Genomic DNA, 72,089 nt, shown 5'->3' on the forward strand with positions numbered 1-72,089 from the left:
TCGGCTAAAGGCAGCTGAGACAGCGTATGTTGATAGGCCCTCCATTAGTAAACTACAGCGGATCACAACCCTTAGGGCAACCTTGAATACCGCACTTACTCAAACAGCAAAGAGGGAGATATTATTCACGAAGCAGAGACTATTTGAACACAGTGACAAGCCTGGCAGGTATCTAGTGTACCTTGCCATAAAGAAAAAGGCTCCTCAAGCCATTATGTCTATTAGAGAGAGTGCTGGTACCCTGACTTGTAATCATAAAAAGATCAATGCAGCCTTGAGGAGGTACTATTTTGAATTGTATAAGTCGCAGGACTATGAGGATAGAATGAGGAAGATGGAATCTTTCTTTTAAAATCTGGCCCTCCCAGGCCTAACCTCAGAGCAGGTGTCGTTCTTGAATGCCCCCCTGACAACCCAGGAAGTACAGGAAGCGATGAGGCAGCTTCAGAGTGGCAAAGTGCCTGGACCAGATGGATTCCAGGAGAACTGGCCGGGCCACTTATAAATATGTGTAACTATTCACATCGTCAGGGCTGCCACCCGCCTTCATTCAGAGAAGCAAATATTTCTCTCATTCTTAAGAAGGGAAAGGCCCCAGAAGACTGCTCTTCATATAGACCCATATCCTTGTTAAATGTGGATTTTAAAATTCTCTCAAAAATGTTAGCATTAAGACTGGAGAGGGTTTTACCATTCATTATAAAAGAGGACCAGAGGGGGTTTACAAAGGGTCACAGATCAACTAATAACATTGGAAGAGTCTTAAATATGGTATGAGCTTACCAGCAGGGAGCGATACCGGGTTTACTTGTCTCCCTAGATGCAGAGAAGGCATTTGATCGGGTAGAATGGCCATATCTTTTTTATACGCTGGAACGGTTCGGTGTTGGAGTGGTCTTTACTAAGTGGGTTTCAGTGTTATATAATAGTTCCAAAGCAACGGTGATCACTAACGGCTTTAGTTCGGATAGCTTTAGCGTCGGTAGAGGCTGTCATCAAGGATGTCCTCTCTCACCATTATTGTTTACGCTAGTGATTGAACCGCTGGCAGAAACGAATCGAACTGACTCTAACATAACTGCTCCAAAGGTTGGATCGGGCAAGCACAAAATTGCTATCTATGCAGATGATATTGTCCTTTTCTTAAGTGATCCTTTGACATCTATGCCCAGCTAAATTCATGTGGTCAATTTATTTGATATGTTCTCAGGTTACAAAATCAATTTTGTGAAATCGGAAGCCATGCCGTTGGCAGGCCTTGATAGTATATCCAATTTCCAAATGGATCCTGTTTTCCCTTTCGGTGGTCACTAGAAGGTTTTCTGTATTTCGGTATTTTCATTACTCCGGCATTTGGTCAGCTGTATAAAGCCAATTATACACACTTAGTAGAGAAAATAAGACAGGACCTTCAACGCTGAGAAGATCTCCTAATATCTTGGCTAGGTAGAGTAGCCTTAGTTAAGATGAATATTTTACCACGTCTTTTATACCCTATGACGATGCTGCCGAGACAGGCGCTGCGTAAGCTTTGGTTGGCTCAGCTCCTTTATTTGGAGTCATAAATGGCCCCTTATCAAATTAGAAAAGCTGCAGCTTCCACAAGTAAGGGGAGGGCTGGACTTTCTGGATTTCAGGAGGTACCAATTGAGGTCCCTACTATCTTATGTAGCTGATTGGGTCTCTTGTGACCCACAATTAATCTGGTTAGATATTGAGGCCTCCCAAGCAAATGTATCTCCTGTTTGGGAGATCTGTTCGATGGGGAGGTCATGATGTCTTTGAGCAGCTGCACCAGAAGTTTGAGCTGCCCGGCAAGGACCTCTTTCGGTATTTTCAAGTAAAAGGCTTTGTACAAAAGAAGACTACACTGATAATCAATCCTTACAACTCGGATAGGGAAAGGAGAGTGCTTCAACTAATGGGTCTGTCCTTGGTCAGTACTCTCTACCACTTACTATGCAGTAAGGTATCGAAGGACATGGAACGGAGATATAAAACCTGGAATCAAGAATTAGGGTTGGAAATCTCCTTAGAAATGTGGGAGGAAGTCTGGGAAAATGCCAGGAAGATCTCTATCTGTAACAGAACTCAGGCTACTCAATTGAAGATACTTCAATTGGCTCACATGGCACCAACGACTTGCAAAGTTCAAGGCGGGGGCATCTTGAATGTGTCCTAAATGCAAAATCAAAGTTGGTGTTCTCAAGTATTGTCCGTGGACATGCCATAAGATCCACAGGTATTTGGACAGAGTAGCGAATGCCTTGACAAAGCCTTGACAAAGATTTTGGGTACAGAAATTGGATTGGACCAAGTGTCCCTACTCTTGGGCTCCCCAAATTTCCCTTCTTTGGACCTATACAGGAGGAAATTATTTGCTATCCTTTCCTTTTGTGCAAGGAAAAATATTTTAGTAAATTGGGTGTCCGAAGGTCCCCCAGGACTTTCAAACTGGCACAGAATAGTCATGGAATATTTCCCCCTTGACTTCCTTACGAATATGGTGCACTAAAAAATGGAATTATTTCATAGAACATGGCAGCCCTTTTAGAACTATACTGACACAGATATTTCGGCCATATTGTCCAGGGCCTTTGCTTAGCTGTGGTAATGGTTCTGGCTGGTTTGGGGCCCCCAGGAGGAGGAATCCCGTATTAATATGGGTTTTGTTATGACTTGATATAAATCTATTTTGAGTATGTATTTAGTTATTTATTTACCTATTTGTTTATTGTTAGTAATGTATGATATCCTATTTTATGTTTTGGTTGTTTGTAGAATAGATTAGTAGTTAGTTTTTTAAAATCTTATATTGGTGTTGCTATTATATTGTAAAGTGGAATACACTAGTTTGTGTTATTTTTGTAATTTTGTAAAAAAAACTTTAAAATCTTCTTTTTCAATAAAAATGTCTTCGCCCATGTCTCCCGAGTATAAATTTGATTGGATGAGTACTTATATCTTGAAAAGTTGTTGCAGTCTCATCCACCCTAATATCGGATGCGATATCTGGAAAGAAGAAACCATTCATCAAGTTAAGGTGTATATTAGAGAATGCAAGAGGAATCAAGGATTCTTCAGTTCTTTTAATTGCCCTGTGCCAATCAGCATTTGATATATGAACTTCCTCAACTCCAAAAGAAAATTTATTTTCTTTTGAAGCTTGGATTTTCGTGGATTCTGGAACTGGGTGACTTAACCATTCAGGTTAAGTTTTGTTGCTGTTTCTCGAAGTTTCATAGTTTTTCATTCTTTCCACTAGAGGTATCACACCTGTACAAGGGAGATCCATCAGCTTTATCTGATGATCCACAGATGCAATAGCCGTATTTAACATGGCATTGTACACAGTAATATGTTATTTGCATGGGAATTGTTATCCGCCACAGCAGCTGCCACCCTCATTGAAACAAAATGACATTGAGTGTCCAGCCGCTGGGTCAGTTTGCTTTCTTGCCTCTCATGTACACACTATCTTGGAAGAATAATTGTCTTTTTTTTCACTCCTCTCATATCTTTCCTTTTCTGAAATTTTACAGATTTACTCTTTTCAGCAAACTTCCCTCAAAATTCTGCAGCTCCAAAAATGGCTGGCAAGTGTAATGCTCAACAGGCTAAAAATAGCTGCACTGGAAATGGAAAATGTCACATTGCTGTCTTAAATCAGAAACACATGGGCTGGCAAACTCGATTACAATAAACATCAGGCTGATAATAGTGGGTGGTGAAATATGATCTTGGAGATCTTTGCCTGGAATCATATTAATTTAAGCAACCCCTTGCCATGCAATGTCTGATTTAGATGCCAGCATCAGAATCATGGAATGAATTGGAGAAGATGGTGGAGAAAATTATTATGAGGACAGTTGGAGTTATCAGGCCCCTTTGTTTCACTCCATTAGTGACTGTAAGGGGTATGACGATGCTGTCCCTTTAACAAGGTTTTGTTGTTCTTGTTTTTTTTCAAGAGGGGTTGGAAAGTCAGTGGTGCCAAAATGGCTAACACGTGCTCAAGAACCAGAGGAGCCCTTTAGGGTTTTTAAAAACAGTTGTAACATGAAGGGGGAGTGGCCACTTCTCCCAGTTCAGGTTTTTTCTTGTTTGGTTTAGTTTTGACAGGCAGTCAGAGGCTCCTGGTAGCAGAGAAGCAACAATAGTGAAAAGAGGTGCCATGCTTCAACAGAGACCGTGCCTGTACTTTCTCTCTGAAATCTCTCCTGCCTGTAAGAACCCGTGTTTGAGTTTACCATTTGCCAATGCATATTGCGGGAATTGAAACAGCTTCATGAAGTTGTGATTTCGAGTTGGTTTTTGAATAGTGAAGTTATTCTAAATTCTGTTTTCTTTTGTTCATGTTTCAACCATAGTGTGTAAATAAATTCTATTTTGTTTGATGCCCAGTGGTTTGACCAGCTGCATCACTCCTGGAATATTCACTTTACATTGTCTTTTAAAAAATAAAAGTTATGGTTTGGGCTACATCCTTAAATTACTTTGAGGGAGTCTGGCCTGGTCTATAACAGGGGTCAAAAGCCATTGCCTAGGATATGTCTAACCATTCTGCCATGAAACTCTTGAACCAATGTGATGAATTTCTCAGGGTGCCTGAATTTCTCCATTCCCTTCCAAAGATTGTCATGAATGTCTATATCAAAGGTCTTGGTCACTTTAACAAATGTAGTCTGAAGGTAGAGGTTCTATTCTTGGCATTCTTCCAAGAGCTGCTGAACTATGAACACCATATTTGTGATTCTGTGACCTTTTTCAGAAATTGCATTGATTCTTGAATGGCACATTTTGGTCAAGATATTGCACAATCTCTTTCTGAGGGATTCTGGGAAATATTTTGCTGGCAACAGAGAGAAGTGAGATTTCTGTTTATTTTCACAAGATTGGTGAGTTCCTTTCTCCTTCTACAGTTGGACAACTCACCAATGCTTTGTCTGAGGTAGCCTGGACTGGGCATTAACTGCTGACATAGCCAACGATACCCATATTCTACAAATAAATAAAGGAGACGTGTTCTATGTTGCATCCAACAACTTTGGCCTTCTGATCAGTACAAAATAAAATGAAGTAACGTCTACAGCCTCCTTCAGGGATGGCTACCTTGAGCTCCAGGTTTCAATTAGTGACCAGAATGTCTTGGCAGTGGATATTCTCACGTTTGTCAATGGCACATTCTCTCAAACTGTCTGTGTTCATGATGAGACACATTTGTGAATTGCCCAGCAAGTATTACATTTGGCAGACTTTAAATGTCTTTTTGGGAATAAAGGGTATAAGTCCACTGACTAAATGAAAGTCTCGAGAGCAATTGTCCTCCACCCTCTGCTCTCCAGATCCAAGACTTGAACTGTGAACAAGGATCATGCCAAGAAATTCAACCAATTTCATTTCAGTGGATTTCAGGAGCTCCTGAAGATCAGGCAGCAGCAGAGCATATCAGATGTTGAGGGGCTCACCCTGCTGTCATGCTCGCATCCACACCATACTGAGACAGTCATAACTGAGTTGGAGTTGTCATGTAAGCAGAATGTTTGACCCTTGCTCACTAAAGTAAATGCTGTCTGGAGAGCTTGAGCCAGGCACACTCTCATGGCGGATGAAGGGATTGCTAGAAAGTTACTGATGTTGGATTTTGGAGTTGTGATGTTGACCTGACTACAGTGAAAAGGGTGCCTGGGATTGCTATTCCTGGCACAACCAAATCAAAAAGTGCAATTTCCTTCAGAAGGAAATGCAGATCTCCACATTGAATTTCGTCTGCACCTATCTGCCTATTTTACCAATTTCACCAACACATTCCACCCCGATTAAGTTCACCTGGACCATCTTGGACACCTCCCTCCTCTTACTGGATCTCTCCATCTCCATCAACGGTGACTGCCTCAACACGGACATCATTTACAAACCCACCGACTCTCATCGCTACCTGGACTACACTTTGTCTCCTGTAAAAATTCTATCCCTTAATCCCAATTCCTCCACCTCCACCACATCTGCTCCCAGGAAGACTAGTTCCATCATAAAACATACTAGATGGCCCCCTTCTTCAAATTCCACATTTTCCCCTCCCAGTGATGCCCTGCAGTGTATCTTATCTACTTCCAGCACTTCCGCCCCTTCAAACTCCACCCCTGCAACAAAGACAGAAGCCCGCTGGTCCTCACCTTCCACCCCACCAATCTCTGGATACATCGTATCATCCTCCGCCATTTCCGCTACCTACAAATGGACCCCACCACCAGGGATATGTTCCCTCCCCATCCCTATCTGCATTCCGTAGAGACCATTCCCTCTGCGACTCTCTTGTCAGGTCCATGCCCCCCACCAACTCACCGTCCCCTCCTGGTACCTTCCCCTGCCAGCGCAAGAATTGCAAACCCTATGCCCACACCTCCCCCTCACCTCTGTCCAAGGCCCCAAAGGAGCCTTCCACATCCATCATAGATTTACCTGTGCATCCACACGTCATTTACTTATCCGTTACTGTATCCAGTCTCCTCTACATTGGGGAGACAGGACGCCAACTTGCGGAACGTTTCAGAGAATATATCTGGGACACACGCACTAAACAAACCCACCACTCTGTGGCTGAACACTTTAATTCCCCTTCCAATCCACCAAGCCATGCCAGTTCTGGGCCTCCTCCATCGTCAAATCCTAACCACCCGATGACTGGAGGAAGAACACCTCATCTTCTGCCTTGGGACCCTCCAACCACACGGAATTAATGTGGATTTCACCAGTTTCCTCATTTTCCCTCCCCCCACCTTATCCCAGAACCAACCTTCTAACTCTGCACTGCCCTCATGACCTGTCCTACCTGTCCATCTTCCTTCCTACCTATCTGCTCCACCCTCCTCTCTGACCTATCACAATTACCCCCACCTTCATCCACCTATCGCACTCTCAGCTACCTTCCTCCCAGCTCCACCCCCTCGCATTTATCTCTGTATCCCCTTGGTTCACAAGTCTCATTCCTGATCAAGGGCTTAAGTTGATTTTCCTGCTCCTCGGATGCTGCCTGACCTGCTGTGCTTTTTCAGCACCACACTCTCGACTATTTTACCAATGTGTCCAGTCAATGTCTTTTGAAGTTCCATATGTTGTCCCAGAAGTTTACAATTCCGTAAAGTTTTGTATCGCCTTAAAGCTTTGAAATGGTCCCATTTAAGCCACAATCTAGTTCATGTATATATGTCTCAGGAAAAGCAAGGCTCTCAAGAAACTCCATTGCAGACCTTCATCCAGCCCAATAGGTATCCATTAATTATTCCTCTCAGTTTGCTACCTCTCAGCCAATTTTGTATTCACACAGCTACTATCCCTTTTGTTCTATGAGCTGCCACTTTCCTCACAAGGCTATTGTGTGGTATTGCATCTTATGCCTTTTGGAGTTCAGTGCAAACCACATCAACAGCATTTCTCTGCTGTTTTTTGTAAATATATTTATTAGCAAAGAAAAACCTTTTTTTGACTTTACAAAAATACAAAGTTATGGAAAATATAACAAATACCAGTATAATAAAAAACACAAATTACAATACAACTACTGTCTGCCAACTACTAACCTACCCTATAAAACAAAAGAAAACCAGACACTGTGCAAAACAACATCAATAAATAAGTAAGTGACCAAAAAAAAATCAAAAGAACACACAAAATAAACAAAATATTAATGCTCGGTGTAAAGTTCCCAAACAAAAAAGGGGAGTGTTGTATTTATACCCGTATTAACTCAGCATTCCTCTCTTAAGGGGAAATTGGGTACTGCAGATGCTGCAGAGCTTTTGCCCAAAACATAGATTTTCCTGCTCCTCAGATGCTGCCTGACCTGCTGTGCTTTTCCAGCATGATTCTAATCTTGATTCTTCTCTTAATCCTTTCTGTTACCTCTTTAAAAAGACAGGAAGTAAGTTCGTTTGTCACAACCTTTTCTTAACAACTCCACATTGACTCTTCTACATCAAATCCTACTTGTCCCCATGATGATATATTCTACCCTGAATTTTTGCATTTAGAAGTTTCCTCCATAACTAAGTTAAACTGACTGATCTGTCATTGCTGGCAGGATTTTAAAACCGTTTTTGAGCAAGGATGTAATGGTTTCAATTTTCCAATCCTTTGCTACTACATTGAATCCAGGAAAGAATAGTAAGTGAATAGAATACCCAACAGCCTGGACAGAGTGGATATTGGGAAGATGTTTCCATTGGCAGGAGAGATGAGGACCAGAGGGCACAGCCTAAGAGTAAAGGGAGGAGCCTTTAAAATGGAGACAAGGAGAAACCTCTTTCTCTCTTTCACAAGAGATTGGTGAATCTGTGGAATTCATTGCCACAGAAGGCTGTGGAGGCCAGGTCATTGAGTATAGTTAAAACAGAGATTATAAGTTCTTGATTGCCAAGTGGGTCAAAGGTTGCAGGGAGAAAATAGGAAAATGGGCTTGAAAAACCTATCAGCCATATTGAATGATGGAGCAGACTCAATGGGCCAAATGGCCTAATTCTTGTTTCTATGTCTTATGGTCTGAAGATTGAAAAATATTTGCCATCTTAGTTGCCAGTCTTTTTTTTTCAGAATCCCTCTTTGCTTCTAGTTTTTGCTTTCTCACTTCCCTACTGAATCTTCTGTATTTGGCTTTGTTCTCAGTTGTTTGTACAACCTGATACCTGTCATCAGCACATTCTTTTTCTTCCTTCATTTCTTTCCATTCTGATGTCCAAGGATTTGTTTGCCCTATCTTTCTCTTTGGGAGAATAGACATTGACTGTGCTGAAGCCATCTCCTCATTCTTGTGTGTCATCCTGATTTAGGCTTCATTGTTTTCTCCCTTATTCCAATTGCACCTATTCACTTAAAATTCTCCATTTTAGTGCTATTTGCCTCTCCAATCCCTGATATTACTTTCTAATATTCTGCACACCTGCACTGAGCTCACTTAAACCCTCCTCAACTGCACTAGTAAAAAGCATTCAATACTGAGTCTGTTCAAATACACACAGTTCAGCTTGCACAGGCACCATCTCCTCCAGAGCCAGTCTCAATATCTCAGAAATCCAGTGCACTCCCTCATCTGCCATCTTTCCAGTCACACATTCATCTGTCTTAGCTTCCTATTTCTGTATTCCCTTTTATGTGGCACTACTGATTACTACTTCAGAGCTCCTGCGTGTTTTACCACTGTAGTTTTACATCTGCAGTTTTTTTGTCTCTTAGTTTATACCACTGCAAAGTCTCTTCAAAAGGATGCCTACTTTGAAGAATTTCTCTGCCTCCCTCAGGCGTGAACGCAGTGAGTCCTTTCTCACTGTCACACTGCTGTGACCTCTTCAGCCCTTTGGCTCTTTGCTCCCCCTACCCCAATTCTAGTCTTGAAAAATGGTTAATACCCAAAATGTTGACTTTTCCACCTCCTGATGCTGCCTGGCTTGTTGTGTTCTTCCAGCCTCCTGTTTGTCTACTTTGGATTCCAGCATCTGCAGTTTTTTTATCTCTGCTAATTTTCTACAGAGATCCGAAGATTTGAATTGCAGGGCCACATGCCATCACCTCCCTACGTTGTTAGTGCCATTGTAAGTGTGACCACTGGCTCTTCTCCCCCAAAAGAATATTTTGCAGTTGTTCTGTAACATCTATCACCCTCGCACCAGGGAGGCAATATACTATCCTGGAGTCACGTTGATGGTCACAAGAGATATCTATCTGTTCTCCCAACTAATGAATCTGCTATCAATATTGCCCTTCCTCTCTTCTTTCCCTCTTCAGGTACAGTTGTGCCACCTGTGGTTCCTGCTGCACTCCTTGAACAATTCATCACCTTCAACTGTGATCCAACATGGAAAATTGGTTTGTGAACAGGACTATTTGGGTCTTCTGTTCTTTGTGCCTATTTCTGTTAGATTACCAGGTGTTACCCATTCCCCTTCAGCTTGCTTGTCCCTAACTTGCAGTAGGACCATCTCTCTGAACATGCTTTCCATATTGTTCTTTGCCTCATGGAGGCAACTCAGTGACTCTAAAGTCTGGAGCTCAAACTCGGACAGCCAGTGACATATCCTCCTCTTGGTCACCAAAATGTCTGCGTTTGTCCACATGCCACAGGATAGGCAATCTGTTTGGTCAAGCTGCCTTGCTAGACCTAAACTTATACTTTTCAAATACTTACTGTAACTTTGATTAACTTCACTCTTGGTTTCTTAAATAATACATGGAGATAAGGAGAAAGTGGAAATTCCTCACCCCTGCTCACAAATCAATTCCTTCTTCTGTGCCGAGAAATTCTTTCTTTCCCTGTGCTCATTCAGAAATTTATATTTAAGTTTGTGAAGTTCAAACACAGTCCCCTACAGTCGTTGCTCAACAACCAATCAACTAACTACTTTCCTGTGATGCCATCCTTAGACTTTGTTTTGTTTTCCTCACACTATTTTATTTGGTGCCCACACATCCCCTTTCCTCGCATTTTCGGGGCTGCTGACTTTCTCCACATCCTCCGCCATTCTGCTGCAACCTTATCTGGATTTTCTTTATGTAGTCAAGAGACTCTGGCATCAATTGAGACAGCACAAACCAGGAACTGAACCTCAACTCGAGATGACTCAACTGCAAAACGCCTTCATTCTCCAGTTTTCCAAAATCAACAGATAAATGGAAGGTTATGTAAGTCCCAATAAATAACAGTAAATCAGTTGTGTTTCTGTAACACACCCTTGACTAGTTTGGTCCAGAAACACTCTTGCGCAGTATGTGGCCAGTTAACAACTGGGAACCTTATTTGTCGGAATGCAGTTGTGAAGGTTTTCTTAATGGGGGAATATGTGCAAGTATTATTTCTTGTATGTGTCAGAAAACCATGAGAATGCTCATTCCCATATTCTCACCAGCTGATGTACTAACAATGGTAATTAAAGCAAATATTCTGAAGAAGGGTCACTGGACCCAAAACGTTAACTGTGATTTCTCTCAACGGATGCTTCCAGACCTGTTGAGATTTCCAGCAATTTCTGTTTTTGTTTCTGACTTCCAGAATCTGCAGTTCTTTTGTTCTTTTTTTGTTAAGCAAATGTCTTGTTTAAAATTGAAACATTTTCTGTTTTTAATTAACATAGTTCTGTACTTGAATGAAAACCACATGAGACTTTTTTTGTAATTGTTTTGCCTTCCTGTATATGAGCTCATGCCAGATCGAGAAACATATGTTGTTTGTAACTTTTGTACATTTTTCAAACAATTGGCTGAAGTGAACATCTAGCTCAAGCAAGGCTTTACATCAAAAGGTTTTAATTTGTAACTTATTTTCTTTAATAAAAAAAACTGGATTTGATTCCAGTTTAGAACAGAAATAGAATGATAGCAATATTGCAAATAAAATCACTTAACACTGTTCCACTTCTCCAATTTAAATGAAGACATATATATCAAACTTCAGGAGAAAATTATCTTTTTTATTCACAGTCATTAATTGGAAATATTAGGTTTGGAATCAAGTAGTACATTGATTCAAACAATGCCATTACTCCTCAAGAATCTTGCACTGGATTTAATGGCTAATACTCCATTATATCAACCCTTCACAACTGAAATCAGTGGCTCAAACTGACTATATTCTCTGCACATGTCTTTGGAGAAACCTATTTACAGGTACCTGAGCAAGTTCCCAGCTCATATATATATATATATATATATGAACGTATTAATTAGGAGCAGGAATAAGCCATTTGGCCCTTTGAGCCTGCTCCGCTATTTCATAACATCATGGCTGATCTGACTCTAACTTCACCTTCAGCCTACCTCCAATAACCTGTCATCCTGGATGTAAGTTTGCTTGCTGAGCTGAAAGGTTCATTTTCAGACCTTTCATCATCATACTAGGTAACATCATCAGTGAGCCTCTGGTGAAGCGCTAATGATGTCATTTTTAGCAACACATCACCACAGGGAATGACATCACCAACCCAAGGAACACATAAACACACAAATAGAAAGCGGGTCACTAAAACCAGCGCTTCACCGGAGCTCACTTATGATGTTAACTAGTGACAAAACGTCTGAAAAGGTTCCTTGCCATTCAGCGAGCAAACTTACATCCAGAACCTCAACCTGAGCTACAAATCTTCTCAAAACTCGCTAAGCTGTCTTCCTTTTGCTGACCAAAAGTTTATTCCCCTCTGTCTTAAGAATGCAGAGAAAATTCTTCAAGGGATTGAATAAAAAAAGTAATGAGAAAGATTTTACTTCCTTGGCATTCACAAGAGGTTCCACAGGATGAATTTAAGAATCTTTCCTAATTTGGAGGTGCCGGTTTTGGACTGGGGTGTACAAGGTTAAAAATCACACAACACCAGATTATAGTCCAACAGGTTTATATGGAAACACTAGCTTTTGGAACACTGCTCCTTTACCTGGTGAACGAGCAGCATTCCGAAAGCTCGTGCTTCCAAATAAATCTGTTGGACTTTAACCTGATGTTGTGTGATTTTTAACTTTCCTAATTTATTTTTTATGCATCAGTAAATTCCTGTTCTCTTAGTGAAACAGACCAAAGAACGGGCCAACAGACATCAAAATGGACATAACCAACAAAGACTATCTGGAAGACATTGGCAAAAAGTCTTAATAAAAAATATATTGGGATGTTTTCAGTGACTGTAAATCCCCTGTGCATAAAAACTCTTTCATTATAGAAATGATTACCTCTAACTTGCATGATTAATGCTGCTCAAGACCCACCAGTGAGAGGTTAAGAGAACAATTTTCCACATGGACAACACAGTAGAAGTAGAAGAATTTTAACAAATTCAGAATAACCAGAACATATTATAGGTCTGATAATATGAGACATTGGGGGCTGTTGTGGGCAAAGGTGAATGATTCATTGTATGAATCCCAAGGTGGGAATTTTGATTCTTTGTCCAGCTCACAGATTCCACATTCTGATTCACAGTTGTGACATCATTGGTTTGACCTTCCCCAATTTCTCCAGATGCTGGTGCCTTTCTCAACAGCACCACTCTGTTCCACGAATCTATCCTCATTGCTGCTGGGTCCGAGACCCCTGCATGATATTGTCACTTGTTACCAAACTGCCACAGTTCTTATGCAAGTTAGAACTATCCCAAATTCTGATTCAATTAAACCCCTATTCCTCTTTCCAACTGAACCTCCATTAATTCCTACCATCTTGTTATGACAGCCAAGAACCCGTGCTTCAACACTTATAAACCCTACACTGAGCTCTTACTGAACTTCTGTTGATGTTGCCACTTTTAGTATTATTTAACACAATAGTGCCTAATCTAAGGAATTTCTACCTCCTCTGCTTTTATCATTCTGCAGAAATATCCATCACTGTTATCACAGTCTAACATCTCTGTCATGGTGCCAGACCCAAGGAACTATGTGTGAAAATAGCTGGGGTACAAATGGGGGTTAAAATATTATGTATCAGTGTCTTTTGATTCACTGTTCACAGAAAAATGGCATAGAATTCCTAGAAAATCATGTGTTAAAATGAAAGTTATTGCAAATGAAGTGGTCTGATAACACATTTGTCCATTATGTAGAAATCATTCTTTCTTGGTACAAACAACATATTCTTTTTGAGCATTGCCAACGATATCCTGTAATTGTAATTTTAAAACAGTGGATCCAACACAAGTTATCTATCCCACTTCCTCTCCCTGTCTTACACTCTCTCACTGAGATAATGCAACATAGATATAATCAGATGTACACAGCGAATTGACTTATGGTAAAATTTGCATCAATTTAGATTTCCTCTAATTAGCTGTCTGGTGCGTAAAATTCTCAGTTGTAATTTGCCTGTTCGCAAATTTCTTCACAAGGAGGGGTGAAATAAATTATTTAAAATACTTTCTGAAAATGTTTAGATCCACTATTTTTCCACTCAGCTTCCTAACTACACATGGATTTAAACTCAATTCTAATTCAAGTATGGATAAAGTCAACCTGAGTATTGTAAGATTTCAATCTTTTGTTAGAAATGTAGCATGTAAATGTGAAATCTAAGATCTATAAGTTATCCTGAGGTATTGAATTTAGCACAACCCCGAATGGTGCAGACCAGTTTTTGCTCCCAGTGCTTTATTCTTGGCCCAAACTGACTTGCAACAACTTGCACAGATACAGCATATTCTATGTACTTTCGTCTTCATCATGTGCATAGTTCTTCTCTTCAACATGACTTTCCTTGGGCCATGTCTGTTTGTGTTCAGTTTTCAGCACCACACATTACACTTCACAGGTATCGTTTGGGTTCTGCAAACAGCTAATGTACTTCACCAAAAAAATGAAAGAACTGCAGATGCTGGGAATCTGAAACAAAAGCAGAAATTGCAATTCTGAAGAAGGGTCAGTGGCTCTGAAAGGTTAACTCTGATTTCTTTCCACAATGCTGCCAGACCTGCTAAGCTTTTCCAGCAATTTCTGTTTTTTGGTATGTTCTTGGCCTATTTTTTAAGATTAATGGTGAGATCCTGGAAAATGTGGATGGCATTTAATCTGTTGGGAGCTTCCTCCCCAGAAAGCCGGACATGGACAATGATACTCATCATTGTTTCCAATGTGCTACCTCAGCCTTTGGGTGTGTGAGGAAGAGTATTTTTGAATCAGGCTCTCAAACTTGACATGGAGGTCATGGTTTACAAGACAAACAGTGAACTCTGTACTTTTTTTAATATTGCAAACTCAGACAACAGCGAGCACTTTGACAAATATGTATTATCAAAGGTGCCTCAGCAAAATTCTCCAGGTCTGATAGTAAGAAAGCCAGTCTCTGAAGCCTGAATGCCTCGTCGCAAGTTGTGTTTCAGCAGTTCCACTTCACTTGGTGGTGGCAGGAGGCTCCCAGGAGGACAATGAAAGTGTTCTTGAAGCATCTTTCAAGAGATGGAACATTCATGCTATCTGTGATCTATCAACACAAAAGAAGTTGTTCAGGGAGGCACCAAAGAAAAGGAGCAACTATGGCGAAACATGCTGCTGTGAAGTAAGGATTGTGTAGAGGTAACAGACTTCCAAGTTCCTCATGAATCTGCTCCTTCAAGTGCTGTGTGTGTTTACATGTTACAGGATGCAGAACAATAATAGCCCTTTCAGAAACCATTGAACTTGTCCTTGATCCCAGGGAATGCTTCAAAATAAAAGTGATATCTATTCTTATATGTGCACCAAACATGTTAAATCCCACGTGTGGTGTTTTATTACAGATACAAAACAAATTAAAAATGATGAATGTTTCTGAATTGCAGTCTGACAAGCATAATTCAAGCCACAAAGTTAAATGTCATGTGTATGACTTTAGACTGTCATGATTTGGAGGTGCCAGTGTTGGACTTGGGTGTATAAAGTTAAAAATCACACACCAGGGTATAGTCCAACAGGTTTATTTGGAAGCACGAGCTTTCGGAGCGCTGCTCCTTCATCAATGGTTGTCCACTTGATGAAGGAGCAGCAATCTGAAAGCTAGTGTTTCCAAATAAACCTGTTGGACTAAAACCTGGTGTTGTGTGATTTTTAACTTAAGACTGTGTGCTCTTTACCATATTGCAGAATACAGGTAAACTTCATAAAGATCTCTTGGCACTCTTTCAAAGCAAAGGTGAGTTATTCCTGGTGGTCTCAATAAACATCACATAAAAACAGATTATCACATTGGTGTCCGTGGGAGCTTGTTAAGTGCAAATTAACTGCCGTGTTTCGTACATTTCAACAGTGACCACACTTTAAAAAACTACTTTATGTTTGTGAGAAACAATATGTAAATGCTTTTGTGTTTTAATGTAATAGGTTACACTGTTACTGTGTGCATTTAAATGGCTGCCAGAATTAATGAGTCCAAAGAAGGAATAAAGAGAATAGTTGTTGAATAAAACCGCATTTAAAAATGTTCTAGCAAAAACTCTCAAAAGTTTTCTCAATGAATTCATCATCAACGGTCGAAATGAAAAAAAACAGGAAATGCCGGAAATACTCAGCCGGTCAGACAGCATTTGTGGAAATTTAGATAAAAGTTAACGCTTCAGGCCAACTAGCTTTGCTCAGAAACTTGAGTATTGTTTGAGTTTGGGTGAGAAGATGGGATTAGAACAGGAAGAGTTAAAATGCAACCCACAGCCTCGAGTGACTATTTGAGATCGTTAAAATAACAAGTCTGCTTTTCATTTCATTGTACATGGGAATAATTCTAAATGACGGAAATATATACATGACTGTTTGCCAAACTCTGACGGGAAAATAATGAAATATGATTGTTTGCAGTCCTATCCCTGAGTCATAATTTATACATGGTGCGAGGTTCTGTTGAGTTTCGCGTTGTCGTACTTCCTGTCGCCTGTCCCTTCCTGTAGGACAATCTCTGCACGCCTTGTTGCGAGGCTGCATGCCCGGGGGAGGCGGCTGCCCTGTGCATGTTGGGAAATGTAGTTTTAATGTGACCGGATTCCCGCTGAAACGTCAACAAAAGACTACAATTTCCGGCCTGTCCCCGCGAGTCGAGTGCATGCGCAGATCGTGTGCGACTGTTAAATAGCGGCTGAGATTGAAGCGAGAGGTAAAGTGGAGATAAGGAAAACATTGTAAAAAAATCATTTGATAAAAAGTATTCAAAGCAGTATCCGATTCATAAGATGTGGAGACCATCATGGCCCCGAAAACAGTAGTTGGTCACAAGCGCTTTAATCGAGTTGTTGGGGTTAATCTCACGTTGTATTGAAATTATTTATAATGAAGTAAAAAATATTGTATAGTTGACCGAGGCCCCATGACAATGGCTTTAACCTGCCATTTCTTGCATTTTTATTTTGTACTGATGTCAATATCTTACGGCGCTACTGGCCTCTTTTTCAATGACAGTTCTTATCCAGGTTTACCATGGAGAGTAGTTGTCTGGGAAGGGTAATGGAAAGTGCCCATTGCTTGTGGCAACCATGCCTGAGGTAAGAGACAGGGCCACTCTGGAGGGGTTAGTGACAACAGCAGTGTTACTTCCATTGGAACCAATGGGACCAAATGGGTTGTAAAATGCTCAGATTGAGCATTATCATTCTGGCATGTTGGGTGACCGATAGGAATGGTATCAGGCTAATGAAAGACCATTGGCAAAGTAAGGAGCAATGAGATTTAATGTAAATGAGAAGGTGGGCTTACCTGTCACCATACAGTATTATCCTCTCAAAGATCTCGAGGTAAATATCTTGAATTTGATTTTTTTATTGGCAGTTCTCAATTCCTTTACTGTTCCTCAACACCACTGATGTATGTGAACAATTTCTGGCTTATGTTGGTTGAAAAGAGGAAATTGACCAAAATGAATTTTCTCAGAGCAGCTGTTGTCTATCTTATTTTGTTGCTGCTGTAATTTGCTGGACTTTTCCCATGAATTCCGTGCAGGATGTAAACAAGGCATTAGTCTTCATTGTCAGGAAGCTACTGGAATGTATTTGTTGGGCAGAAAGCACAAAGTTGTCACGCTGAAGTCTGCAAACTCACTCCTCCCTGCTTTTGCCTTGGGATTGGCTGATGATGATTTCCCATTTCTTTCAGTATGGATTTTCCTGTTGGAAGTGCACTGGAACAAGAGTGACAGTGTAATAGGAGCAATGACAGTGACTATTATTGTGACATTATTTTTTGACAGTGTAGTGGTGGTAGATATTTGTTAAACAACCTGTTCAGACATGATGTGACAAAATCCCCCATCCCCACCACAGCAGCTGGTCTTGGCCCACAGGTGGTGATGCTCTCACTGCATCGCGAAGTCCAGTCTCAGAACTCAGACATGGTGATCTTGGCATAATCACAGTGCTAACAGCTCCATTGAAGTCACAAAGATAAAAGTAGAAAAAGAACAGTGCAATAGAATTAGGGTAAAATTCAATGTCACAATAACATGGACTTGATTCATGAAATATTCAGCTGGGAAGGAATCTTGTTAGGAATGTGTCAAAATCCCAGAGCATTTGCTGCAGAAGAAGATTTGCATCAGATACCAAGTTTAGATACATGCCATAAAAATGTGTTGCTGGAAAAGCGCAGCAGATCAGACAGCGTCAAAGGAGCAGGAGAATCAACGTTTCGGGCATAAGCCCTTCTTCAGGAATGAGGAGGGTGTGCCAAGCTGGCTAAGATAAAAGATAGGGAGGAGGAACTCGGGGGAGGGGCATTGGGAATACGATAGGTGGAAGGAGGCTAAGGTGAGGCTTTTCTTAGTCCCAACCCTCAGACTCAGCACCGCCTTCTTGACCTGCAATCTTCTTCCCGACTTCTCCGCCCCCACCCCTCTCCGGCCTATCACCCTCACCTTAACCTCCTTCCACCTATCGTATTCCCAACGCCCCTCCCCCAAGTCCCTCCTCCCTACCTTTTATCTTAGCCTGCTTGGCACACCCTTCTCATTCCTGAAGAAGGGCTTATGCCCGAAACGTCGATTCTCTTGCTCCTTTGATGCTGCCTGACCTGCTGCGCTTTTCCAGCAACACATTTTTAAGCTCTGATCTCCAGCATCTGCAGTCCTCACTTTCTCCTAGATACATGCCATATCTGCCACACTTTGCAAAAAGGCCTCACCTTCGCCTCCTTCCACCTATCGTATTCCCAACGCCCCTCCCCCGAGTCCCTCCTCCCTATCTTTTATCTTAGCCAGCTTGGCACACCCTCCTCATTCCTGAAGAAGGGCTTATGCCCGAAACGTTGATTCTCCTGCTCCTTTGATGCTGTCTGATCTGCTGCGCTGTTCCAGCAACACACTTTTTTCCAGTACTCCATTTTCAGTTGTTTCAATTCCCAATGATGACTTGTTTCCCAAAACAGGAATTTGGTCCTCACTTACTCTTACTTACCCTCCTCTGAACTTGTAGCACTCTATTAGATCCAACTGTAACATTCTAAACCAATCTGTATCTTTCAGAGGCCATCTCTGTGACAGTTCCACCAATCTCTCATTGAACTATAGCTTCAACAAATCATAGCGCATTAATGTTGTTGAACATCCCAAGGCATTTCCGAGGGAGTTATAAAACAAAGAATGAAATTGAATTAAGCAGGGAGATATTTGGACAGATGACCAAAGATGCAAGTATTTGAGAATGGCATGAAGGAAGAATATGAGGTAGAAAGGCAATGTGGTATGTGGAGTGTATGCCAGAGCATTGGGCCGAGGCTATTGAAGTGGAATAAATACAATTGGAGATACACAAGGCCAGAATGAGAGGAGAACAGAGACCTCTTGACAACAGATCATGAACTCCTAGTTTCAAAGAGTGTCATTGATATTGTCTTTGTAAATGTTCTTTCTCTATCTTCCAAACTCAAATTCCCTCAAGTTGGAAAAGTCCACTTCTGCCTCAGCCCCAAAATATATTAAGAAGACTCCTGTTGTTGGACCGATCATTTAATCCTGTTCTTCACTACGACACTTATTTCTTCGTTTTCCCACCATTACACACAGCTCTGTTGACATTATTTGCCAGTTGGGTTGCATTGCCCTAATTGTCTCCTTTACACCAAGTTTATCCAAAATTTTTCCACCTTTATGTATCACAAGGGTGCTCTGAGGACTTTGTTGAAAGGAGACTCAACTTTTCCTGAGCCACCATCATTCTGTTTAACTTGATTGACCCTGGTTCTCACATAGAACCACATTCTCGTATAAATCCATTCATTTTGTCTCAAAAAAGCTGTTGCTTAAGAATCCAGATGCATCCTTGAAGCTCCTGCATTTTTCAGCACACATGGAACTTCATCTAGTTTTACTTGGGTCATCTTCCTTATCTGTTTTCCCATAAATTTCACTTCTGTATTGGTGCTGTTTCCTACTGTCTCCCCACACTGGAAAATTTCATCAACTTTGGTCCAAAATTCCATTGTTTCTTCAACTTCTTGTGACTATTACCTTCCCTCTTGAACTCCTTTACCTCCGATTCTGGGGATAGGGTGATCAAAATAGTCTAGGTTTTGTCAGTCTCTTGCTGTATATTGATGTATTCTGATGACTGCACATTGTAAACCAATGCTTTGCATATCTCTTTTGTTTGATGTCTTTGTGAATATATCTTCCTTTTCCTTTCAGCCTGTTTGACATGGTCCTTGACTGTGTCAATTCCATGTCCTAGAACTCTTCCCCACATCTTTGCTCTCTCCTCCCTGAGGCGGGAATTGAACCCGGGTCTCTGGTGCTGTGAGGAAGCAGTGCTAACCACTGTGCCACCGTGGACTTGAATGTGATGAGAGTGTTTCCGGAGGTGTCAGGCAGTGAATATAGAAGGTCTCTTAATTGCGTGCTGGACCCATTGACTATCTACAAATTGGCTTATGATTCCAGAATAAAGGACAAAAACATTTGGAAAGGACTATGTAATTGCAAATATCCAGTCTTTGAGAGTGTTCTGATGAATTCTTTACATTAACCATTCCCCTGTCTTTTTTCCTTCAAGATAATAATGGAAACACTAATGTATGCTTTGATTTTGGTTCACATTCCAGTTTTATTTGAGCAGCAAAGGAAAGATTCTGTAGAATTTATGAACTTAAGGAGTGATCCGATTGATGTCTTTCAGATATTAACAGGAAAAGCCAGGATAGATGAAGATAAACTATTTCCAATGTTTGGGTTTATAGAACAAGCAGGTATAGTTTGAGAAATAGGGCCATACTGTAAGGATACAACAGAAATGTAAGGATGCACTTAAGTATACAAAGGTTACAAAGGTGGGTAGAGGTTTGGAACTTTAGACCACAAATGGCAGTTGATGCCAGATAAGTTGTTAATTTTAAATCAGAGATAGATTTTTGTTGAGCAGAGTTAATGAGGGATATGGGCCAAAGGCAGGTAATATGGAGTTAGACCACATATCAGCTATGATTTGGCTGAGTGGTGAAATAGGCTCAAGAGACTAAGTGGTCTACTCCTGTTCTTGTGTCGACTCTGATGACTGTTGGAAAATTCAAACCTATCCTCAATGTTCAGAATGACAAAAATTCTGATTTCACTGTCCACGACCCCTCCCTCCCAACCTATGGAGAGTATGGAAGTCCTTGAGCAAAGCATTTGTTTGTCCAGAAAAGCATACTTGATATTTGTCCCATCATTGAGGTCTTTTACTCAAAAGCTACAGAATATCTATTTCCTGTTGAGCGATTACATGTCTGGCTGTTGTTGTAAATAAAGGGCCATTGTCAATGAAAAGGTGTTCAATAGACTTAAGCCATGTCTTCTGCTTCTGAGAGTACACTCACTCCTCGTTATTCACTGATTTGTTACCTGTGAATTTGCAAACTTCTGCGGTCTGCCCCACCCCAATTTTGTTACACATTGATTCTTCCAGTCTGATCACAAGGACCTTCATGGTACATCGAGGAGCTACATGGGTTCAGGATCCATGGTTTTTGCATTCTGTAGATAATCTGCGCCCCTATCCCCCACTGCTAATAAGGATTTAGTGTTATCACATTGGCTGACCCCTGCTGGGAGGTTTGCATGGATCTTCTGTAAGAGCAAGACCTATCTTTTCTGCATTATTTTCTGCTCACACTTTGTAGCTGTGCTCTCGTATTGAATACTGGATCAGTGGTGCTGGAAGAGCACAGCAATTCAGGCAGCATCTGAAAACCTTCGAAATCGACATTTCGGGCAAAAGCCCTTCATCAGGAATATGATGAAGGGCTTTTGCCCGAAACGTCGATTTCGAAGCTCCTCGGATGCTGCCTGAATTGCTGTGCTCTTCCAGCACCACTGATCCAGAATCTGGTTTCCAGCATCTGCAGTCATTGTTTTTACCTCGTTGTTTTTATCTCGTATTGAATAACCATTTGACTGAAATACCCACACTGAGAGTAGCACTCATGTCACTCTACCCCAAGAATGTATCTGAGTCCACTGGAACAAAAGACAGCAAATAGGTGAGGAACGGGAATAATTTTGTGAGTTCATCCTTTTTTGCTGAGGTACACTGAGCAGAGGAAGCAAGGGTGGGTTAAAAAGATTTGTTCTAGATCAGTGGTGCTGGAAGAGCACAGCAATTCAGGCAGCATCCGACGAGCAGCAAAATCGATGTTTCGGGCAAAAGCCCTTCATCATTTATTCCTGATGAAGGGCTTTTGCCCGAAACGTCGATTTTGCTGCTCGTCGGATGCTGCCTGAATTGCTGTGCTCTTCCAGCACCACTGATCCAGAATCTGGTTTCCAGCATCTGCAGTCATTGTTTTTACCTCTAAAAAGATTTGTTGTTCATTTCCAATTTAGATTTTTTTTCTGCTTTTGTATTCCTCAGAAAGTTGTTCTCCAACTGCATCTCATTTGGATCTTTGAAAGTATGAGCAATTTCTTGAAAATCTTTGCATACGAAGGAATCCTTCATTATTTTGGCACAGAATAACAAGTGCAAGAACCCAGCCTGTGAAGCTTCGAACATCGACACACAAGTCTTTGGACGAGACTTTGTGGATTGAGGGCTGGCATACAAAGGGTAGAGTTTCTCACACATCAGCATAGAGGGTTCCCTTTGTGCAGCACACATCGAATTAAATGACTGCATTTTGTAATAAATTCATTGTCAGCTTCCTGTGCTGTACATGAGCTGGCCAGTGCTTATCGTCACTACACATGCAACAGGAACTCCTGCACCTTCCTTAACGATACAACTGCTGAACAGGACAACGTCACTTTACACAGTCGACCACACTATATATAAGGATAAGTCTGCTTTCTCGTATGAGATTCAGGACTATTTGCCTGTGATGATGTTGTGCAAATTAGGCTGGGCACCATTCCAGATGTTGGTTATTATGTGGTTTTGGTTCTGCACAGCACTGTTCAACTACCACCCTGAACCCATAGCCAACTGTTGACTTTAGAAATTTAAAGGCTGAAGAGATTCCTTTTTCCGGCCATTTCAAAAGCACATGGTTTTAAAACTACCCAGAATCCTGAGAAGAAGTGATAGCTATTGCCATAGGAACCTGTGAAAAACAATGGATGGGGACCAGCAATGTCGAACTGAGGCGAAGCAAAAGGTATGTGAAACAAGTGGGTGAGTTGGACTGAGACAGTACCTAGCTTGAGTTCACCTTTGTGTACAAGTATAGATTATATTTCATTGTAAAATTTTCTATTACTGTTTTATTACTGGTTTTGGCACAAAACTTGAACTTAACAAGATTACACCAACCGACACTGAGACTGTTGTGTGAACTACTGCTGTCACAGTGCAGCCTATAGTTTGTTCATCTTATGCTGTGAGCATGTCCCACCCGGCCCATATCCCTCCAAACCCTCCCTATACATATGCCCATCCAGGTGCCTTTTAAATGGTGCAATTGTCCTCGCCTCCACCACTTCCTCTGGCAGCTCATTCCATGCACATGAAAATTCCATTCCTCTGCATGAAAAAATTGCCCCTTAAGTCTCTTTTATATCTCTCCCCTCTTACCCTAAACTATGCCCTCTAGCTCTGGATCCCCCACCCCAGGGAAAAGACTTTGTCTATTTATCCTATCCATGCCCCTCATAATTTTGTAAACCTCTATAAGGTCTCCCCTCAGCCTTCAACGTTCCAGGGAAAAAAGCCCCAGCCCGTTCAGCGTCTCCCTATAGCTCAAGTCCTCCAATCCTGGCAATGCCCTTGGAAATCTTTTCTGAATCCTTTCAAGTTTCACAGTTGCATGCAATCTTCCAACAGGGCCGAACCAATGTCCTGTACAGTCGCAACATGACCTCCCAGTTCCCATACTCAACACTCTGACCAATAAATGAAAGCATACCAAACGCTGTCTTCACTGCGACTCCATTTCATGGAGCTATTAACCTGTACTCCAAGAATTCTTTGTTCATCAACTCTCCCGAGGACCTTACGATTAAGTATATAAGTTCTGATAAGATTTGCTTTCCCAAAATGTAGCACCTTGCACTGATCTAAATTAAACTCCACCTGCCACTCATCAGCCCATTGGCCCATTGTAATCTGAGGTAACCTTGTTAGCAGTCCACTACACCTCTAATTTTGGTGTCATCTGCAAACTTACTAACTATACCTATTATGCTCACATCCAAATCATTTATATAAATGATGAAAAGTAGTGGACCCAACATCCAACAACCTTCCACCATGAGCCTATTTCTTCTACCTTTGAGCCAGTTCTGCATCTAAATGGTTAGTTCTCCCTGTATTCCATGAGATCTAACCTTGCTAACCAGTCTCCCATGGGGAACCTTGGCAAACGCCTTATTGAAGTCCATATAGATCACGTCCACCACTCTGCTCTCATCAATCCTCTTTGTTACTTCTTCAAAAAACTCAATCAAGTTTGTGAGACATGATTTCTAATGCACAAAGCCATGTTGACTATCCCTAATCAGTCCTTGCCTATTTTAAAACTAATAGAATTATGGTCGCTGGCCCAAATACATGTCCATCCTGTCCCTCAGGATTCCCTCCAACAACTTGCCCACCACTGATGTCAAGCTCACTGGTCTATAGTTCCCTGGCTCGTCCTTACCACTTTTCTTATACAGTGACACCATGTTAGCCAACCTCTAGTCTTCTGGCACCTCACCTGTGACTATCGATGATACAAATATCTCAGTAAGAGGCTCAGCAATCACTTCTCGAGCTTCCCACAGAGTTGTAGGGTACACCTGATCAGGTCCTGGGGACTTATTCACTTTTAAGCGTATCAAGACATCCAGCACTTATTCCTCTGTGATATGGACATTTTTCAAGATGTCACCATCGATTTCCCTGCATTCTATATTTTCCATATCCTTTTCCGCAGTAAACACTAATGCAAAATACTCATTTAGTATCTTCCCCATCTCCAGTGGCTCCACACAAAGGCCGCCTTGCTGATCTTTGAAGGGCCTTAGTCTCCCTTGTTACCCTTTTGTCTTTAATGTATTGGTGAAAACCCTTTGGATTCTTCTTAACTCTATTTGCCAAAGCTATCTCAAGTCCCCTTTTTGCCTGCCTGATTTCCCTCTAAACTGTACTCCTACTGCCTTAATACTCTTCTAAGGATTCACTCAACCTCTCCTGTCTATACCTGATATATGCTTCCTTTTTTTCTTTACTAAACCCTTAATTTCTTTAGTTATTCAGTATTCCGTACACTTCCCAGCCTTTCCTTCACTCTAACAGGAATATACTTTCTCTGCACTCTTTTTATCTCATTTCTGAAGGCTTCCCAGTTTCCAGCCGTCCCCTTACCTGCAAATCTCTGCACTGAATCAACCTTTGAAAGTTCTTGCCTAATACTATCAAAATTAGCCTTCTTCCAATTTAGAACTTCAACTTTTAGATCTGGTCTATCCTATTCCATCACTATTTTAAAACTAATAGAATTATGGTCGCTGGCCCCAAAGTGCTTCCCCACTGACAGCTCAGTCACCTGCCCTGCCTTATTTCCCAAGAGCAGGTAACGTTTTGCACCTTCTCAAGGAGGTACATCCACAAACTGAATCAGAAAATTTTCTTGTACACATTTAATAAATTCCTCTCCATCCAACCCCTTAGCACTATGGCAGTCCCAGTCTATGTTTGGAAAGTTAAAATCCTGAACCATAATCACCCTATTATTCTTACAGGTAACTGGGATCTCCTTACAAATTTGTTTTTCAATTTCCCTCAGACTATTAGGGGGTCCATAATACAATCACAATAAGGTGATCATCCCTTTCTTATTTCTCAGTCCCACTCAAATAACTTTCCTGGATGTATTTCCGAGAATATCCTCCCTCAGTACAGCTGCAATGCTATCCCTTATCAAAGTACCACTCCCCTTCCTCTCGTGCCCCCCTTTCTGTCCTTCCTGTAGCATTTGTATCCTGGAACATTGCGCTGCCAGTCCTGTCCATCCCTGAGCCATGTTTCTATAATTGCTATGATATCCCAGTCCTGTGTTCCTAACTATGTCCTGAGTTCATCTGCTTTTCCTGTTGGATCTCTTGCATTGAAATAAATGCAGTTTAATTTATTAGTCCTACCTTGTTTCTACTTCGTTACTGCCAGCCCTGACTGTTTGACTTGCTTCTTTTCTCAACTGTACCAGTCTGAGATTGATCTCTGTCCTCACTATCTCCCTGGGCCCTACCCCCTGACCTAACTAGTTTAAATCCTCCTGAGCAGCTCTAGCAAGTTTCCCCTGCCAGTATATTAGTCCCTTTGCAATTCAGGTGCAGTCCATCCTCTTGTACAGGTCACTTCTGCCCCAGAAGAGATTCCAATGATCCAAAAATATGAATCCTTCTCCTATACACCAGCTCCTCAGCCTTTAATTCACCTACCCTATGTCATTGGTTCCAGTGTGTACAATGACCTCCTGTTGGGCCCTCTCTCCCTTGAGAATATTCTGCACTCTCTCTGAGACATCCTTGATCCTGGCACCAGGGAAGCAACACACCATTCTGATTTTTCGCTGCTGGCCACAGTAATGTCTGTCTGTGCCTCGGACTAGAGAGTCCCCTAACACAATGTATCTCTTGGAACCCAACATCGCCCTCATTACATTAGAGCCAGTCTCGATACCAGAAACCTAGCTGTTAGTGCTACATTTTCCTGAGAATCCATCACTCCCTACATTTTCCAAAACAGCATACTTGTTTGAAATGGGAGTAGCCACAGAAGACTCCTGCAATACCTGCCTATCTCTTTTAACTTGTCTGGAGTTAACCCATCTATGTAAGTATCTGAGACTTTTCTCCCTTCCTATAACTGCCATCCATCACACCCCCTTGCTCTTGTAAATTTCTCATTGCCTCTAACTGTTGCTTCAACTGATCCATTCAGTCTGATAAGATTTGCAACCAATGGCATTTATTGCAGATATAATCTTCAATAACATGTAAGCCATCCCTAAACTCTCACATCTGACAAGAAGAGCATATAACTTTACTAAGGGCCATTTTTGCTTCTTACAATCTACAGACTCAGAAAATAGCACTGTCTTATTCTTCTACAAAACACTGCTCCAGGCTAACTTAATACTTGTGGCTTATATTATTAAGTTCAATCAAGAGACGTATCTCAAATAAAACATATAATCAAGAAAGAACCCACTCTACTCACTATTGTACATTTAAAGCAAGGCTATGCTTAAAATATTCACTTATCTGTTTCTGTGCTGTGATCTCTCCCAAATAGGTTCCTCCAAGATCAGTTTGAATTTCACCCGTCAGTTAATTTTCCTAGAGGCACTCCAATGTCCAGCGATACATGAATTCAACAGCAAAGGCAGTGACTGCGCAGGTTCACTGCTGTATCAGTTAGCAGTGTGGTGTGGGTTTCTCTCTCTCTGTCTCTCTCTCCCCCTGCACTGACCTGACCATGTGCTGCCTTTGTCTGTCCCTCTCCCTTTTAAATGTGCCTTTGTTTTGACTTTTTTTTCCTCCAAAGTTCCAAAACAATGCAACAGCATATAACACATTAATTGCTGCTCCTGGAATTCGAGGAAATCTCCTTCAACATCTAAAATACCTCAGAAAAGCCTGTTACAGCTAGAATTTTTTCTCGTCCTCCATCTTGGCAGATCCATAAATTGCTGAGTTCAACTGTTGTAACTGTCAGTCTTTTCTGTGCAGGTGTTGAACATTCGTGGCATTGGAAATTGTGCTCCTGGGACTCTGCAAGAACAACATAGTTCCAGAAACGTAAGCATTTGATCATAGAGTCAGAGAAATGTGTGGCACGGAAACAGCCTCTTCGGTCAAACTCATCCATGCCAACCAGATATCTTAACTTAATCTAGTCCCATTTGCCAGCACTTGACCTATATCCCTCTCAACCCTTCCTATTCATATACCCATTCAGATGCCTTTTAAATGTTGTGATTGTACCAACCTCCACCATTTCCTCTGGCAGCTCATTCCATACATGCACTACCCTCTACGTGAAAAAGTTGCCCCTTAGATCCCTTGTAAATTATTCCCCTGTCACCCTAAACCTATGCCCTATAGTTCTGGAATCCCCCACCCCAGGGATAAGACCTTGTCTATTTATCCTATCCATGCTCCTCATGATTTTGTAAGCCTCTATAAGGTCACCCCTCAGCCTCCGACTCTTCAGGGAAGACAGCCCCAGCCTACTTAGCCTCTCCCTATAGCTCAAATCTTCCAAACCTGGCAACATCCTTGTAAATCTTTTCTGAACCCTTTCAAGTTTCACAACCGTTGAGCATTGCTGTCTGCCGGGGAGAGGATTTCAGTGAAAATATTTTTAATGAAAATTGTGAAAGAGGGAAAGTAATAGACTTTATTATGATGCTGTGGCTGTTGGACTTTCTCTTGGAATATGCACTTGTTATCAGAAGATAGATATGCACCAACTTAGTAAATGATCTTTGTTTTAAAAACAACTTTGTCTTGGGTTTTGCAATGAAAGTGTTAGTCATTGCTTAAACAGGAGCAAATGACTCAAACGTATCAGAAATAGTACACCGAAGCACTGAGGAAGCAAAGGCAAAAGATCTCCAAGCTTGAAACCAGAACTGAGATGTTACAGATATTAGGAAACAAAAGAGACTGTGTTTATTTTCTCAAATAAGTATAAAGGGGAAGATTGACCTCACAAAAGTCTTTAAAAATTTGAAACAGGTTTGATGAGATTTATCCATATGTTTCTTCAGAACTCCAAAACCACAGATCATAAATGTGATTGTCACTCATAAATTCTGAGGGAATCCAGTAGAAACATCTTCATCTCGACATTGACAAGACTGCAGAACATGCTGCCATGTGGATGAATCCAAAAGACGGCAAGAGAAATATGAGTGTGAAAGGAACAGAAAGTTATACCATTTGGGTTTGTTTAAATTAGCTGTTGGGAGGAGTTTTGTGTGGAATTTAAGCATATTCATAGCCAGTTGTATTGAATGGCTGTAAATTCAATATGAAACGATGTAACACCTCAGATATTTTCCTCTTGGTTCTAAATTTATTTATATGAATGCACACAAATAAAGAGGTTTGGAACAGGAGCCGAGTTGGTTGAATGGTCAGCTGCACCATCAGTATGATGATGGCTGATCCCATTATGTTACATTCCTGCCTGTCCCTAATAAACTTGCTCACAAAGAATCCATCCACCTCTGCCGTAAAGATGTTTAAATATTTTGTTTCCACTGCTTTATGAGGAAAAAACTCACAACTGCCTCTGAGAAAAAAGTTTCTCCTCATCTCCATCTGAGATTAACACCCTATCATTTTTATCCCTTCATTTGATTGCCTTACAAGATCTCACATTGTTTCCAAATGGTACACGTTAAATGTTGTACTCTGATATGTTTCAATCACGAAGCTGATTACTCTTCTGAACTCCATTAGATACAAGCCTAGCCTGTCTAGTCTTTCCTAGTAGCACAGTCTGCCCATTGCAGGTATTAGTCTGCTAATGTTTTCTTTATTGCTTTCTTCTTTGCTTCGGTAAGGACACGAGTAATGTACACAGTACTCTATGTATTCTCACCAGTGTCCTGCACAAACTGAAGCATAATCTCCCTATTATTATACTTTGTTCCCTTTATGCTAAGTAATAATATTCTACTAGCTTTGCTAATTGCTTGCTGTACCTTTCTGCTAACTTTTGGTGAATCATGAACAAGAATGTCCAGATTTCTTTGCATCTCAGACTCTGTAATTTGTTCTCATCAGAATGAACCACCATTCCTGTGTGTGCTTCTTGAAAAGATTTATGCGAAAAGGATATTTATTGAAGAATTGCTCCAAATTCCAAGGACTCAGGCTAAAATAAGCACATTTCTTGATGACATAGAACATCTAGTTTTTATCTGGACTATCTTTCAGATTCATCAAAACGTCAGACAGCTTTGACCCTGATTGTGTGATCAAAGATGAAATTTTGTTGTGTGAACATATGTGAATTGATTTCCACCCTGTGTTCTGGTCCTGACAAATTGGGAGGTCTTCTTCAAACTTACTTCATTGAAAGTAAAATGCTCACTGTTTATCCCAACAGTAACAGAAGATTAATGAATTAATGAACTCTTTCTCTCTTTAGTATGGCAGCTTCCTCACCTCCCTGGGCAGGAATGTTTCTGCTTGTGCATGATGTTCTCTTTTGTGCTGCTTTTCAGGGTTTGCTGGGTATGTGTTTACGTCCACATGTGGCTGATGATGTTCGTAATGGGAATGAAGTGCTTAAATCTATGCCTGTGAGTAGCTAGAGCCTTGCAGATTCAGAATGAAATTATGACGGTTCATGTGATACGTGTTTGTATATATTTCAACATTCTTGCTAACATCAGGAGTTCTTCAAGGCTTTGGATTCAGGATTGCTATTACTTGTATTCCAGATTTCTGCATTGAAGAAAAATGGCCTTTTACAGTCGCTTACGGCTGGAGTTGATGAAAAAAAGCATGAAGGTGAGTCTGTGGTTCTAAGGTTTGAATAGGATGTGCGTTTCAGTTTCTTTGAAGATTAACTCCTGCCTAGTATCCTCTCCAGCCATGAATCAACTTGAATTGCAGCATTAAGTGTTCATGGCCAATGCAACAAAGTGGTTGTTGGAGCTGATAGGGCACAAATATATTTTGTGATGTAAGTTTCTAATTTATTATTATAATTTGTGAAATTAGTTTCTCAAGTATTTGTAAACAGGCTGTTGATTTTCAGTTCTGTCAATAAGACTTGTATTAGTTTCAGGAATACTTTGTTTTTTAGCAATGGGTCAAACAACAGTTCCAACAAATCATGCAAGTTAAATCAAATGGCCAGAGAAACTGCCTGCTGCACTACTTGTTGGAGTGTTTTCTAAGATAATTTTTTATGACCTGTGGATAAATCAGCCAGAGGTTAGAAGCAGGATCAGTTCAGAAGAAAGCAGTTGCACTGTTTAGCAGCTGAGTAGTAGTCAAAGTAATTGAAGAAAACTTTGCATTTCATCTAAGAGTTCCTTTGCAACAGTCAGTGAGTGAGTCTGTGGCTGTGTGTCTCAGGTAGAGATAGGAACACAGAGAATCACATCTTGTAAATGTTGAGAAGTTCACCGAAAGGAAATGCTTGCAATCACATGAAGGTTTGAGTTATGCTATAATGGGGTTGACTGTCTCTAAAGGATATTGCTGGCAAAGAGGGTTGAATCTTTCTATTTGCTGTTTATGCAAAGATCTTTTCAAGTTGTCATAAAGCTTTGGTTTTGATTTTCTTGTATGTCCTAAACTTGACGTTGTTTGTTATAAATGCAGTGTCTTGGGAATATATCTCGTGAGATCACCACTAGAACCAAATTGAGAAAATAAAACTATGATCCACTAATCTGGCTTTCATTCTGGAATCGAATTTGTCTGAATCGTTGTATGTGGATTGAACTCACTCCGTTCTTGTCAGTCTGTACCATGCTGTGGCCTCTTACTTGACTGAATTTACCAAACCTGAGAAATGTAACTCAGTTTGGACAAAATAAGTCTATTGGTTATTTTATCAAAGATTATAAAAAGAAAAGTCCAGATTTTGTTTGTGTAGATAGTTTGTTTCAGCTGATTAGGTCAAGAAAGACCAGAACTCATCATCTCAAATTCTGAAAATTCATAACTCACCGAGATTCAGGAATATAGTCTTTTTTTCTCCCCCAGAGAAAAGTGGAACCAATGGAACATGGTTCCACTGTGCATGCTGAACAACTGGTTTCTTTAAATGAGAACTGGACTGGTGGAGAGAAAAGCAAAATAAGATAGATACCTCGTAGAATCAGTGAGCCAAAGATGGGTTTCTGCACTAGCTTTGATTGTCTAAAGGGATCCAAGAATTTTCCAGATGTTTCCTCCTAATTGTGCAAGTTTGTATCTGGTTTCTCATCGAATCTTATATGGATTTTGGGTAGACTGGGATGCAAATGTTGTGATGTGTGAGCTGTTAGAGCTCTGCCTGAGTGGAACCATTAATTCTTTACATGACTGTCTATCTCTTATATTTGTGTGTTTGTTGTTGCGACTAGAATAACTCATCAGAGATTTGATGCACATAAAGTATATGGCTGGAGGTAGACGAGTAAAAGTTGTTCATTTGGGCAAGAGTAGAACATAGAACATAGAACAGTACAGCGCAGTACAGACCCTTTGGCCCTCAATGTTGTGCTGACCTTTTATCAGACTCTAAGATCATACTAACCTCCATACCTTTCATTGTACCATCTTCCAAGTGCCTATCCAAGAGTTGCTTAAGTGTCCCTAACGTATCTGACTCTATAACCAGTGCTGGCAGTGCATTTAATGCACCCACCATTCTCCGAGTAAAGAACCTACCTCTGACGTCTCCCCTAAACCTTCCTCCAATCACCTTAAAATTATACCCCCTCATGATGGCCATTACCGTCATGAGAAAAAGTCTCTGTCTATCCACTCTATTGATGCCTCTCATCATCTTATACACCTGTATCAAGTCACCTTTCATCCTTCTTCGCTCCAATGAGAAAAGCCCTAGCTCCCTCAACCTTTCTTCAAAAGACACGCCCTCCAGTCCAGACAGCATCCTGGTAAATCTCCTCAGCACCTTCACTAAAGCTTTCACATCCTTCCTACAATAAGGCGACCAGAATACAATTTTCCAAGTGTGGTCTAACCAGGGCTCGATAGAATTGCAGCATAACCTCATGGCTTTTAAATTCAATCTCCCTGCTAATGAAAGCCAACACACCATATGTCTTCTTGACAAAGCTATCAACTTGGGTGGCAAATTTTGAGGGATCGATGAACATGAACCCCAAAATCCTCTGTTCCTCCACACTGTCAAGAAACTTGCCTTTAACCCTGTATTCTGCATTTAAATTCGACCTTCCCAAAGTGAATCACTTCACACTTTTCCAGGTTGAACTCCATTTGCCACTTATCAGCCCAGTTCTGAATCCTGTCAATGACCCTTGGTAACCTACAACAACCCTCCACACTATATACCGCTCCACCAACCTTTGAGTCATTGTCAGTCTTACCAGCCCACCCTTCCACTTCCTCATCCAAGTCATTTGTAAAAGTCACTAAGGGTAGAGGTCCCAGAACTGGTCCCTGCGGAACACCACTGGTCACCAAGTCCAAACTGAATACTTTGCGTCTACCATCACCATCTGTCTTCTATGGACCAGCCAGTTCTGTATTGAGACAGTCAGATTTTCCCATATCCCATGCTCCCTTACTTTCTGAATGAGTTTACCCTGGGGAACCTTTTCAAACATCTTGCTAAAATCCATGTACATTGCATCCACTGATCTACCTTGGTCAACGTGCTTTTCACATCCTCAAATAATTCAATAAGGTTTGTGAGGCATGACCTGCTCCTCAGAACGTCATGCTGACTCTCTCCAATCAAACTATGATTTTCCAAGAAATCATAAAAACTGTCTCTCAGAGTCCTCTCCAATACTTTACCCACCACAGACGTGAGACTGACTGCTCTGTAATTCCCAGGATTATCTCTGTTTCCTTTCTTGAACAAGGGAATAACATTTGCCTCCCTCCAATCATCTGGCACTACTCCGGTAGACAGTGAGGATGCAAAGATCATTGCCAAAGTCGCAGGAATCTCTTCCCGCACTTCCCATAGTAACCTAGTGTATATTGTTATGAACCAGGCTAGACCCCTTAAAACATTTCAAGAAGGTAGCCTCGACTCTAGCTTTGCTAGTTGTTTTAAATAGGTGTAACACGGACATTCCGGGAATCGTGCAGCAGGTCAACCCACTTGGTTTTAAACGGAGCAGAATGTTTTTACAAGATTACCGAATGAAACACAAACAAAAGAGAACAGAGTACCATATCCGAAAACCCAACAGACTATCCCAATTTAATGATGCTGTTTCAAATCCTTGCGACAATCCCCTTAAACACCCCTTGGCAAAAAGATAAAGTCAAACACAAGTTCTGACAGGAGAGATGTCAGAGAGAGCGGCACGGTGGCACAGTGGTTAGCACTGCTGCCTCACAGCGCCAGAGACCCGGGTTCAATTCCCGCCTCAGGCGACTGACTGTGTGGAGTTTGCACGTTCTCCCCGTGTCTGCGTGGGTTTCCTCCGGGTGCTCCGGTTTCCTCCCACAGTCCAAAGATGTGCAGGTGAGGTGAATTGGCCATGCTAAATTGCCCGTAGTGTTAGGTAAGGGGTAAATCTAGGGGTATGGGTGGGTTGCGCTTTGGCGGGGCGGTGTGGACCTGTTGGGCCGGAGGGCCTGTTTCCACACTGTAAGTAATCTAATCTAGAGAGAGTATCTGCTTTTTTGGGTCCAGCAGCCTTTTTCACGCTACTGCTGAAAACCAACCCAAAACAGAGAAAGGCTGAACTGGCAGAACTGGACACTCACCTTTCATTGTACAAGTGTTTTTTTTAACTTGAAAGCCTTCTGCTTGAGGCAGGATCTGTTATTTGTAGTCAAATTGGCCCTAAAACCCTTCAACCCCAGACTTTTCGGGTCTGTGTCATTTACAACGTCTCTGAAGAGAAAAACAAGGTTAGCATAACCTTGTTAAAGGAGCAGCTTCATCACAATATCCTGTCTGGCTTATGGGATTTATCTATCCTGATAGTTTCAAAATTTTCAGCATATCCTCCTTAACATTAACCTGTTCGAGCATATCAGTCTGTTTCACACTGTCCTCAGAAACACCAAGGGCCCTCCCAGTAGTGAATACTGAAGCAAAGTATTCATTAAGGACCTCCCCAACTCCTCTGTCTCTGGGCACAAGTTCCCTCTACTATGCCTGGTCTGTCCCACCCTCACTCTGGCCATCCTCTTGTTCCTCACACAAGTATAGAACGCCTTCGAGTTTTCTTTAACCCTTCCTGCTAAAGCTTTCTCATGGCCCCTTCTAGCTCTCCTCAGTCCATTCTTCAATTCCTTCCTGACTACCTTGTAACCCTCTCGACCCCTGCCTGATCCTTGCCTCCACAACCTTAAGTAAGCTTCCTTTGTCCTCTTGACTAGATGTTCTACATCCCTTGTCACCCAAGGTTCTTTCAACCTCTCATCCCTTCCTTGCCTCAGTGGATAAATTTGTCCAGCACTATCAGCAAATGTATCGAAGCTACCTCCACATTTCTGTCATGCATTTCCCTGGGAATATCTGTTGCTAATTTATGCTCCACGGTTTCTGCCGAATAGCGTTGCAATTCCCCCTTCCCCAATTAAATTCTTACCCGTACTATCTGCTGCTATCCATCTCCATGAATATAGTCAAGGTCAGGGAGTTGTGATTACAGATCTCCCACTGAGAGATCTGACACCTGACCTGATTTGTTGCCAAGCACCAAATCCAATAATGCCTCTCCTGTAGTTGGCCAATCTACATGTTGTGTCAGGAACTGTTCCTGGACACACCTGACAAAAACTGCTCCATCCAAACTGTTTGAACTAAGGAGGTTCCAATCAAAATTAAGGAAGTTAATGTCACCCATGACAACAATCCTGCACCTTTCCAAAATCTGTCTCCCAATCTGCTCCTCTGTGTCTCTGTGGCTATTGGGGGGATCTATGGAAAACTCCCAATAAAGTAACTGCTCTTTTCCTGTTTCTGACTTCCACCCATACTGGCTCAGTGGACAAACACTCCTCGACAACCTCCCTTTCTGCAGCCATGATACTATCCCTGATTAGCAATGCCACTTCCCCATCTCTTTTATCTCTCTCCCTATTCCTTCTGAAACAGCTAAACCCCAGAACATTCAAAAACCATTCCTCCCCTGTGATGTTGAAGTCTTTGTAATGCCCACAGCATCATAGCTGCAAGTTTGTCACCCTTATTTCTGATGCATCTTGCATGAAAATAGACATATTTCAACCCATCACAGTGACTGCAAGTTTGCCCTATCAATTGTCTATCTCTCATCGCAGACTCTCTGCATGCTGTATTTGCCTGTTCCCCAGTTACCCCATCCTCTGATTTGCAGCTCTGGTTCCAATCCCCCTGTCAAACTAGCTTAAACCCTCCTAAAGGACTGTGGTAAACCACCCGCCCAGGATATCGGTGCCCCTCCAGTTCAGGTGCAATCCATCCTTCTTGTACACATGCTACCTTCCCCTGAATGTACCCCAATGATGCACATATCTGAAGCCCTCCCTCCTACACCAGCCTTGCAGCCACGTGTTCATCTGCAGTCGCTTTTTGTTCCTAGTCTCACGTGCACGTGGCACTGGTGGCAATCCTGAGATTACTACTCCGCTTGTCCTGCCTTTGAGCTTCCAACCTAACTCCTTAAAGTATTTTGAAGTGCTATGATTTCTGATTTATTGTACTTCATTAGATGATAACAGGAGATAAAATAAAATTGCAATCTTGAAATTATTAATCTCTGAAAATAAGCCACTGGTGCATGGACAAGGCATATAATCTGAAGCAGCAAGAATACAAAGGGAAGGTTTTCAACTGTGAAAGGAAGGAGTTTGTACACATAAATGGAACATTAATGGAACTTTTTTTGTCATTACTTTTGCAGTGACTTTGGAGGTGCTGCAGGCAGAAGCAGAGTGGGAGGCTTTGGAAACAGTTCACAGAGGTGAAAAATTTATATTTAAAGTTTTTTGCTGTTTAAATCAGATCGTAACTAGTTACTGTTTCTGCCAATCCTGAGTCATTGATAGTTGGTTGGAGTTTAATTCTCTATACTTAGCACGTTTACTGAGAAACTACCTGTTTCATTTAGATCCCACAACTTGTTATGACTTGCTTTCACTATGATTAAATTAAAGAGTAACAATATGTTTACAAAGGCAACAGACACTGTGATCTCAGGTCATTATTTGACAGATGTGGCACACAGCCAGTCATGTTTCACCTCACCTAGTGCAATGCTGAAAAAAAGAGGAAGCTTGACCTGTTTGTATGTAATGATAAGGGAGCAAGCAACTTCAGACCTGGTAATGTGTCAAGAAACGTGATTAATTAAGAATGTCACCATGATGTATCCCAAGTCAAGAGTGACCATAGCTTGATTCAATTTCATTCTCAGTTTGAAGGTAAGAAATTGACTTATGAAACTTGAATCTTACCCTTGAAATTGCCTTTATTTTAGTGAATGAAGACAGAATTGGCTCAAGTGATTGGAAAGTAAGTTAATAGCTAAGGCAATTCAGACGTAGTGGTAGACATTTCAGGTGATATTTCATAACTCCCAACAAAGTTATATTCCATTGAGAGAGAGAGAGACTCTACAAAAAGGATGCACCATTTGAAGCTAACTAAGAAGGGTAACAATTGTCTGAAATAAAAAAAATCAATGCAGGCATTAGTGCGAGGCTAGAAAATTTGGGAAGATTTCAGAAATAAGGAAAGATGAGTTTAAAAAAATCGACCAAGTCATTAATGTATCATAATGACCTTACTCCATTTAAAAGAACTGAGAAGCATTTTGTTGAGTGAAACTGGACTCTATGTATGTGCAGATTGTTCTTGCTGAACCAAATGATCCTTAATACCAGTGGCATGAATATTTTCTGTTTTGCACATTTTTTTTGAGAAAGCTGACATTACGCACGTGGACCACAAAAAGAAAGTGAATTCAGTGAAAACAAATGGCCAGCTCACAAATGCTGAGAATTTGCAGAAAACATTCAGGCTAGATATACGAGCAAGTGATTCATTGGCTCTCCATATAGAGATGTTTGTGCGCAAAATATCTCAGTGTTGCCTGGGATACAGATATCCCAGCTTCATACCCTTGGAGAGTGACAAGGTTTTGTCTCATTTGTAAATGATCAATCCTCAGTCCTGAGACTGTGCCTCCATCTTTTAGGTTCTTCAAACATGGGAAACAACCTCTGCTTGTGTTATCTGAACAGTTATGATTATGTTGTCTTCTGAAGGTTGCCATACCCCCTACCCCAATTCCTCCATGAATAACATTGCAGAATGTATGTCATCTCTTTTTCGGTTGCATATGCTTCTTGATCCTCAAGGACCCTTGCAAATACAACACCTGTGCCGGAGAAGTTAGGCAATACAGGCCACTGATGACACTGTTAATAGCAAGCAAACAAAATGCTGTGTGGCTGGTCTCACAACGACTCCCTGTTGAATTTTCCTCTTTAAATGAAAACATTGGGTCTTTGATCAGATCCTCAGTGGAGTGGCACTTAAAGCTCCATTGTGCCACTGAGTGGTATTGTGCACAATTGATGTCAACGACACTACCATTTTATTATTCTGGCTTTCCCCTGCAAAGGATTAATTTAGGTGCTGTGACATGTTATTCGTGTGATGTTACAAATATTTTACAGATTTTGCGATCTCGATGTATACAGTTTAATGAGTGGTAAATGAAATATAATGCGGGAAGTTTGTATTTACTTGGGCAGAAAATCAGAAAAGTAGAACTTTTTTTTCAAAAGCTTGAATTTGGAAATGTTGCTGTTCAGAGAGACTTAGATAAAATCATACAAGGAGTAGAAAGTTAGCATGTAGATGTAGCAAGCAGGAAAGCAATGGTAGATTGGTATTGATCAAATAGGGTTTGATGATAAGATTAAGTGTCCATTGCCATGGACAAAACTAGATGGAAGCAGATTTTTGAAACCCAATGACAACAGAATTTAGAGGTGAAGTAACAGCAGTAAAAAGAACAAACCAAAGAATCGAACTAATAACAGATAACTAGATATTCCACGTGACAATAAATACCCTGTACACTTACAAATTCCGAATCAGCTATCAGGGAAGACAATAATCCTCACCTGCAAAGAATAACCACTATGCAGGATAAAGGAAGTCTTGATTTGAAGAGTTTGATGAGACCAAAGCTGTAGTACTGTGAGAATTGTGATCATCGCCCCGTCCAACATACAAACCAGCATCCCATCCATTACCTTCATCTATATTTCCTGCTGCATTCGGAAAGCACCCAACATAATCAAAGACCCCTCAGTTATATTCTGTTTCATTCTCTTTCATCTGGCAGAAAATGAAAAAGTTTATACATACATATGAATTCAAGAAAGGCTTCTTTCCTGTTGTTAGCAGAGTATTGAATGGACCTCTTTAATGTTAATGCTGATCTCTCTCTGCACCTTCTCGGCAGTTGGAAGATGGTATCCTGAACTTTTTTGTTACAGTGATGCACTTGTGTCGTACAATCTGCCTGTGAAGTGCAGAAGACAACACTTTTCTCAGTACCTTGGATATGTGGCAATAATAAATAAAATTTTGGGTTCCACCATGCAGTATGGATATATTTTGAGAGGAGATTGCACACTGAAGGTTCGCAAGGTTACTTCTTGTGATGAAGTGTTGAGAGATTGAATGTATTTGACATATATTCACTGAAGTTTAGAAGAATGAAAGGTGATCACTTTGCAACAAACGAGTCTCTGAAGGAACTTGATAGGACAAACATTGAAGGGTTGTTGGCTGGGTACCAAGAACACTTGGAGAGTAAGGGATTAATCATTTAGCACTGAGTTGAAATGAAATATGTAAACTGAAAGGCTGGAAATCTTGGAAATTTTCTCTTCCAGAAGGTTGTACTTTATTATTTTTTTTTTCATTTCAAAAACATACTTTATTCAGAAAACACCTTCATAAACAGACATAGTCATGAGAGCAGTTAGAGTCTGTACAGTCTTAATAAACGGAAAACAAACAAACCAAAGGGGTATCTTATTTATACAAGACTGTATTTAAATATATATAAGGCACCGGGGGCATCTGATAACTGAATGGACTCCCATTTAACTTCAGCAGAAAGAGCTTAGGTGGTGATCTTTCCGCCTGAACCTTGACAACAGCTGCCCGCTGAGTGCATCCCTCAGCACATAGTCCTTGGAATGTGCCAGTCGGCAACACTGAGTCAAGGTCAGCTCCTTGCTCTGGAAGACCAACAAGTATTGGGCAAACCACAGAACATCTTTCACTAAGTTGATGTTTCTCCACCACAGTTGATGTTTGAGTCAATGGGCATCGCGGGGGACAGCCCAAAGAGCACAGAGTCCTGTGTCACGGAGCTGTTCATGATGATGACATAAACCACAGCATCTCTCTTTAGAAGGCAAAGGCAAATTCCAGAAGGACATGTGTGACAGTCCCTTACCCCCCAACCCCAACATCCCGCTTTGAGGGGAGCGTGCAGCATCCATGAAAGATCTCACTAACAGCCAAGTGATAGCTTGGTGCTTGTTGGAAGTTCTGGTGATGAGGCATTCTGCCAAATGACTTCAGCAGTTTGCTCTGGGGATAACCTGGCAGGATCCATCCTCTTCTTTTCCAGCAGGGTCTCGAGGACACTACGTGCTGATCAATTTGTGATAAACTTGTGATTAAAGATGTTTCTCTTTGCAAATTACTCCATGAAAGACAGATGTTATGGAACAGTCCAACTACTTGGAGTATTCTGTGGTGCCGAGTCCAGTCTCAATCTTTGCAACACTGAGGACAGGTAGAACCTCAGTACATAGTTACACTTGGTGCAAAACTTGATGCAGGCACACACAAAGGTGGCCATCACAATGAGTGTGGCGTTTGATATGTTTTTTCCTCCTCCCAACCAGAGCTTTGTACATGGTGTCTCTGCGGCACAGTCCATCTGAAACCTCCAGCTGAATTGGGAGATTGCTTTGGTAACTGCAACGGCACAGGTTTGGTGAATGAGCCAGACCAGTACCAAGTGCAACACTAGAGAGTAGCTCACACTTGATATCCAGGTTTTTATTTGCAGTAGAAATTGAGTGATGCTCCCAAAAACCCAGTTTCTGTTTTACCTTGACGATACACTCTTCCCAAGTTTTTATGTACACCCCAGTCCCTCCGAACAGTATTCTCAGCACCATTAGATAATCTGTACTAATGGTGAAGGAATAAAGGATTAGACAATCCGGTTCCCAAAGAACATGGCCTTGTTGTTGCTTCAATTTATTTTGGCTCCTGACACCAGTTCCAACTGGTCACAGATGCTCAAGAGTCTCCGCACTGACAGCGAATCCAAGCAAAAACAGTCACGTCATTCATGTACAGGGCAGCTTTGATCTGCAGGCCTCCACTGTTAAGAATAATCACCCCTCTCAGATTCACATCTTTCCTCATGGACTCAGCAAAAGGCTCTAATCCACACACAAACAAGGCAGGAGAGAGGGGAAAGCTCTCCGTAACTCCAGATCTGATTCGAATGCTTTCTGATTCACACTCATTGATTGAGACTGCACTAGCAATGTTGGTGTCGAGGAGTCAGATCCAATTGAACATTCCCTCCTCAAAGCCTGTTTTGGAGACCACGTCCCATATGTCAGTGTATGATATCCTGCCACAGGACTTCTCCTGGTCCAGGCAGGCTTTCACCCCCTGTCGTGCATGTCAGTGATCGTATCCCTGAGGAGTGCAAGACTCTCAGGCATCTTCCTTCCTGGTAGAGCACAGGTTTGGACAGGGTGAATCATCAATCGCAGAGCAAACGTAACTGGTTTGGCAATGACCTTAGACACAATTTTGTAATCTGCATTCAGCAGTGAAATTGGTTGCCAACTTCTAATTTCCTCCCTCCCCCACTTCAGCTTGTTGGTGAGGGTGATGATACCTTCCCTCATGGATTGATGCCAGATACCTGCCAGAAGCATATTTTTGTACACCTTCGGCGGATCCTGGTCAATCAATTCCCACAGAGTTGAATACAACTTGGCCAGTAAGCTGTCACTTCTGGAAGTATTGTTCTTTTCGAAGGACTGAGGGCCTTGGTCAACTCTTTCAGAGATAATGGCTGGTCGAGGCGCTCCCACGTGTTCTCGTCTAACACCTCTATCAAAGAGGTCAGGAGAGATGAGGAGGCCATGCTGTCTGTGGACTTTGTGTCAAATATTCTGACATAAAAAGATTTGCTGATCCTCAGAATATCTGACTCATCATTTTCCTTCAGGTTGCTGAGCACAGAACTCTGTTTGTGCACCTTCTGGTAGAAGAAATATGAGCACGTTTCAGTTAGCTCCATGGTGTAGACCCTGGACTGGAGGATTATCTTGAAGGCCTCTGAGACCAAGAGTATGGCTTGCTGGCTCTTCACCTCCTGGAGATCCTCCGTGACATCAACCCACATCGTCTACAATAGGATTAGGTTCTGAATGCTTTTCTGGAGTTTGGACAGTTATCCCCATCTTTCTTTCTCACTTTCTGAACACGTTTGAGGATAAAGAGCCTCTTGATGTTCCCCTTGACTGCTTCCCACCAGTTCTCTGGAGAGTCAAAGAGGGGCTTCACGGTACTCCAATCTGTGTAATCCCTTTTGAGCTCCTCGTTTTTTTCTGAGGTCATCAGTTTCATGTTCAGCTTCCATGTCCCTTGCTGGTGTACTGGTTGTTGTCCTATAGGTGATAATTGGCCAGCAGGGGGTATGTACATGAATTATTATCGGGAGCATTTCGCGATAAAACATCTGCTATGAGGAGGCATCTGTCGACCACCTCCTTATCCTCAGAGATGGTGAAATTGCCTCACCACAGCAGAGTACCCAGATCACAGTAACAGCACTTGTTCCACCCCTGACCAAATTGAAGGCCTGTGTTCACAAGCTTGACCATTTCCTGTAGTTGCTGGGGTGTGCTATCCCACACTCCTGCAGAGGCAGGAGGTCTGCTGGGTCGTTGGCCAGGTAAACTGACATAGAAACACATCGCATAGTAGATTTATGTTAATGCTGGCAATTTTAAAACCCATTTTGAGAGTTTGTAAAATTATCTATCGACCTGATGTCTGTTCACTTGGGGAACAGTCTTGTCACTGGGGGAGTTCCTGCATCCACCTGTGGTGTGGGTGAACTGTTGGACACTCTAAGTGCTGAGGGAACTGTCCTGTTCCACCCTGACGGCTTTGCTTGATCTGATTCTGAAGCCACGAAGGTCCAGTTCATTGTCCAATACAGGAGCTGTTGTGCTGTGCTCCTGATCTGGAATGTTGCTGCTCCCAGCTGCTGGAGCTGTGATGCGGTGGGTGCCCCTTGGTTCATGGCAGTTGGAGTTTGCGTTTCACTGGACTGCTTGCGACAGCCATTGCTTCTGGGTTGGGAGTGTTTCTCTCACTTTCCCCCATGCTGCTGTGCCTCTTTTTTTTTGTTGGTGGCCATCCCTCCTCACGTCTTCATTATCAGAGGAGCTGCTGATGTGTCCATCATGCAGATGCCTCTTTCCATTTTGATGTGAGCCAGTGTAGGCCCAACGCGTTTTCCTTTTCCTGTTATTTGACACTGGGATCCACTTCCCTACCACCTTCTGTATTGACTTCAGACCAACGCCACAGAGTCATGGAGATCTACGACATGGAAACAGACCCTTCTCGTCCAACTCATCCATACCGACCAGATATCCCAATCCAATCTAGTTCCACCTGCCAGCACCTGGCCCATATCCCTACAAACCCTTCCTATTTATTGGCCATTCCGGATGCCTTTTAAATGTTGCAATTGTACCAGCCTTTACTACTTCCTCTGCTAGCTCATTCCATGCACAAACCACGCTCTGTGTGAAAACGTTCCCCTTAGGTTTCTTTTATGTCTTTCCCCTCTCACCTTAAACCTATACCCTCTAGTTCTGGACTCCCCCACCCCAGGGAAGAGACTTTATCTATTTATCTTATCCATGCCCCTCATGAATTTATAAATCTCTATAAGGTCACCCCTCAACCTCCGACGCTTCAGGGAAAATAGCCCCAGCCTAGTCAATCTCTCCCTATAGCTCAAATCCTCCAACCCTGGCAACATCCTTATAAATCTTTTCTGAATCCTTTCAAGTTTCACAACACCTTTCCAATAGGAAGGAGACCAGAATTGCAAGCAATATTCCAGAAGTGGCCAAACGTTTATGTGTTTCAAGACATCCAGCACTTACTCCTCTGTGATATGAACATTTTTCAAGAAGTTACTCTCTATTTCCCTACATTCTATTTCTTCCATGTCCTTTTCTACAGTAAACACTAATGCAAAATACCTGTTTAGTATCTCTCCAATCTCCTGTGGCTCCACAAAAATGCCACCTTGCTGATCTTTGAGGGGCCTCATTCTTTCCCTAGTTAGCCTTTTGTCCTTAATGTATTCTCCTTAACTCTGTTTGCCAATGCTATCTCATGTCCCCTTTTTGCCCTCCAGATTTTCCTCTTAAGTATACTCCTACTGCCTTTATACTCTTCTAAGGATTCATTCGATCTATCTTATCTATTTCTGACATATGCTTCCTTTTCTTTATTAACCAAAACCTCAATTTCTTTCGTCATCCAGCATTCCCTACACATACCAGCCTTTCCTTTCACCCTAACAGGAATATACTGTCTCTGGAGTTAGATCGATTTTTTTTGTCTCTCAATCAAAGCAATGAAGGGATTTAGCTCTTGAGAGGGTAAGAAGAGTGAGGCCCTGGTTGGTCATGATCATATTAAGTGTTGTGCCTGCTTGAGGGTTGTATGTTCTACTCCTGCTTTTTCTTATGTTTTTTGTTGCCTTGCTTTGACATATCGGAGGGGAAAGTTCAAAGTGTTAATTGAATGAGCAAAGCTCTGTACTCTTTTTCTACTCATTGGTCTCAGAATTTCTTTTTGAGGAATGGAAAGTAAGGATTCCTCTTCATAGCAGGCTGTTTTAATGACGTTTAACATTCTGATTCCTCAATTGCTAACACAGCCAAAGTAAAATACCAGAGCAACATATCAAGCAGACTTGGAAACACACCTTGGCATGCTCAGCAGGATTCCCCACTTAAAATGACATCACCTCAGAAGAATGTCCTAGAACAGCTGGCATCAAGCCCCAATACCCTGGCTACATATTGCAGGAACCTGCCAAACTTCACCATCAGAAGTATGGCCTACGAAATGCTTGAGTAGGTTACACAGGTTACTTTGTCATTTTGATGAAGTGTTTCATAGTTAACTGAACATGGTACAATCACAGTTGCTGTGTATAGATTTGAAAACTTTGGTTAATGTAAACTGAGTGGAGAGTCTGAAATTTTCTTTTGTTTGGGTAAAAGATCATCTGAAAATTAATATGGAGGTGCCAGTGTTGAATTGGGGTGGACAAAGTTAAAAGTCACACAACACCAGGTTAAAGTTTAACAGGTTTATTTGGAAGCACTAGCTTTCAGAGTGCTGCTCCTTCATCAGGTCGCTGTGGAGCAGGATCATAAGACACAGAATTTATAGCAAAAGATTACAGTGTTGTGTAACGTAGACGATGTATTGAACAAACCTAGATTGCTGTTAAGTCTTTAATCTTTTAGAATGGGTTGAAGGTTTCAGTTCATTAATATGTAAATCTCAGAAGTTCTTTGAAGTCACATTCTCGATAACTTAAGGTTTTTCTTAAAAAAGGTGACATCTCAGCTCAGACAATGCATTAAAAGTGTGAGTCTGTCTGTATCCCAATCTTGAGTCTATTTCCAAAATAGGACTTTATAAAATATTACATAGATTGACTGCCTGCAGGTCGTGTGCTTTTTGAGGAAAATAAAATGTATCTGTAAATACAATTCTGCAAATGCAAATTCACTCCATAGATTTATGTGTGCATGTGCATGCATGAGAGAGAGAGAGAGTATGTGCATGTGAGAGAGTGTGTGTTTGCGTGTGTGCATGCTTGGAAAAGTGCGTGAGTGAGTGTGCTGGAGTGTAAACCTCTGTGTGTGTGTGTGTGTGTGTGTGTGTGTGTGTGGGGTGGTGTGATGTATATGTGTGTTTGAGAGAGAGCATGTGTATGAGAGAGGGTCCGCGTGAGTGTGTGGGGTCACCTGTGGTGTGACATGAACCCAAGGTCCCGATTGAGGCCATCCTCATGTGTACCAAACTTGCCTATCAGCCTCTGCTTGGCTACTTTGCTTTATTGCGTATCCCGAAGTCCATATACCATGTCGCAGGGCATACTCCTGCCAATGTACCATGTCTCGGAGCATCCTGAGGAATGGTACATTGGCAAGACCAAGCAGCTGCTATAACAACGGATAAATGGACACTGCGCAACAATTGCCAGACAAGGATGTTTCCTCCCAGTCGGGGAACACTTCAGCGGTCAGGGACATTCGGCCTCGGATCTTCGGGTGACCATTCTCCAAGGCAGACTTCGGGATACACAACAATGCAGAGTGGCCGAGCAGAGGCTGATACCCGTGAGGATGGCCTCAACTGGATCCTTGGGTTTATGTCACACTACAGATGACCCCACTACACGATAGTCTCTCTCTCTCTCTCTTTCAAACACACACACACGCATCCTTTTTCACAGGCTTACACTCTGTAACACTCATGCACACACTCTGCCAAGCATGCACTCACGCAAACACACACTCACACTCACACTCATGCACACAATCACATTCCCTCTCTCTCTGTCTCATTTATGCACACACACATGCAAGGGTGAATTTGCATTTGCAGAATTGTATTTACAGACACATTCTATTTTGCTCAAAAAGCAGACAATCTGCAGGCAGTCAATCATGTAATATTTTATAAATTTCCAATTTGGAAACAAAACCAGTCTGAATCAAGATTGGGATAAAGACAGACTCACACCTTTAATGCATTGTCTGAGCTAAGGTGAAAGACTGAACAGAAATCTAGGTTTGTTCAATATATCGTTTCAGTTACACGATACTGTAATTTTCTGCTCTAAATTCTGTATCTTATGATCCTGCTCCACAGCTACTTGATGAAGGAACAATACTCCGAAAGCTAGTGCTTCCAAACAAACCTGTTAGATTACAATCTGATGTTGTGTGATTTTTAACTGAAAATTAATGGCAGTTTTTGTACTGAAATGCATTGTTCTTTTCCAGGTCCAAATGACTTTACTGGAAGCACCCCACTCATCTCCTTTAATGAAGCACTTCAGCATTTTCAAACTGCTGATCTTTGTGAGTACAGGGTAAGCACAATGTCAGACCATAAAAGCAAGAGCAGAATGCTCAGCTTTTAATTTTGATGGGAGAAAGTGAGGACTGCAGATATTGGAGATCAGAGTCAAAAGTGTGGTGCTGGAAAAATGCAGCCAGTCAGGCAGCATTCGAGGGGCCGGAGAGTCAACATTTTGAGCATAAGCTCTTCAGCAGGGATGTGGTTGGGGGAGCCCAAGGGGGCTGAGAGATAAATGGGAGGGCACTGGGGCTTGGGGATGAAGGTAGCTGGGAATGCAATAGATAGATCAAGGATGGGGTTGGTGATAACAGGTTGGAGTGGAGGGTGGAGCGGACAGATAGGAAGACAAATGGACAGGTAGGACTGCTCAAGAGGGCTTTACCGGGTTGGAGGGTTGGTTCTGGGATTAGGTGGGGGAAGGGGAGATCAGGCAACTGGTAAAATTGACATTGATCCTCTGTGGTTGGAGAGTCCCAAGGTGGGAAATGAAGTGTTCTTCCTCCAAGCGTTGGGTGGCTGGAATTTGGCGGTGGAGGAGGCCGAGGTCTTGCATGTCCTTGGCAGAGTAAGAGGGGCAGTTGAAGTGTTCAGCCACAGGGCGATGGGGTTGATTGGTGCGTGTGTCCTGGAGACGTTCTCTGAAATGTTCTGCAAGTTGGCATCCTGTCTCCCCAATGTCGAGGAGATCACTTAATGAGCAATGGACACTGTCGATGAGGTGTTTGGAGGTGCAGGAAAATTTCTGCCGGATGTGGAAGGATCCTTTGGGGCCGTTGATGGAGGTGAGGGGAAGGTGTGGGTGCAGAATTTACACCTCTTGAGGCAGCAAGAGAACGTGCTGCAGTGGAGGGTGGATTGGTGGGGGTTCGGGACCTAATGAGGAAGTCACTGAGGGAATGGTCTCTGTGGAATGCTGAACGGGAAGGGGAGATATATCTCTGGTAGTGGGGTCTGATGGTAGGTGGCGGAAATTGCGGAGGATGATGCGTTGTATCCGGAGCTGGGTGGGATGGAAGGTGAGGACTGGGGGTTCCTCGGCCTCTGGTGCCTGATCTTCACCATGGACAACCAGTCCCTTTACGTGTCCATTCATCATGACGAAGATCTCCAAGCCCTCTGTTTCTTCCTCTCCCGCCGACCCAACCAATATCCTTCCACCAACACACTCATTCAATTGGCTGAACTGGTCCTCACACTTAACAATTTCTCCATCGAATCCTTCGACCTACTTCAAACGAAAGGGGTAGCCATGGGCACCCACAAGGGCCCCAGCTATGCCTGCCTCTTCATTATGTTTATGAAACAGTCCACCTTCCGCAGCTATACCGGCACCATTCCCCACCCTTTCCTCCGCGACATCGATGACTTTATTGGCGCCACCTCCTGCTCCCACAAGGAGTTCATCAACTTCATGAACGCCTTCCACCCTGACCTCAAGTACACCTGGACCATCTTGGACACCTCCCTCCTTTTCCTGGACCTCTCCATCTCCGTTTCCAGCGATCAACTCAACACGGACATCTGCTTCAAACCTACTGACTCCCACAGTGACCTGAACTACACCTCCTCCCACACTGCCTCCTGTAAACACGTTATCCCTTACTCCCAATTCCTCTGCCATTGCTCCCAGGAGGACCACTTGCACTCCAGAACATCCCTGATGGCCTCCTACTTCAAGGACTGCAATTTCCTCTCCCACGTGGTCAACAATGCCCTCCAGCGCATCACCTCCACTTCCCACACATCCGCCTTGGAACTCCATCCCTCCAATCGCAACAAGGACAGAAACCCCCCTAGTCCTCACCTTACACCCCACCAATCTCGGGATACAGTGCATCATCCTCCGCCATTTCCACCACTTACTGTCAAACTCCACCACCAGAGATATATTTCCCTCCCCACCCATTTCAGCATTCTGGAGAGACCAGTCACTCCATCTCTTCCTCATTAGGTCCACGCACACCAACAACCACCCTCCACTGCCGGCACCTTTCCTTGGCACCGCAAGAGGTGTAAAATCTGCAACCGTACCAGCCCCCTCGCCTCCATCCAGTGCCCGAAGGGATCCAGCAGAGATTATCCTGCACCTCCAAACACCTCATCTACTGTGTCAATTGCTCTGGGTGTGGTCTCCTTTACACTAGGGAGACAGGACACCAACATGCAGAATGTTTCAGAGAACATCTCTGGGACACACACAGCAATCAACCCCATCACGCTATGGCCGAAAACGTCATCTGTCCTTCACACTCCGCCAAGGGCATGCAAATCCTGGGCCTCCTCCACCGCCAAATTCTAGCCACTCCGATGCTTGGAGGAAGAACACCTCATCTTCCACCTTGGGACTCTCCAACCACACAGGACCAATGTCGATTTCACCAGTTTCCTGATCTCCCCACCTTATTCCCAAATCCAACCGCCCTATTGAACTGTCCTACCTGTCAACCTTCCTTTCCACCTATCTGCTCCATTCTCCTCTCCTACCAATCATCTTCACCCCCACCTTCATCTAACTATTGCATTCCCAGCTATCTTCACCCCCATGGCTAATAAAGAGCTAATGCTCGAAATGTTGACTCTCCTGCTGCTCCTCGGATGCTGCCTGACCAGCTGCGCCTTTGCAGCACCAGCACGACTCTTTTTGACTTTTAATTTTGATGATTTGTTTCAGAAAATTACTTTTTGAAATGCCACTTCTTCATTTTCCCTCTAAACCAATGTTTGGCAAAAGGTTTGGTTTCATGTGATATCTTCTCAGACTGATTCCTCAGAGATTTTATTCCTTTTTGGAAGAATCTTGAAAAATCTGACAGATTCAGAGATCTTTTCAGGATACGGTTCACCTGTTAGGGAGTCCAGGTGTTCGGAGAGAGTGTTTGAGACTTGAGCTGTGTGAAAGCGCAAGGTCAGATGTGATAAATGTTTCATGGCAGCAGCATGTATGATGTAAAGGGCAGGGTATTCCAAACATAACAGGATCTGCAAGCTTGCTGAACACTATTCCAGATCTGATAGGGTCTAGTAATTTTAGAACATGGAACATGGAAAAGTACAGCACCGAACAGGCCCTTCAGCCCACGATGTTGTGCCGACCATTGATCCTCATGTAAGGTCAACCTAATGTACGAACCCTCAAATTTCTGTGACCATATGCATGTCCAGCAGTTTCTTAAATATCCCCAATGACCTTGCTTCCACAACTGCTGCTGGCAACTCATTTCATGCTCCCACAACTCTGCGTAAAGAACCCACCTCTGACACCCCCTCTATACTTTCTGCCAAACAGCTTAAAACTATGAGCCCTCGTGTTAACAATTTCTGCCCGGGAAAAAGTCTCTGGCTATCAACTCTATCTATGCCTCTCGTTATCTTGTGCACCTCAAATTTCTTTCCATTTACAGAAGAACATCCAGCCTACTATGCGGAGGACAGGACTTTCTGCCATCACTCATTTTCTCTTTGGCCCTCCACGATTGCACAAGGAGTTGCAGGAGGAGCGGGACTTGGTCTTTGCGATTGGCCAGTGTGAGTGTGTCAAGCAGTGTATTGAATCTGAACTAAGACTGAATCTTGCGCTGGTGCACTGTATATTGAGATGATACAGCATGCTTTGCACATTAGTCACGGCCTGACATTCAGCATGGTACTCCTTATCATGTGTGGGTCGTGGAAGTTACTTGTCAGGATCAGTCAATGCTCATTGGAGACTTCTCTCTCCTGTATGCCATGAGGTTCTGTGTACAATGCCCAATCCAAAACGTAGTCAGAAAACTCACTGCTGACCCTCCAACTCAACACTGCGGGAATACTACATTGATGGAGGGTGGTCTTTAGCATGATATTCAGCCCTGCCTGTGTAGGCATAAAAGATCACATCACATTACCTTGAATGGCAGGAGAGTTATCACTGGTGTCATAGAAAACACTTATCCCTCAGTGAACATCATAAAAACAAATTGGCTATCACATTTGTGATATGACAACAGTGATCACACTTCAAAAAGTACTTAAATGATTGTAAGGTGCATTGTGATGTCCAGTAATCTTGAAACATACTACTTAAATGCAAGTGTTCATTTCTTAGAATGAAGCTTGAGCTGTATGGTTATGTGCAATATGAATATGTTGTCGAACATTTTAATGATCTAGCTGTATAGGTATCCAACACACGCTAAGCAGATATCACTGGGTTTTCAGGTTGAATTGACAAGATGATTGATAAGACTAGATATTTTAAGAATCTCAGACTCGAGTGAAATGAAAGCAAAGATGGAGCTTGAAAAAACACTGGTGAATATAATCACAGATAATCCAAATGTGTTTTATATGTTTTTAGGGGCAAGGTGATAACTAGGGATTAAATTGCAAAAGATATTGATGTGTTTCTTGGCACAGGCTCCTTGGACAATGATCAGGAAGTTCATATTCGGGTTTTGCAGACAATTTACAAGAAACTAACTGGGTCAAAGTTCGACTGTGCACGCTATGGATCACATTGGGAACTATTAGGGTTTCAAGGTAAGGATAAGGAAATTTTCTGATTGAATCTTTGTGTTATGGTAATGCCATGGCATTTCAGGCTGGGGCTCAACAGGGATTTGCTAATGGCGGGACAGTTGTTATTCCAGTATTGATGAAGGTTGCATGTGAGCATCCTGTGGAATCCCTGTCGTTATAGACTCTTCAGGAATTACTTTGGAAATTGAAGATTCTGTTGGGTAATCTCCCAACACCTGGACCCAAGTGAAAGCCTTCATTTAAATTAGAGAATCTAGAGGATTGTGATGAACTTAAGTAAATTGTTACTTTGGGAAAATGAACTGATCAAACTCCTAAGTAACTGTTCAACTGATTCCCAACTTAATTCACACCCCAGCTATCTCTTCTGACCTGTTACCCCCCTCTGCCCCTGTGCGAGCTGACACTGTCTTCCCTACTCTGAACCAGGTGTTTCCTTCCTGAATCTGGACCTGACATCTCTTTACCCCCAGCTCTTGACCTGACCTACAGGAGCTGCCTCCATTCCCTCCTGCAACTCTGGTCCCAAGGCCCCTTCACCCTGGAGGTTGACACACCTCCCACACTCTTTGGGCCTCCAATCCCTTTTTCTGGACTTGCTATCCCTTTCCTCACTGCTGGGCTCTCACTCCATGTAGAACCACCTCTCCTGTAACTGCTGTGGACTTAATAATTCTCGGTCTTCCCAGCTCCTGGCCCTCCACACCCTTTCTACATGACAAGAGAAGTGTTAGAATGGAATTATGGCTCTGCATTTCTGCTGGGTTCCTGATCGGAATCTGACAGGACATGTAATAAGAATTCATTTCAAAAACGTGTTTACAATGAGCTTGAACTGTGCAGCAACAAGCATGTTGGAACCAGTAACAAGAAGTATAATATGTAACAGTTGTCTGACAGTGTAAAACTGAAATTTGATGTGTTAAACTGTTTCATGTGAAGGTGTGTTTGCCACATCCATAAAACTGTTGTCATCTCTTCACATTATGTCTGATAAATATGAAAACTAAAGGACGTATTGACATAAGAAGTTGTGAACTGGAAGAGCAAACTAGTAAACTAGTTTGACTTCTGTTTCTGCATGTGAATTCTTTATTTTTACTAGGTGCAGATCCAGGGACTGACCTACGTGGGACAGGATTCCTTGGTCTGATGCACACCTTGTACATGGTGATGGATTTGCAGACTTTACCTTTGGCTCGTGATATTTACAAATTGTCACAGCATCCAATACAAGTTAGTCAAATCTACCAGTTTTAATTTGGTTGAAAATTTATCAGAAAGAGTCTGTTTTGGATAAGGCCACATAAATCTGTTCATTAATATTGAATTCTACTGAGTACACAGATTAAGTTTATTAAAATTGCAGTATTAAAATTGCAGGTGCATTGGAGTTTTGAAATGGTGTCCGAGGCTTTTTTTCCTTCTGAGAGGAAGCCTAATTGTAGAACATAAGTATCTATGATTTATTTCACATGTTAATGGATTGTTTCAGTATTTTTAAATGACACATCATTTTAAGGTTCTGAGAGTGTAACATGAATTCTGCTGTTTGCTTTCACTTTGACCATATTTTCTTTGTTGCAGAATTTCCCTTTCTGTCTAATGTCCATTAACATCACCAGAATCACAATCCAAGCTTTGAGGGAAGAATGTTTATCCAAGTAGGTGACGTAGAATAATCCCAGTTTGTTACTATCAAATGAGAGGGCAATTAGAAATTAAACATTGAAACAAGAAAATTGTTGGAAGTGATACATCTCTTCTTTTTACTTCCAAAAAATACCAGTGCCACTAAACAGTTCTCACCCTTGTGGCTGACAATTGTGTCGTCATCTGTCTTCGTGAAATTGCATTTTACAAAGTCTTCGATTGACTATTTATTCATATGGGGACAATGAATTGTGCTTGAAGAATTAAGAAAACTACAGTGAAAATATTTCATCTACTCTCTGCATTCAGTCCACCCGTTAGTAATGTGGTTCAGCAGACAACACACAGAAATGCAGTGGGGCAGTTGTCTCTGACCCATGAACATTAACAGGTGACAGAATATTTGGCTGCTGAAGTGGTCCCTGGCAGAGCTGGTGAGCCAGAAAACCAGGAGGTTTTTCTTTGTGCTTTCACGTGTTTTAACTGGTCAGTCTTGCAGATATTTCCTCACCAACCTGTTCAGAGATAGTATAACACACATCTGGAGCAGCTGGGACTTGAACTCACACCTAATGGCTGAAAGGTAGAGACACCACCACTACATCACAAAAGCACTTGATCATTCTTGCAGCTCCCTCTGCCCACCAGTCTTATCTGTTCTCCCTTCATATCTAGATGAAAGTGAGAACTGCAGGCGCTGGAAATTAGAGTCAAGTGTGTGGTTCTGGGAAAGCGCAACAGGTCAGGCAGCATCCAAAGAGCAGGAAAATCAACATTTCGGGCAGGGCTTTTGCCTGAAACGTCGATTTTCCTGCTCCCCATTTATATCTGCTCAGTCAGTGATTGAATAATTAACTCCATCCCCTTGCTTAACTACTTGCTATGTTAACAATGGGAACCAAGTTGTGATGGGAGAAAACGAAATATTTGGAACTATTACCTTTAAAGACCATTATTGTGATTCTTTTAAATTCTGGCTGAGTTTTAAGAGCTGTGTGTTTTGTGACAGAGAATGTAACCGAAGGCAGCAGGTGATTGGAGTCCTTAATGATTTCTATGTGGCTGCATTCCTGCATCTTTATCAGATATGGAAGACACAGCACAAAACCATCTCTGATTCAGGATTGGTTCTTAAAGGTGAGAAATTAAGTGCAAGATGTGCTTCTCTGAAATTCTTTTGACTTGTATTCAATAATGCGTTGTTAGTGGGTTGAGGGACTCCTTGGACTTATTCATAAGGTTGCCTGTTGAATGCCTAAAATATTGAAAGAAACACTTGAAAAGCTGCACCTAAATGTTTGATGAATTCAGAATGGGTCTCATAGCTGATGGTCTAAATGACATTAAAAGCACAAAATGTAAAACAGATTTGTGAAAGCCTGCAATAGAGAGATAAGGCTTCATACAAATTAGAAAAACATTGTTACCTAGTTTGCTCAGACAGTTGGCACTCAGATAGTCCCAGTCAAAATACAATGAGACTTTCTTTTTGTTCATGGGATGGGGGTGCTGCCGACTGGGCCAGCATTTATGACTATCCTTTTCTGCTGTTTCAACTGGGTGGCTTGTGAGGACCATTTCACATAGCAGTGCACTGTCAACGACATTCTTGTGGATCTGGACTCAAACTCAGCAAGGACGATGGATATCCTTCCCGAAAAGACATTTGTGAATTTACAAGAATCAATAAACCATTTGGCAAGTTATTAATTCCAAATTTTAATTATAGAGTCATAGAGAAGTATCAAAACAGACCCTTCGGTCATGCTCACCAGATATCCTAAAATAATATAGTCCCAGGTGCCAGCATTTAGAGTCACAGAGATGTCCAGCATGGAAACAGACCCTTCGGTCCAACCCGTCCATGCCGATCAGATATCCCAACCCAATCTAGTCCCACTTGCCAGCACCTGGCCCATATCCCTCCAAACCCTTCCTATTCATATACCCATCCAAATGCCTTTTAATTGTACCAGCCTCCACCACTTTCTCTGTCAGCTTATTCCATACCCGCACCACCCTCTGTGTGAAAACGTTGCCAGTTAGGTCTCTTTTATATCTTTCCCCTCTCACCCTAAACCTATATCCCTTATTTTGGACTCCACAACCCCAAGGAAAAGATCTTGTCTGTTTACCCTATCCATGTCCCTCGTGATTCTGTAAACCACTGGAAGGTCACCCCTCAGTCTTTGATGCTTCAGGGAAAATAGCCCCAATGTAGTTAGCCTTTCCCTGTCGCTCAAACCTTCCAACCCTGTCAACATCCTTGTAAATCTTTTCTGAAGCCTTTCAAGTTTTACAACGTCCTTCCACAGTATTGACACAGTATTTCAAAAGTGATCTAACCAATGTACTGTACAGCTGCAACATGGCCTCTCAACTCTTATACTCAGTGCCCTGACCAATAAAGGCAAGCATGTTAAACACCTTTTCACTATCGTGTCAACCTGTGACTCCACTTGGATGGAACTATAAACCTGCACTCCAACATCTCTTTGTTCAGCAATATTCCCCAGGATCTACCTACTAATTGTATAAGTTCTGCCCTGATTTGCTTATCCAAAATGCAGCACCTCACATTTATCTAAGTTAAACTCCATCTGCCACTTCTCAGTCCATTGGCCCATCTGATCAGGATCATGTTGTACTCTGAGGTAACCTTCTTCGTTGTCCACTACACCTCCAAATTTGGTGTCATCTGCAGATTTGCTAACCATACCTCCTATGTTCATATCCACATCAGTTATATTATTGAGGATTGATTAAGGTTTCACCTTCTGCTATGGTGGGGTTCAAACCAGAACATTAGACTGGATTGCTGGATTATGAGTTCAATTACAGTTTTTTTATTGCAAAAGATATACTTTATTCATTAAAAAAATCTTCATCTGCATTCACTGGGCAGTTCCATATAGTCTTTGCGTATCAAGAGAAACAAACATTCCAATTTGACAAAAGCCAAAGGTATTTCTTTCTTATGCAGGACACTGTTTACACACACTGAGGCAATGAGAAGGTCTGATAACTGAACAGGCACTCATTATCCTTCAGCAAAAAGACCTTATATAGTGGTCTCTCCCCACTGTGCTTTGGCAGCAGCTGCCCAAGCATTAGTGCCTCCCTCAGCATGTATTCCTGGACATTGGAATCTACCAGTCTGTGACACTCGTTTGAGTTCAGCTCATTACAGTGGAAGATCAACATGTTTCGGACAGACCAAAGAGCGTCTTTCACTGAGTTGATAATCCTCTAGGCTCAGATGATGTTTGTCTCAATGTGCGTCCCAGGGGACAACCTGTAGAGCAAAGAGTCCTACGTTACGGAGCAGCTCGGTCCAAACCTCGACCAAAACCACTGCATTTCTCTCCAGACCTTCTTTGCAAAGGAGCATTCCAGAGCAATGAGTGGCACTCTCCTCACTAGTGCAATCACTTTGAGGGCAGTGTGTGGTGGTGCACAGAGACCCAAGTGTATATAAAGGATCTGATGGGGAGTGCCAGCTACATCTTGATGTTCATGGGAAAGTTCTGGCGATGTGGCATTCTGCCAAATAATTATGACAGTCTGCTCAGGGAACCATGTTACAGGATTCACCCACTCCTTTTGCTGTAGGGACTCGAGGCTGCTATGTGCTGACCACTGCCTGATGGTCTTGTGGTCAAAGATGTTTTTCTTTACAATCACAATACCGCTACACCATTGCCTCCCTTGAAGTGGAACTGAAAATAGTAGATATCATCAACGCAATATGTCTGAAATTCCATTTCACCTTGTACTTCAAAAGACTGGTTCAAACATTTTTCCTATTTCCCCGCAGGAGTTGAAATGTTTGCCAAAAAAAACCCAAAACAGCTCCTGAAAAGGTTGGAAACATACTTGATGGAACGTCAGAATGGAACAGTCTTGTCGGCAGACAAGGTGTCCTCAACTTCAAACCACACTCAGACTGGGATGAGATCAAAATCAGCATCTAACATAAACACCAAAGAAATGAATTTTATGGGTGTGTGTGAGCTGGAGCCAGAACCTGAGGGTGAGGTGCGGCTAATCTAAATCTGTTGTGAGTGATGAAATGTGAGAAAGATAATCAACGTCACCTTGTAGCAGGGATGTGACACTTGATTGTTTCACCATTCTGGCATGCAGTACACAAATACTGGACATTATATGTTGCCGTAAACCCCACACAACAAAAATAGAACTCTTGCTTTCCTGACAAACAGTGGCTTGCAAATGTGTAAGTGTTGTAGGCGTGTCATACTCGCTCAAAAGATATTCAGCACGACTTGAACTTGAGTGCTGTTTCCAGAAAATGCTAGAACACAGATGCTTTCTGCTTCCTTTTGAACACAATAGTGCCAGACTCTTGGCAGGAATGCAGTCCCTACTCAGGAGAGGAGAATGTCTTTGTTTCTTTCAATAGAGGTGCCGCCTGTGCTCGACATAGTTTGTACTGTACATTCAAAGAAATGCAAATTAGCTTTATTTCTGAGTTTGTGTTGTGAGTAACAAAGAAAGAGTTTAAAGATTTGATTCCACTCTGATGTTACTCATATTAAGGCGAGGCAGTTAAAGGACTTGGGCTGAATGAAGAAATGTTTCTTTCAGGATGGTTCTGTCTCTGCCTGACTTAAACTTAACCGTGAAAGCTGGTTGACTTATATATGAGATATATAAATTTATCAAAACGTGATTTTTGTTAGCACTACATGATTTGACAGTACCTAATCCCATTCTCTGTTACCCTTCTGCACTACCAGTTTTGATCATAAGCTATAGGCCATTTGAGCAAGCAAAAAATCTCTTCCAACTTTGGAAAGTGTTAAAGTTCATAATAAAGTACTGGATAAAAGCAAATTACTGCGGATGCTGGAATCTGAAACCAAAAGAGAAAATGCTGGAAAATCTCAGCATGTCTGGCAGCATCAGTAAGGAGAGAAAAGAGCTGACGTTTCGAGTCTAACTGACCTCGAAACATCAGCTCTTTTCTCTCCTTACAGATGCTGCCAGACCTGCTGAGATTTTCCAGCATTTCCTCTTTCGGTTTATAATAAAGTAAATATCCAATTATTAGTTGCTGGTGACATGCTCATTACATTTAAATAAATAGTCCTTCATGTATCCCAGTCTTTTAGCTTTTGGTATCATTGTATTTTATACCTTCATGTTCTTTTGAAAAGATGCTCCAAGGTATCCACCTGGCCAAGGTGGCTTGTATTCATTTGTAACTATTGGTCTTATCAGGATGTAGTTACCCCTCCTTCAATTCGCCTTACTGATTGCAAAATAAGTGATGTCAGGTCTTCCCATCTTGAATCAAACAATTGTCAAATTATTCGTCAATTTTTTGTGGCAGTAAAATTGGGCCTGCCAAAAACCTTTATTTTGGGTTCATTGTATTCTTTGTGTTAATTTTTTATTCTAAATTGGACTGTTTCGCTCTCAAGATCTCTGTGAACAATTGCTAAAAGGCATGAAACATTTCTATTTTCACAGATCTTTGTTTCTGGGTGAAATTAAATTTTAGTTATCCCTTACTTTACCTTTTCAGTATATGATTAGCCTCAATGATTATTAATTGCATTAGTAATTAGTTTATCCTATCAGTGTCAGTCACTTGTGTGTACCATTTTGTTGAAACTGTGGGCAGTTTGGAGCAGTTAAGGATCTGCTGTTTTTGCCAATATTTTGAGAAGAAAAGAATTTTGAACTTACTTTCTAAGAGGAAGCCATTTGGGAGGCTATCGGCAAGAGCAACTCACCTTATGCACTTTTTTTTGTTCACTCGTGGGACATGGGTGTCACTGGCTGGCCAGCATTTATTGCCCATTCCTAGTTGCTTTTGAGAAGTTGGTGGTGAGTTGTTGCCACCCACATGTTGTATGCTGATTTATAATGTCCTTTGGGAGGCAGTTTCAAAATTTCGACCCAGCAAGAATGAAGGAATGTCAATGTATTTCTAAGTCAGGATGGTGAGTAGCTTGGAGAGGAACTTAAAGGTGGTGGACTCCCCGTGTATCTTTGGTCATGGATTTGGAAGATGTTGTTGAAGTATCTTTGGTGAATTTCTACAGTGCATCTTCTGGATAGTATACACTACTGTCGCTGAGCGTTGGTGGTGCAGTGAATGTTTTGTGGATGTGGTGCCAATTAAGAGGGCTTTTTTGGCCTGGATGATGTCAAACTAGGTGTTGTTTGAGCTGCACCCATCCAGGCAGGTGGTGAATGTCCCATCTCTCCCCTGATTTGTGCTTTGTAGGTGGCGGACAGGCTTTGGGGAGTCAGGAGGTGAGTTATCGCTCCTTATTTCCCTTGTAGCCCTGGAGATGTTTTGTCTTCATGTACTAATCCAATCCTGTTCCAAAGGCTTTGATTATATCTATTCCCATCATACACTCAGGCATTTCAGATTTACACACCTAACCATTTGCTGCTCAATTTGTTTTGCTGTTACTACTTTAAATCATGTCCTCGTGTTCTTGATCCTTCCACCAAAAGTAATATGATTCTATCTACACCCTCATCAAATCTCCTCGTGATTTTGTCCAGAGCCCTAACTTGTCCAGTTGATCCCTGTAACTGAAGTTCCTCACCCCAGCAACCATTTTCACAGATCCTTTCTACATCCTCCTAACTTCATTCATACCTTTCCGAAACGATGTTGCCCAAAATTGTATATTATAATATTCCAGCTGAGACCAAACCAGTTTTGTTTTTTTTTGCATTGAATAATTGCATTGCTTTTGTTCTCTATTCCATTATATGCAAAGCTCAGTTTATTTTGAAACATCCAGACTCATTGAGCAGCACATTTACAACTACTTCCTTTCTCCCCAACCCTCACCCTACCCAACAACTGGAAAACTGCCCTAAATAACACTTTTAATTCAAGCATTCAAACAGGTAATGTTGACAATCAGCAACATCTGGCTGTGTTAATCTCTAGCAAGATGCCTTTGCACACTTAGATGTTCCCAAGATAAGTTTTTTTTGTCCAACTGCTGTTCAGCTGTCTGAAATTACTTGAATGGGATGTGTCCTTATGAGGTAAATGTGCATTCCATGCGAGCTGAAGAAAATCTGCTTGTGGACCTTTTCATTGGTTGGCAGACTTTTTCTAATATATGGCGACAACCATGTGATCAAAAATAACATTTTTTAAAGAATTTATAAAATGTGATGGTCACTGGGTGACATGTTCAGGGACATTCAGCTGCACTGTGTCTGGAGAAAGAATATGGAGCATTACAATAGGAAATTCAGGGGCTGCTAGGTATGGAATTGTCACCAGCAGAGTGAAGCAAGGAATTCATAGCAGTTCATAATAATCCTATTTGGTGAGAAATTGTTCACAGAAGGTTCAGAGTAGTTGGGACAACATCACTTTTGAGAGAGATTTTGTTTTGCATCCAATCTTTAATTATTTTATCTGTCTTCAGACAGGTCCGGATCTGAGGTGAGATGAAGACACTTCAATGTTGTGGAGTTGAGGGCTTGGTCAATTTAGTGATTGAAATAGATTTAATATTTGAACACATTTGCACGTGAATCCAAAGGCCCTTTCCAACTCTGAATGTACTGTAATAATTGTGCAGAAACAAGGTGTGTACTGAGAATCTATGAAAATCTCTTAAATCCTTTTCATTAATCTCTGGGCTGTTGAAGTGATTGTAGGTAATGTGATGTAGTTTCAAAACTTTGACTTTTTATTGACAGGTCTCAATTATTATATAGTTTTCTTTGCACAAAGTCGCGGGTTAATTGATGTTTATCATAATCAGGATTTTACTAACGAGCACTGTGATTGGCTGTATTGAAGATGTAATGTTAACACTGTTCTTGGATGTTATGGTAATATAGCACTAAACATCTTTATTTTTGCATCCATTAAATTTTATGTTTTTAAAATAAATAAATGAATCTGCAGCTATTAACTGTTTCAGTATCATCATTATGGGCGGCACAGTAGCTCAGTGGTTAGCACTGCTGCCTTATAGGACCAGGGTCTCAGGTTCGATTCTAGCCTCAGGTGACTGTGTGGAGTTCGTACATTCCCCCCATGTCTGCGTGGGTTTCCTCCCCCAATCCAAAGACCTGCAGGTCAGGTGAATTGGCCATGCTAAATTGCCCATAATGTTCAGTGCATTAGCCAGAGAGAAATGGATCTGTGTGGGTTACTCTTCGGAGGGTCGGTGTGGACAGTTTGGGCCGAAGGGCCTGTTTCCACACTGTAGGAAATCTAATCTAATCTAAACAAATAGAAGAGGTTGCAAGTTTGGCATTTTTGAAACACTCTCCTCTATTTATAATTTCAGCTATTTTAATAATTATGTTAAAGCTCAGGAAAAAATGTGAAGGCTCGGTTTGGTAACACAACCAAAATCTTACTGAAAATTAAATTATGCAATTTATATTTGAATTTTTCAGCGCTAGTTCTAGTATCACTAATACTTGTTACCTAGGTTGCTGAACTGACATATTCAACTGTCACATGTTTTAATATTGTTTGAGGAAATATAAAAAATAGGAGCAGGCGTGAGTCATTCAACCCCTTGAACCTGCACTACCATTCATTATGATCAAGAACAAAATATCAAAGCGCAGCAGGTCAGGCAGCATCCAAGGAACAGGAGAATCGACGTTTCGGGCATAAGCCCTTCTTCAGGAATGAGGAAAGTGTGTCCAGCAGGCTAAGATAAAAGGTAGGGAGGAGGGACTTGGGGGAGGGGCGTTGGAAATGCAATAGGTGGAAGGAGGTCAAGGTGAGGGTGATCGGCCGGAGTGGGGTGGGGGCAGAGAGGTCAGGAAGAAGATTGCAGGTTAGGAAGGCGGTGCTGAGTTCGAGGGATTTGACTGAGACAAGGTGAGGGGAGGGAAATGAGGAAACTGGAGAAATCTGAGTTCATCCCTTGTGGTTGGAGGGTTCCTAGGCGGAAGATGAGGCGCTCTTCCTCCAACCGTCGTGTTGCTATGGTCTGGCGATGGAGGAGTCCAAGGACCTGCATGTCCTTGGTGGAATGGGAGGGGGAGTTGAAGTGTTGAGCCACGGGGTGGTTGGGTTGGTTGGTCCGGGTGTCCCAGAGGTGTTCTCTGAAACGTTCTGCAAGTAGGCGGTCTGTCTCCCCAATATAGTGGAGGCCACATCGTGTGCAGCGGATGCAATAGATGATGTGTGTGGAGGTGCAGGTGAATTTGTGGCGGATATGGAAGTATCCCTTGGGGCCTTGGAGGGAAGTAAGGGGGGAGGTGTGGGCGCAAGTTTTGCATTTCTTGCGGTTGCAGGCGAAGGTGCCGGGAGTGGAGGTTGGGTTGGTGGGGGGGGTGTGGGCCTGACAAGGGAGTCACGGAGGGAGTGGTCTTTTCGGAACGCTGATAGGGGAGGGGAGGGAAATATATCCCTGGTGGTGGGGTCTGTTTGGAGGTGGCGGAAATGATGGCGGATGATACGCTGTACATGGAGGTTGGTGGGGTGGCAGGTGAGGACCAGTGGGATTCTGTCCTGGTGACGGTTGGAGGGCCGGGGCTCAAGGGCGGAGGAGCGGGAAGTGGAGGAGATGTGGTGGAGGGCATCGTCGACCACGTCTAGGGAGAATTTCTCCACATTTCTCTTCCCCCCACCTTGTCTCAGTCAAATCCCTCGAACTCAGCACGGCTTTCCTAACCTGCAATCTTCTTCCTGACCTCTCCACCCCCACCCCACTCCGGCCGATCACCCTCACCTTGACCTCCTTCCACCTATCGCATTTCCAACGCCCCTCCCCCAAGTCCCTCCTCCCTATCTTTTAACTTAGCCTGCTGGACACACTTTCCTCATTCCTGAAGAAGGGCTTATGCCCGAAACGTCGATTCTCCTGTTCCTTGGATGCTGTCTGACCTGCTGCGCTTTTCCAGCAACACATTTTCAGCTCTGATCTCCAGCATCTGCAGTTCTCACTTTCTCCAACAAAATGTCAAAGCCAATTGTGGTAGTAAAGAAAGCAGCAATCATGGAATTTTTTTCGAAAATAGAATCAGGGAATCTCTACAGTGTGAAAGCAGGCCACTCAGCCTATCGAGTCTTCACTGGCCCACTAAAGACCATTCCACCCAGACCGAACCCCATCCATGTAACCCCGCATTTCACATGGCTAATTCATCTAGCTTGCACATTGCTATGGCCAATCCACCAAACCGGCACATCTTTGGATTTTCCAATGAAACCGGACCACCTGGAGAACACGCACACAGATACGAGGAGAAAGCAAGGGCTGCAGATGCTGGAGTTCACAGTCAAAAAGTGTGTTGCTGGAAAAGCACAGCCAGTCAGGCAGCATCAGAGGAGCAGAAGAGTCAACGTTTAAAGCACAAGTTCTTCATCAGCTCTTCAACATTTCTGATGAAGAGTTTCTGCTTGAAACATCGACTCTCCTGCTCCTCGGATGCTGCCTGACTAACTGTGCTTTTCCAGCACCACACTTTTTGATGCTCACAGATACAGGAAGAATGTACAAACTTCACACAGACAGTTGCACGAGGCTGGAATTGAACCTAGGTTCCTGGCGCTGTGAGGCAGCACTAATAACCACTGAACTACTATGCTGTGAATGTGAGAAACCCATGGGATTGACAGCATTTTGGGATGGACAGTTTGACCTTGCTTTGGATTTGGATGGAGGGTACAGAGAATAAAAATGCTTGACACCCTCAACTGTTGAGTTTTAACATCATGACAGCTGAAAACTGTTCTCCTCTTCTCATTCTGTAACCACTTACAGGTCTACTGGACCCAATGACATTTGTTTTAACACTTATGCCTTATAACATCACTTTTGATAATAATCATCATTCCAGACCTTTTTCAGATTGCACCCTTTTGTTCTTTCCCTATTCTTGGTCCCCACACCATTCAGCAATCCTCCCTTTTCCTTGACATGATCCTTGTTTCACAGTTTCAGGATGTTACTTGTACCCTCCAGTTCTGATTAAGGGACGTGAATCTGAAATCTTACCTCTTTTCCGCTCTCCACAGGAGGTCTCTGACTTGCTCAGCGTTTTGTTTTCATTTCATATCTTCATTTCGACAGTATTTGGCTTTTGTTTCATGGATTCTTTATTGTGACCTGGACAACTTGATGCATATAATATCATTGACTTGCCAACAAAACAAATTTGAAAGGTGACAGCCAGTACCCTTGAGTGCATCTCACAAGCAGTTTTTTGACCAATATATTATGTTTCTTCTGATACTGAGGTTAACCAAATTTGATTGCCTGAAATCTTTTTTCATGTTTCCACAACAATTCTCCATGATTCAGTTTGAGTGCTTTACTTAATGAATTGGTTAGGTTCTGTGCCTTTCCATTAATTTTTCATCCAGAAAGCACAAATCTGGTCAAGATATTGCCATAATTTTGAATGTGAAAACTGTGGTTTTGGGTGAATTTTAATTCTGTGTCAAAAAGATTAGATGCCCTACAAAATGGAAACAGGCCATTCGGCCCAACAAGTCTACATTGGCCCTCCGAAGAGTAAACCACCCAGACCCATTCCCCTACATACACACCTAACACTATGGGCAATTTAGCATGGTCAATTCACCTGACCCACACATCTTTGGACTGTGGGAGGAAACCCACGCAGACATGGGGAGAATGTATGAACTCCACACAGTCACCCAAGGCTAGAATCGAACCTAGGACGCTGGTGCTATGAGGCAATAGTGCTAACCACTGAGCCACCATACCACTATTACTAGATGACCCTACTATTTCATGTGAGGGAGAATCCTTCAATTGCCAATTTTGACAACCCATTAGAGACAACTTCACTTCAATGATTTGCTTGTTGATTTAGCTCTCCAGGTAAACGAGTGACATCTCTCTACTGCCAACATGATCAGTGCACTACTGTGAGGCACTCCTGCTTCAATCAATTCACACGATGAAAAATCTTCAGATGTTCCATGAACCTGTTAAATTTGGCAATCTACAATTTTTTTTCTTCTTACAAAGGATATTTCTTTATGTATTTGAGAACAGTAACCTGGTGCCATGTAATTAAAACAGCTGAAAATGTACATACTGCTAAAGTAAAAATTGAACTCAATTCTGGTTACATCAGCAGAAAACTGGACACCCTTGTTCAAGGTAACTGAAAATAATTTTAGGTTATAGTCCAACAGGTTTCTTTGGAAGCACTAGCTTTCGGAGCTCTGCTCCTTCATCAGGCACAACCACCTGATGTGTGATTTTTAATTTTGTACACCCCAGTCCAACTCCGGCATCTCCAAATCATGAAAATAATTTAACTTTTTAAATGGTTGTTTGAATTGGCAGATATTCAGTCTCTACAATATTTGACTTTTATTTCATGGATCCTTCATTGTGACCTGTGCAAATTGATGCTCATACCACCATCTAATAGCCTGCAGAACAACTCTGAATGTGTCAACACAGCCAGTACCCTTGCATGCATCTCATGAAAAAATCTTTGACCGGTACATTATATTTCTTCCAACGCTGAGGGTAATCAAATTAGGTTTCCTGAAACCTTTCCAAATCTTTAATGGTGTCATTGTCTTTGAAAATGGAACTTTTTTTGACGTGAAAAGCTTCTAAAACCAAAAAAAACTTCAGTAACCATTACACTTGTACACTAAGGAGAGATGATGGCCTCGTGCTCTTTTCCAGAGACCAAGGTAGTGTTCTGGGGACCTGGGTTTGAATCCCACCAAAGCAGCTAGTGCGGTTTAAATTCAATAAAAATCTGAAGTTAAGAATCTAATAATGCCATCTAATAATGACCATGAATCTGTTGCCAATTGTTGGCAAAACCCATGCGGTTCACTTGTGTCCTTTATGGAAGGAAACTGCTGTCCTTAACTGATCTGGCCTACATGTGACTCCAGACCCACAGCAACCCACTCTTAATTAAGAATGGCCAAGAAATGCTGGCCTTGCGAGCAACATCCTATGAATGAAGTAAACATAGTGGAATCTGAATTTTTGATTCGACTTCAGTCTGTTTTATGAACAGACAAATGGGAAAACGTTTTCATCTAAAAGTTTTCCCTGAGTCTCTCACTGTATTCAGGAGGCTGATAAATGTCCCCATCTTCAATGATGGAAGAGCCAATATATCAGTGCAAAAGATAAAGCTGAAGCATTTGCAGCAATCTTCAGCCAGAACTGCCCAATGGATGATCCATCTTGGTCTCCAGCATCACAGATACCAGTCTTCAGCCAGTTCAATTCATGCCACATGATATCAAGTAATAGTTGGAGGCAATGGAAAGGCCAAGGACCCTGTCAATATTCTGCCAGTAGCACTGAAGACTTGTGCTCCAGAGCTCCCTGAGCCAAGCTCTTCCAACAGCTACAACATTGGCATCTACCGGATAATGTGGAATATTTCCCCAGATATGTCCTGTACACCAAAAAAGGACAAATCCAACCTGGCCAAGTACGGCTCCATCAGTCAAGTGTCAATTATAAATAAATGGTGTCATCAACAATACTGTCAAGCATTCTTGTTTTGAATACTCTACTCATTGATGCTCAGTATGGGTTCCACCAGGGCCACACCCTCCTGACCTCAGTCCAGTCTTCGTTCAAACAAGGACAAAAGAGCTCAATTCCAGAGCTGAGGTGACAGTGACAGCTGTTGATATCAAGATTGCATTTGACTAGTATGGTGTCAAGGAGCCCAAGCAAAACGAATCACTGGGTATCGGGGGCAAACTCTCCACTGGTTGGAGTCATACACGCCAGATCAGACGATTGTCGTTATTAGTGGTCAGTCATCTCAGCTCCAGGACATCTGTACAGGGTTCCTCAGGATAGTGTCTTGAACTTGCCAAGGCTCTTGAACAGCATTCTCCAAACCCAAAGCTTTGACTTCTAAGAAGAACAAGGATCACAGACAAATGTGAAAAACACCATACAGAAGTTTTCCCCAAGTCTCCTAATATATTGAGGAGACTCACTAATATCCAATCTTAAATGATGGAAGAGTCCAACACATTAGTGCAAAAGATAAAGGGCCAACCATCTTCAATTGGTTCCTCAATGAACTTTCCTCCATCATAAGGTCAGAGGTGAGGATGTTGGTCGATGATTGCACAATTTTCAGCACCATTTGCGGCTCCTCAGATACTGAAGGAGTCCGTGTTCAAATGCAACAGGCTTGGTCTAACAAGTGGCAAGTAACATTCCCCACCCATACCCATGTCAGCAATGACTGTCTCCAACAAGAGACCATTAAACCACCACCTTTCGACATTCACTGGCTTTACCATCACTGAATCCCCTACTGGCATCCTGGCGATTTCCATTGACCAGAAACAAAACTGGATTCACCACATAAACACAGTAGCTGCAAGAGCACATCAGAGGCAAGGAATGCTACAGCAAGTAACTCATCTCCTGACTCCTGGGGGATATCATAGCAATGACAGAAACATGGCTCAGGGATGGACAGGACTGGCAGCTTCATGTTCCAGGATACAAATGCGACAAGAAGGATAGATAGGGAGGCAAGAGAGGAGGGAAGTGGCGTTTTTGATAAGGGATAATATTACAGCTGTACTGAGGGAAGATATTCCCGGAAATATATCGAGGGAAGTTATTTGGATGGAACTGAGAAACAAGGAAGGGATGATCACCTTATTGGGATTGTATTATCGACTCCCTAGTAGTCAGTGGGAAATTGAGAAACAAATTTGTAAAGTGATCTCAGTTATCTGTAAGAATAATAAGGTGGTTCGGGTAGGGGATTTTAACTTTCCAAACATAAACTGGGACTGCCATAGTGTTAAGGGTTTAGATGGAGAGGAATTTGTTAAGAGTGTTGAAGAAAACTTTCTGATTCAGTATGCGGATGTATCGACGAGAGAAGGTGCAAAACTTGACATACTCTTGGGAAATAAGGCAGGGCAGGTGATTGAAGTGTCAGTGTGGGAGCACTTTGGGGCCAGCGACCATAATTCTATTAGTTTTAAAATAGTGATGGAAAAGGATAGACTGGATCTAAAAGTTGAAGTTCTAAATTGGAAAAAGGCCAATTTTGACGGTATTAGGGAAGAACTTTCAAAAGCTGATTGGGGCAGATGTTCGCTGATAAAAGGATGGCTGAAAAATGGGAAGCCTTCAGAAATGAGATAATAGGAGTCCAGAAACAGTATATTCCTGTTTGGGTGAAAGGAAAGGCTGGGAGGGAAAAGGGAGTGCGAGATGACTGAAGAAATTGAGGGGTTGGTTTAAAAAAAAGGAAGCGTATATCAAGTATCGACAGGATAGATTGAATGAATCCTTAGAAGGGTATAGTGGGAGTACACCTAAGAGGGAAATCAGGAGGGCAAAAAGACATGAAATAACTTTGGCAAAGTAGAGTTAAGGAGAATCCAAAGAATTTTTACAAATGCATGAAGGACAAAAAAGTAACTAGGGAGAGAATAGGGCCCCTCAGAGATCAGCAAACCGACCTTTGTATGGAGCCGCAGGAGATGGGGAGAGACTAAACAAGTATTTTGCATCAGTATTTACTGTGGAAAAGGACATGGAAGATATAGAATGTGGGGAAATAGATGGTGACATTTGAAAAATATCCATATTACAGAGGAGGAAGTGCTGGATGCCTTGAAACACATAAAAGTGGGTAAATCCCCAGGACCTGATCAGGTGTACCCTAGAACTCTGTGGGAAACTCGGGCAGTGATTGCTGGGCCTCTTGCTGAGATATTTGTATCATCGATAGTCACAGGTGAGGTGCCGGATGACTGGGAGTTGGCTAACATGGTGCCACTGCTGAAGAAAGGTGGTAAGGTCAAACCAGGGAACGATAGACCAGTGAGCCTGACGCGTCAGAGCCTGAGGGGTGACCTCATAGAGGTTTATAAAATCATGAGGGGCATGGACAGGATAAATAGACAAAGTCTTTTCCCTAGGGTTGGGGAGTCCAGAACGAGAAGGCATAGGTTTAGGGTGAGAGGGGAAACATATAAAAAACACCTAAGGGTCAACGTTTTCACACAGAGGGTAGTACATGCATGGAATGAACTGCCAAGGGAAGTGGTGGAAGCTAGTACAATTGTTTTAAAAGGCATCTAGATGGGTATATGAATAGGAAGATTCATCCATCCATCCACAAACTCCATCAACAAACACATCGACCTGGACCCAATATACCAACCACTACAGCGGACGGCTGAAACTGACAACCGGAAGCGGCAGGGACAGACCACTATAAACACCGGAGGAAACATCAAAGAAGCGCTTCGCAGGAGTCTCCCAACCACAACGACGAGCACCCGAGCTACAAATCTTCGCACAAACTTTGAATGAATAGGAAGAGTTTGGAGGGATATGGCCGGATACTAGTTTGGGTTGGGATATTTGTTTGCCATGGACAAGTTCAACCAAATGGTCCATTTCTGTGCTGTACATCTCTATGACCTCACATTTATCTAAATTAAACTCCATCTGCCACTCCTCGTCCCATTGGCCTATTTGATGAAGACCCCTGTTGTACTCTGAGATAACCTTTTTCACTGTCCACTACATCTCCAGTTTTGGTGATCTGCAAACTTATGAACTATACCTATGTTCACATTGTCTTTCCATGTTTTTTATCCCGTGGTGCTGGGACCTGTGTAATCCCAGATTAATGGCCAACTCTGACTATGAGGTCAGAGGCTTCAGCGTTGGCTGTGGAGGAGGCAGGAGCCTGGCAATTGATGACAGACAGCAGCATCTGGAAGAGCGTTGGAGGAGCAACAGGATGTATGGGATCCAGCTTGGATGCTGCAGTTGCAGGAGTGGTGGCAACGGCAGAGACGGGCCTGCAATCGAGACCCTGGAGCCTGTCATGGAGACTCTATAGCTATAAATTCTGTGCCTTACAACTGTGTCCTCCACAACTACCTGATGAAGGAGCGGCACTCCAAAAGCTGGTGTGCTTCCAATTAAACCTGTTGGACTATAACTTGGTGTTGTGTGATTTTTAACTAAAGATCATTGGTCTTGATCTTTTCAGAGAGATTTATGCTCCAGTTGAATTTTCCTCAGCACTGGTGTGAGCGTTCCCAAAAGGTCCACACTTTCTCAGAAAACTCAAATAAAATTTGTATACTACATGACTGCACCATTCTCGATTGTATTTAGTATACACTTTATTTTCACTGTATATTCATTCCTGTTCACAGTATTTGCCTCATGTACATCTGCAACCTTTTTTTTCCTCTGTCCTACCCACGTCTCCTCTATTTTCCCTCTCTCTTCTCTCACCTCTCCCTCTTTTCTCTCACCTTCCCCTTTTGCTGTCTTCCCTCACCTGACCCTCTCTCTTTCTACGCCATCCCCCTCTTTCTTTCTTGACCCAACACCTCTGCCCTGCTTCCCACTCCTTCTCTTGCTCCCTCCATCTATCTCATGCCCCCACCTCCACTCCCCATGTCTCTTGCTTCACCTCTCCGGACTCTTGCCTCATCATCCTCTTCCCCCACCACTCCTCCCTTCTTCTCCCCAACTTTCTGGCTCAATCTTTCCTCTTCCCCCTCCTCCCCTCTCCCTCCACCTTGCTCTCCTCCCTCCTTGCCCCCACCTTCCTGCCTCCCCTCCACTTCCCTCTTCCCCATCCTCCCTCCCACCCTCCCCAAACCCCTCACCTGTCCCCTCACATTTCCCCCTCTCCTCCCCACCCCATTTCCTCCCTCTTGCATTTCCTCCCCCTCAGCCCTTTCCTTTTGCCCCATCTCCCTTCACCTCCCCATCCCTGAAATTCCCCCTCCCCCTATTCCATCCCCCTCCGTCCCTTCCCCCTACGTCCCTTCCCCCTCCCCCCATCTTCCCCCACCCCCATCTTCCCCCTCCCCTCCCCCATCTTCCCCTCCCCCCATCTCCCCCCTCCCCTCCCCCCATCTTACCCCTCCCCTCCCCCATCTTCCCCCTCCCCTCCCTCATCTTCCCTCTCCCCTCCCTCATCTTCCCCTCCCCCCCTCATCTTCCCCTCCCCCCTCATCTTCCCCTTCCCCCCCTCATCTTCCCCCTTCCCCCCTCATCTCCCCCCTCCCTCATCTTCCCCCTCCCCGCATCTTCCCCCTCCCTCCACCCCCATCTTCCCCCTCCCCCCATCTTCCCCTTCCCCCCATCTTCCCCCTCCCCCCTCTTCCCCTCCCCCCCTCACCTTCCCCTTCCCCCCCTCATCCTCCCCCTTCCCCCCCCTCATCCTCCCCCTCCCCCCATCTTCCCCCTCCCCCCCCCTCATCTTCCCCCTCCCCCCCCTCATCTTCCCCCTCCCCCCACCCCCACCTTCCCCCTCCCCCCACCCCCACCTTCCCCCTCCCCCCACCCCCACCTACCCCCTCCCCCACCTTCCCCCTCCCCCTCCCCCCATCATCCCCCCTCCCCCCATCTTCCCCTCTCCCCGTCCCCCCATCTTTCCCCCCCCTCCCCCTCCCCCCCATCTTCCCCCTTCCCCCTCCTTCCCCCTCCCCCCATCTTCCCCCTCCCCCCCATCTTCCCACCCCCCCCATCTTTCCCCATCTTTCCCCGTCCCCCCATCTTCCCCCCCCTCCCCCTTCCCCCCCATCTTCCCCCTTCCCCCTCCTTCCCCCCTCCCCCATCTTTCCCCTCCCCCAATCTTCCCCCTCCCCCACACAATCTTCCCACCCCCCCATCTTCCCCATCTTTCCCCTCCCCCCATCTTTACCTCCCCCCCATCTTCCCCCCCTATCTTCTCCCCCCCCCCATCTTCCCCCCCCCCATCTTCTCCCCATCTTCCCCCCCCAATCTTCCCCCCCCCGCATCTTCCTTCCCCCCCTATCTTCCCCCCCCCATCTTCTCCCCCCCTCCCATCTTTCCCCCCCCCATCCCCCCATCTTCCCCCCCTCCCATCTTCCCCCCCTTCCCCCCCATTCCCCCCATCTTTCCCCCCCCCATCTTTCCCCCCCCCAATCTTTCCCCCCCAACCACCCCCCATCTTTCCCCCCCATCTCACCCCCATCTTTCCCCCCCATCTCCCCCCCCCCCATCTTTCCCCCTCCATCTCCCCCCCCTTCCCCCCCCCACTATCCCCCCCATCACTCCCCCCCCCATCATCTCTTCCCCCCCCCAACTCCCCCCCTTT

The 72,089-nt window shown here is 42.8% G+C and overlaps 1 protein-coding gene across 9 annotated transcripts; it reads left to right on the top strand.

Annotated features, from left to right (window-relative positions):
- Window positions 1-15,019: 15,019 nt before the first annotated feature.
- On the top strand, window positions 15,020-57,912 carry elmod3 (ELMO/CED-12 domain containing 3). Of its 9 annotated transcripts, none has more exons than XM_087984189.1 (13): window positions 15,020-15,036; window positions 22,299-23,040; window positions 27,599-27,667; window positions 30,109-30,186; window positions 30,328-30,397; window positions 36,448-36,507; window positions 46,739-46,827; window positions 50,219-50,342; window positions 51,213-51,335; window positions 52,441-52,571; window positions 52,923-52,999; window positions 53,998-54,125; window positions 56,806-57,912. In XM_087984189.1, the coding sequence occupies exons 2-13, from the start codon at window positions 22,999-23,001 to the stop codon at window positions 57,039-57,041; spliced, it is 1,227 nt and encodes a 408-aa protein (XP_087840315.1). In that variant the 5' UTR covers window positions 15,020-15,036; window positions 22,299-22,998; the 3' UTR covers window positions 57,042-57,912. The 9 variants fall into 9 exon arrangements, with proteins under 9 accessions (XP_087840315.1, XP_043537294.1, XP_087840316.1 ...); XM_043681359.2 differs by lacking the exon at window positions 15,020-15,036 and adding an exon at window positions 16,513-16,582; XM_043681358.2 differs by lacking the exon at window positions 15,020-15,036 and adding an exon at window positions 16,635-17,216.
- Window positions 57,913-72,089: the final 14,177 nt, after the last annotated feature.

This window comes from Chiloscyllium plagiosum, unplaced genomic scaffold, assembly GCF_037043375.1.
Source record: "Chiloscyllium plagiosum isolate Xiang-an unplaced genomic scaffold, Cpla_swu_hap1 HiC_scaffold_48, whole genome shotgun sequence".
In the NCBI taxonomy this organism is placed as follows: domain Eukaryota; kingdom Metazoa; phylum Chordata; class Chondrichthyes; order Orectolobiformes; family Hemiscylliidae; genus Chiloscyllium; species Chiloscyllium plagiosum.

What these genes read in the sequence shown, in the direction of transcription:
- elmod3 (XM_087984189.1), top strand. Translation starts at nt 22,999, where the DNA reads ATGGATGGGGACCAGCAATGTCGAACTGAGGCGAAGCAAAAG. An exon ending in GAACTGAGGCGAAGCAAAAG is followed by an intron (nt 23,041 to 27,598) that starts GTATGTGAAACA and finishes TTTTCTGTGCAG; the next exon opens with GTGTTGAACATTCGTGGCAT. An exon ending in AAGTGCTTAAATCTATGCCT is followed by an intron (nt 30,187 to 30,327) that starts GTGAGTAGCTAG and finishes CTTGTATTCCAG; the next exon opens with ATTTCTGCATTGAAGAAAAA.